Raw genomic sequence first — 71,724 nt, 5'->3', positions numbered from 1 at the left:
AGGTCCATTAAGAAAATACTATCTTCGACCGTTAATATAATAAGAAATTTTAAAAAAATCCCATTAACATGGTGAGTCCAACAACTACTATGAAAATAAAGTAATAACCAAAAACAAAAGAACTTACATTTGTAGATTGCTTTGAACCTAAAGTTGTTCTTTTCTATACTAAAATACCAACCACAAAACAAGCACTAAAAGGCAAAGAAAAATGTCTTCCCTAGTTGCAAAGTTGGAGCTTTTCATTTTCACTTTGAAACCCTACCCGCAAGATTTTTACTTTATGTTCTAAAATAAATATTTTTATTTTATATTTCTATGCATAATTTACTCAAATAAATCCATAAGAAATTATGTCGAAAAATATATAAAATTTGTTATATCATGAGGACATAAGACTACTTATTAAGCATTAATGGTGTAAATCAAATTTAGGGTTTTTTACATGAATAATATATTTACATGTAGTTAGTGTAAAAATAATAGTGACGATAGAATTAATTACGATAATGATATTATAGTGTAAGACAAAAAAAACTAAACATAACACATTAAAATCAACCCACAATGTAAATAATAAGGGAAAGCTTGGGACAAAGAATATATTAAGGGTTCTTTCTCCTTCATCTTCTTCGTCATTATCTCTAGTTCTTGTTTTCTCAATTATAACATCACTGCATTAAATTAATAATCGGAAAGCATTTTGGATTTCAAGTTTCAATACATTAAAGTCACATTCCTCTTGCAAGAGCCTTTAAAGTATCCAAGCTCATTTCACCTTCCTCGAATAACATCTTGACAGGTGTAATTGAGCCTCCATTAATTGAATGTATAATTATATTTTTAGGAGCTCTCTAATATAAATAATTTAATTTAATTTTTTTAACCTTTTTTAAATCAACTCTTAAAATTTCAATTTAAATCAATTTTAATTACAAAATTTCCCCTTTGCCTTCAAATTTTTATTTTATATCAACTTCTATACATAATTTTTACTTCCCTTGATTTTCTTAACCCTATCTATAATTCAAAAAATTGTGTAAACAAAGATACTGATTATGAAAAAAAACTATTTAGCATGGATAATCTTTAAAATTCAAAATTTATAATCATCAAATCATACAAATCTATTTAACACTAAAATTTTAATAAATAATGTCATATCTTTTAAAATACCAAAATTAATATTTCCATTTACAAAAAAAATCATAATTATATAAAAGAATATCTGAAAAGGCCAATGGGGCCGCCAGTTTAGCCAATCCAAATACCATTGATTGAGAAAATAAAAATGGCAGCGGCTCTCCCCTAAACCCCCCAAAATCCTAAATATTTTCTCCCTCTCTCTCTCTCTCTCCTTCTTCCTCCTTTCACTGTCAGACTACAAAAACTTGGTCCCTCCATTTTCCCTCCTCTGTTTAAAGAAGAAAGCCTCCTTTTGCTAACAATCATAAACTGTTTTTTTTTTCTCACTGAAAACAGGGCCAAAAAACACAAAAGTGTCTTGGGGGGGGGGTGTAAAGTTTCAATGAAGAAGTCTAAGATAACAGGAGACGTAGCAGTAATGGAAGTTTCTCATCGTTCAACAATGGGGTCTCGAACCAGAGCTGCTAAAACTCTAGCTTTACAAAGGCTTTCAAAAACAACTCAAGTCACCCAAGTTGTTGGTTCGAACCAAGATGTTTCTTCCTTGTCTTATCTTCAACTGAGGAACCGTAGGTTGGAAAAGCTGGCTTCCCCTGTTTCTAGTAAAACGAATCAGAGACAAGAAGAGAAAGAAAGTGGGTTCAGAGAAGAAGAGGAAGGAAAGAATGGTGGAAAGAAAAGTAAAGGGTGTTTTGGGAATAGGGAAATTGTTCTTGAAGTAGGGATTTGTTGTGGAACAGAACAAGCTATGGATTTTGAACTCAGAGACAGGTCTGGTTTTTCTTCTTCTTCTTTGGCCATTAAAAAAAGTTTATTTTTTATTGAAAAACTCCTCATTTTTTTAGCTTACATAAGCTTTCAAAGGTTTTTTTTCCCACTCTGTTGCATAGGATTAGGGCTTTCTCTGTTGTATGGGGTTGCTTCCATTATCATGAAAAAAATTTAGCATATTATTAGCAAAAAAGATTTAAATGTTAAATGTTTGTTCTTTGGTTTTTGCTTTTGATTTATGAATTTTTTTTAATAATTGTTGAGACATTGATAAGTTTTTGATTCTCAATTGAAAAAAAAAAATTAGGTGCGTAGGTTTAGGGTCTAAATGGGAAATTGGTAAGTACATTGTACAAAGAGAAAAAATGAAATGACAAAAAAAAATTGGCAATACTAGGCGGCAAGCTGCCATTTTTTGGTAGCTTTATGTTACTCGAACTCTGATCCAAGTGACGTCTTTATATCAAATATTATATCTCATTATTCATATCTAAATATGTGTCGAAAACGAGTAACTTATGTGTTAGATATTGATATATCATATTCACGGGGCCTAGTTTCAGACATGAATGTGGGATTCTCTGTGTAGCAGTAATAAGTGACAAATTGGTCACTGCATTACATGAACATTTTGTTCCATTTTAATTGGAATTTTAGTCTTGGTTTTTGTAATTAGGTGAATTTTAGTTAATTAATGTCTAAAACTTGTACTTCTTTTTCATGCAGGAGCACGAGAGAAAGCACACCGTGTAGCTTAACAAAGGACTTGAACGATGTGCTACAGTCTGTCCCGTCAACGCAAGAAATGGAAGAGTTCTTCGTCTACGCGGAACAACAACAACATCGACGGTTCATGGAGAAGTAAGTGGGTTTCGAAGTTTTCATTTTTCCAATCGTTTTAATCGGCCGAGTCTTACGATATCTTCTTGCAGGTATAACTTTGATATTGTGAATGATTTGCCACTTCAAGGGCGTTATGAATGGGTGAAAATAATCCCATAATCCTCCATTAATGTAAAAAAAGATTGATTTGAGCCTTGACTAAGATTTGTGTAATTTTATAAAATTACACTTAACCCCATTTACATACCTCAAAACATGATAGCCTGGTAGGAATTTGCTGTTTTTTTTTTTTTTAGTTTCATCATTGTAATGTTAGGACAACATCAATGAATCAATGTTTTCTGGGTTTATTTTCTTTCTTCACTTTTGTCTATATTCTTGTAAGGAAAGGGCTTTTGCCTTGATGATGATTCCTGGAAAATAAATGCGAGTTCATTTGTCATATTTATAACTTGTCTTTTTTCCCTGGAAAATAATCTCCATGAAATCACTTACCTGCAAAACAACAGTCAAAGTTTTTCAATATTGTTTCCAAACATCATGTAGTCTTAAATTCTGTTTTAAAACCAATGTGTTGATTTGAGTTTGGTCCCAAATTTTTTTTTTTTTGTGTGAGAAGCAATAAAGCTGCTGATTTTGTCAACTGAGTTGAGGCATTAATTTGAAAGGTACATCAATGGCAGAAAGAAAGGGAAGACCTTTGTGTTGTATGAGTGTAATCCTACAATTCACATGGGACACTGTACGGTTTTTTTTTTTTTACAGAGATTTCAGTGAAACAGGTTTTTTTTTTTTTTTTTAACATGTTCAACCTTAGATTTGATGATGATGTCCCTTTTTTTTTATTTTGGGTGATTGTGTAATGAAAATGAAATGCCTACATTCATTACCCTGTGGAAAACTGGAAGTTGTAAAGTATTGTTAGGCTAGCCTGGTGGGTTGGAACCAAATTTCATGGTTTTGTTTGTCTCTTCTGAAATTTTCTTTTTTACTTTGTCAATTGCAAAATAATTAAATAAAGACAATAAATGTGAGAATAAGATCACTCTTTGGTGTTTAGGGTTGTTATGAACAAAACATTTGAAGAACACTTCAATTTTTGTGCAGTTATCAGCAAAGTTTCTTTTAACAAGTTTGTTTAATAAATCATCTAAATTAATTTTTTATTTGATTGTTATAATTAACAATATAATTATGTGTTGTGTGTGTATTTTATTTATGTATAATATAATTATTAAATTTATACTCAATGATTTATTGTTTGTTTACTATTATTATTCATGAATATTATTTGTGAACATGTTTGCAAATGTGTTTTTCTAATGTTTATGTACAACTTCATTTAATTTATACGAATGAAGATGAACATGCATAAATTTTAAATAAAAGAACACAAATACAATTTTGAGATTTTTAACAAATATGAATTGAATACAAACTAAACATGAACAAACTTAAAAATAGACAAACGAACATAGGCATAGGTTTGCTCGTTCAAGTTCAATTCATTCATAACCTTACTAAATTTTTTAAAATGTTTGAATTAAATATTTAAAGTATCAAAATTATATCAATCATGTTTGGGTTTAAATGTCCAATCCAATATGATACTTTTAAAAACATATGTACCTACCATATGAATAGCTTGGGTTACACAAACTAAAAAAGATAACCTTCGTACATTTTATTGATACTGGTTATTTTTTTAACACGTTAGATTTAAATTGTTTACGCGGTAAATACACACATATTTAAATTTTAATCCATGTATTTTAAATACGTTCCACGCCAAGTTTGAACTGACATTTAACTCCTGAACTGACGGTTAAGCCAATAGAATAATCTGATCAATATAGTACTCATATTTTACAGACTAAATTAGATCATTTTCAAGTTTATGGGCCATTTTAAAATCTAGATGATAACTTTGAGACTTTTGGTGAATTAACCCTAAACATGAGTTCTAATTTGCAGAGGTTTGTCCTTCAATAACATTTGGACAAATTTGATGTATACTTTCTCTACTTTGGGATTAGCATGGATATGATATAATTATCGTAAAATTATAGAGGACTTTTTTCATAAAAAAATTATAAGGGATTTTTTTTTCCTTTTTTTAAAAAAAAAATTATTACGAATGAAATCGTGGTTTTAATAAGAAAATGGAAAGATATGATATTTTCAATCAAATATTTTTCTTCTGGTACATATTAAATCAGGAGCATGAAAATAATTTTAGGGGCTAAAAATTGTTTTAGGGCATAAATAAATAAATAAATATTTTGAAAGGGTTAAAGTACACTTTTATCATCTCACTAATTTATAATTTTATAATAATTAAATGAATTAATATAAATTTTTTCATTTTTAAGGAGTCAAGGCTATTGCCTGCCCTCTCGCTCTATCTCTGTACTAAATGCTAAACTAGATATGGTTAGAAATTCTAATTATACTTCAAATTTTAATACATTAAATTAAGTCGTTTTATCCGTCTAGTCAAAATCTTGATAATTAAATATTAGCTTAGAAGCATATTTAAAAACTATTTGCACTTACTATATTGTAGCTTGATATGATGTGTTAAAAAAATATAGTCCTCGTAGGGTCAACAAGATCAAGAATGTCCTTGTAGGAACAACAAAATTAGGAATTTTGATATGATACGTTAAAAATGATATAGCATTAACAAAATCAAGAAATTAGGGAAAGAGCTTAGATAAAATTATAAAATTTTGATGGGTTAAAATTAAAATTTTTTATTTTAGAAGGATTTATATTAAATAATTAATCTTTAGAAGGCCAAAATTTTCTTTCCATTTATTAAAACAACTAGAATACTTTAAATTGAATTATTGATATTTAATAGTAACTAAAAATGAAGTCCTTGCTCTGCTCGAACTTAATCTTTCTTCACATTAGATCCAAAATCAAGGCCAAGAGGAGGCGGTAAGAGGTTTTGGTCACTCCAAAATTGTTAAAATTTGCTTTTTAGTCCTTTAAAATACTTTTGAGATACAACTGTAAATTTGCACTAGTATGATACCTTTAAAAAATGTAAAATAATAAATTAAGACAATGATAGAATTATATTTCACCCCTTAAAAGTTTATAATTTAATTTTGCCTCCAAAATAAATTTCAACATTTGTTCCCTCTTTGAATATTTAATGCTAGAGGTAAAAGTACTATAAAGCCCTTATATTAGGAGTTAGACTACATTTTGCCTCATATATTTAAAAAATGGGCAAACTAGTCTATTTACATTAGATTAAGTAGCAAATTGGTCCTTTTTGTTGAAAAATTCATTCATTTGTATTGTTAAAAACTGGTGTGGTTGATTAAATAACCAGTGATATATGACGTGCCACATATACATCATATTGACATATATGGACAAATTTTTTACAACAAAAATGAATGAATTTTTTTAATAGAATGATCAGTTTGCTCATTGGTCTAATTTATAAGAGCTAATTTACTCATTTTTTGAGTAGAGAGGTAAAATACAAATATAAAAGCCTCCACGATACTTTTACTTGCTCGAAAATTTAATTCATAATATATATATATATATTGTTAGAGATTCATAATATGTTATTCTAAACAAAATAAATTCATAATATATTGATACTTTAAAATTTTAATGGATACGATAATAAACCTATAAATAAACTGTTTATTTTTTTTGTAATGGTTAAAATGTACACAAGTTTTTGTACTTTTCAAAGATAAAATTTAGCCCTATATTTTTATTTCATGGAATATAGTCTTTCCACTTTTCAGGTTTAAAATTCAAGTTCAACTTTTAGTACTGTCAATTTTTTTGTTAAATTCAAGTTAATTACAAATTCATTTTTGATTAAATGACTATCAAATGAGTTTTTTATTTTAAAAATATCACAGCAATGAATTTAACAAAAAAATAACAGTATTAACAATTGGACCTGAATTTCAAAATATAAAAATAAAAAGACTAAATTCCATAAAATATAAGTATAGGAACTAAAATCCTAATCTTCAAAAAATACAGGGAGTTGTGACATATTTTAACCTTTTGTAATCATCAACGCTGATTGTAATCAGAAATGCATTAAATCCAGAAAGACAAAATTGGAATCCGAATCATTACTTACGGAATTAGTATACAAAAAGCTAGAACAACTTCTACTATTTGATTTTGACGTAAGCCTGAAGCAAGTATCAACCCCACTGTAATGCCAGATTTTGCATTTACTGCATCTATGGATCATTTTGAAAACCGAAAAAAGAAAAAAAAATCTGTGAACATCTTATTCAGAGCTCTTTTTTCATGACCGACAGCCAATGGCCTACATACATATACATATACGTATGTATATACATAAACATATACACATGCATATAGAACAGGGTTGCTATGCTGTTCATCAATAGACAAAAAATGGACCAAAAAGACCAGTGTTTGTTTACAGTTGATATGTAAGTTACTGTTTTATATTTTTGGAACAAAACAAACTCAACTACTGTGGGTAGGTATTAGGTTATATATATAGCAAACAGAAAGCTGTGCATTAGCATACATGGCAGGCAACAGTAATGTTCTTGTTTCTATGGATTAAAACATCTTAATTTCTGGGTGTTTTATAACAATAGGTTGTCAAAACAAATGGTTACTTTCAAAATAATTTGCTTATCTTTGTAAAAATGTTGGATCATGATTAATGCTAGTCCGAGCATGTGGGATAGGCCCAAAATTCTTAACATGGAAAAAAAGAACACTGCTAAGTTGACTGAAAAGGTTCCTTATACGTTGCTGCTGTCATGGCATGTGCAAGATTCACCGTGACACTTATGGCAAACAACTTTTCTTATTATAATATATGTTTTTCGGACTCTTCATATTCACATGGAACATAATCCTCGATAATCTTCTATTTGTTAGTACAGAAAGGGGTTGAACTTTATACAGATGTAAGCTGGTATTAGTGATTATAAATAAAGGGGCAGAGATGATGGTAGGTCACTAAACTGGTAAAAGAAGATGGGGAAAGGCTGTTGGTGATTTGGTAGCAGCGCCAATGCAGCAACGGTGGTGCTGATGTTGGGCCCGGTACTTGGTGTTTAATTTGCCAGGGGAATCAGCAGATTTTTCTTTAAGTGGGTGACACAAAGAATAATGGTTAAGAAAGTGGGTGGTCAACATGCTTAAAAGTTTAACCAGTGGAAAGTATGGCAAAGATGTGATAGAATTGTTAGTGATCATTGAGCTAAATAGACATTACCGGCATTGCAGTTTCCTTTCTTTAAATTTCAAGCAACAAAAGTATGAGTTTTGTTGATGTGGTTCGGCTCTGTAGAGAGTTCTACGAATTGATAGGTTAAGTTCAGTATTATCTTTAACTTTTGTTAGGGTTTTATCTCTTATAGGAGTATCTTATACTGCATGAATAGGTGTAACCATTCATAAAATGAAGAGTTTGTGCAAGGTCTTAACTTGGTCTCATGAACTATGACTTATACGCCATAATTAGGGAGCATGTTTTGAGCTCAGTTGCTCCTACCGTATCAACTTGCTCCAACTTTTGATAGAATAGAGAGATAAACTTTGATCGAGTACAATGTTGGACTTGTTGATATACTCCTAAGTTAATGAACCCTAAGATTCTCGGTAGAGCCTAGGCACATCAACAAGTTCCATTCTATGTTTTCTTTTCTTTATGGCTAGATAAAATTTAAATGTGGAGAAATTATTACAGTTGAAGGTAAAGATAAATTATAGTTTGAAAGAATATTGAAAGTGGTACTTATAGATCACCCATCAAATGATGCCACTCAAGAGACATTTAAATCTTGGTGCTTATCAAAGAGGGGTAGAATATAAAAGGAACCTAAGTGGGCCAAGTCCCTCGAAAGTTTAAAAGATTATCATTAAACCTTTACAAATTTTAAAAATTTTACTTAAATTTATCTCTCAAATTTTTTGAAAATCCTAATTAAACTCTATCGAAGTTTTGAAAATTTTAATTGAACCCACTAAAATTTTCATAAATTTTAATTATTTTTTAAAATATTCTTATTAAACCTAAAAATTTTAATAAACTCTTCAAAATTTAATTTCAAGTTGGGTCATAATTGATGAATATACTCAATCAACTGAATTAAACCAGTTTAGCAAGTTCTTCACAATTACATGTAAACAAATTGCCAATCTCCTAGTTTTTCATGCTCTTGGTCGTGCAATAAGATGATAATTATCATGATTTATCATTTACATATATCCATACAAAAATTAAGCTAAAGTAACAGCAAAGGAATCACAGTAAATCAAGTTCAAAGCATGGACAAAATTGTTTCAATTGTTAGCCTTGCAATTGAAATCATACATCCCCCTTTAGGTAAATCATTATGGTAAGCAAACAGGATAGCTATCATTACAAAAGACTGTGTTGCATGTGATGTATAGCAAAATGTGCAGGCAAATGTTTAAACCAAAAGGGTCTTTTATATGCAAAGAAATCTGATGCGAAGCATCTTAAGTTTCATTGTTTTGTCTTGGGATCAAGCCTTGTCCTCTCGTTACTCCCAAAAAATAGTTAGTACGAATGGTATTATGGTTGTCGATTGACCCCAATGTTCATAGAGGTCATGGTTCGAGAGCACGTCCCTTAAATTTTTTTTTCAAAAATGATAGATAATAAAAATATAAGAAAATTAGATTATTCATTATAGGGGTGATTAAAGCTAACAATATCTGATTTGTGTGATGCTTAACATTAACAATAGGACGAAGTTAGAAAATTACTTTAAAAGAGGTCAAAATAAATAATAAATATTAAAGATGTTAAAGTATAATTTTACTATTATATTAACATATAATTTTATAAAAATTTAAAGGACTGAATGATAAATCTAACCATTTTTAAGCTTTCATGGGATTTCAAAAGAGATCATGACATGCCTTAAATCAGCTTCCTAAGATAGTTTATGATTCAGTTTATTTGTAATAATGTTGAAATGCTAAAATGGAATATGTTCCTCCAATATATTTTTGGACCAACACCACCAAGTTAGTTTATATAATATAAATAAGTAAAATTAAAAAAGGATTAATGAGAATATACATTCTAATATCCACACCAAATTGGTTCAAAGGCAGGTTTTTTTTTTTTTAAATTTGCATGTACACCCCACATAAAAGGCATCTATAATGAAGTTCAAACATCCCAAAATGAAACAAGAAATTATACCAAATCCCTGAAACATTTGTTGGAACATAGGGTGTCATGTAATAATATTGTCTTGGAAAAAAAACACATGAATATATATAAGCATAAACGCGTGCCAAATAGTGATGATGATTCAGGTAAAGTTTATTTATAATTTCAATTTGATAAATTAAATCAAATTTATATTGTTGAGAAGATTTTATTTAAATATTATTTTAGTCTAAATATGATTACTTTTATATCGTAAAATGAACGAGGATAGTTATGATTATACCAAAAAAATAATTGGATTTGAATTATAAATTTTAAATTTTTTTTAATTTACCAATGTTTGTAAATTCATAATTTAAATTTGTTTAATCTAAATCATATTTTGTGATGAATGATTCATCCATTGCCTTGCTTGCATGTAGTTGGGGTAATGCATGCCAATGGTGATGTATCCAATGGCAGAATTGACCATTTTCATGGCAGACATGAAACTTTTTTATTTGGTACATGACATGAAAACTTGATGAAGATGAAAGGAATAGAAAGGTTAGTAGTGGGAGATAAATCATATCAAATGATAACAAGTAAAGATCTATTCAATTAAAAAAAGCCGACCAAAAATAAAACAAAAAAACAGGTATAATTATGTGGGGAAGGGATTCCACTTATGATACCCCCACTTAAAAGAACTCCCCCTAAACGTGGTGGTGGTGGCCGCTGGCGGTGGCTAATCATAAAACATCATCAAAAAGTGGCAGCACCGCCTCCCACCTTCCCCTCCCTCCAAGTTTTGGGTTTTACTTTTACAAATTGATCCAATTAGAACTTAGAGACTTAATTTAGATTTTACACATAATACAAGGACTAATAGTAAAATTTGAATTAATCTTATCAAATTAATTCCTTCACTATTAAATAAATCAATTTAATCATTGTATTATTTAAAAATAAAATTAAAATTTAACAAATTTTAACCTTTATTGTTTAAAGAATATCATTAATACTTTTTAAAGATTTTATAGCTTTGTAAATCAAATATTTTATTTAAATTTAAATTGTAGATAAAAATAATTTTAAATAATAAATATTAATTCTATTAAAACTTAAATTTGTTGACTTCTTTTTAATATGACTAAATTGAGAAATTTGCCAATCACATTGGCCTTTGTTCATGTCTAATAGCAACAGTGTTAAAATAATTAATTTTGAATGTGTTGATTGTTAAATCTTGAGAACAAATGTGCATGTTGTAATATGAATAATTTACTTTAGATTTGGTGTCCCATTCAATCAAATCAAACAAAGATTTTAGGGTTCCATTATGGTTAAAAATATAATATATTGAACTTCTTAAAATATTTTAAATTTTCTTTTTCAGAAAGTACCAAAAATTAAAATAACTTGATATCCAATACATATGTTATGCCATTTCCATTATATTTTTTAAATAATATTTCCATTAAAAATAAAATTTGAAGTTAAACTAAGTCGAGTTTTTAATCGAGAGTAAAGCTCATTCACTACTGTTTTCTTCATTTATAAAACTCAAATTCAAAATTTTATTTAAGAACTTTGAATTTTTATGGTGATTTCGGGTTAATTAGTTAAACCAATCATTAACACTATTCTAATCATTGTCTTTTTTTCATTAATGATCCCTCGACAAAGAAAAAAACAAGAGTATGGGTTATCATGAAATTATCCCAAGTTGATGGCTTCCATGGCAATGCAAATCAATGTCTTCTACATAACTTATAACTGAAGTTTGCTACAAAGACAAACAATGCATAAAGGAGGGAAAAATAATCTGTTTTGGTCTATTTATGATTCTAGTCTCTCTGTGTTAAAATTTGAGATTTAATCGTTCTAATTTAGTATAATTTAATACTCTATTTCTATTGATCCAAATTGATAATATTGATAGTTGCCTCCGTTAAAATTATGACATAATATTTTTTTAATTATTGTTTGATCATATAGTTGTCAATAAAATGCTTAAGATGTTCTAAAAAGAATTCCAAACCATTATTCTAACAGCATCGACTAATAGTGCTATCAATTTGGGCTACAGAGACTAAATTATGCCAAATTGGATAAATTAAATCCCTAGTGTCAACATAATAAAGGGACTAAAACCATAATTCGACCGAATGTTTTGTATACATATGTTTAAGAGAATAAAAGAAACAACTAACAAAATGGTGAATGCAATGGAAGGCACATCGTGCTCTCAAATAGAAAGCTCAAGTTCAAATCCTCGAGATGATATTGTCAAGAGCAATGTTGTTTGAACCGGATTAGACTATTGGTTGGACTTTAAACCGACTGAGGGATCGATCTAAAAATTGACTTTAAATTGGTTAGACGAGAAATCAATATGAACCAATTGAACCAATTAAAAATCAGTTGAACTGGTGGTTAAATCGGTTTTTTAAATTGGTTTGACCGTTGACTTGATCGTCGGTCTGGTAATAAAAAGATTAGTTGAGAGCTTCACCAACCATAAAACGAATATAAAAACACATTTGTCACTAAGAAAAAAGCAAAAAGCATGCAAAAAGATGTCCAAAGATGACAACTCTTTTTTTTCCCCCACTTTTTACCGTTCTTTGTTCTTATGTTCTAATGAGAGGTTTTGACTTTCTAAGCCCCCCCCCCCCACAAAAAAAAAAAAATGTAAAAGTAAACAAACCAAAGCTAAACATCAAAGAAAAACAGTAAGATTTAAAAGATTTTTAGTGCATTTGAAGTTTTGAAGAACAATTAAAGAAAGAGAGAAACGGAGTGTAAAAAGATGACCCACCATTAGAGGCCATTAGTTCAGCCAATAGCAACCTATGGTTCATCAAAAATGGCCAAGCAAGTTAACCAACAACTTACGTTTCTAATAAAGATTCTGTCTTTGTCTCTCTCTCCTTTCATATTTGTCTCTCTTGAAAGTTAAGCTCACTTTTCTCTGCCAATGGACAAACACCAGCAACAGCAACAGCAACAGCTGTTCTTAGCAAAGAGCACAAGACAGCGTTGTAATGAATGGTAAAAATTTGATCTTTAGCTTTGTTTAATGCATACTGTTATTGGGTATTCAATGGATTGTTCACCTTTAATGTGGTTTTTTTTTGTAGGATTTTTCGAGATGTTCCAAGTGATATCACAATAGAAGTAAATGGTGTAGCTTTTGCTCTACACAAGGTAATTTATTGCTTTAATTTCATCAAATATAGATGGTTAATATGTATGTATGTATGTATGAATGTATGTATGTATACATGTGTAGTTTCCTCTTGTTTCTCGAAGTGGGAGAATTCAGAAACTAGTTGCAGAGCATAGGGATTCCGATATGTTAAGAGTGGAGCTTGTTAACGTACCTGGAGGTGCCGAGTCGTTCGAGTTGGCTGCAAAGTTCTGTTATGGCATTAACTTTGAGATTACATCTTTCAATGTGGCTCAGCTTTATTGCGTTTCCGATTACCTCGAGATGACTGAGGAGTTTTCGAAGGATAATCTCGGGTCTCGTACTGAAGAGTATCTCGAGATTGTTGTTTGCAAGAACTTGGAGATGTGTGTTGAGGTTTTGCAGCAATGTGAGAGTCTGCTTCCTCTTGCGGATGAGTTGAAGATCATTAGCCGTTGCATTGATGCGATTGCCTCGAAAGCTTGTGCGGAGCAGATTGCATCGAGCTTCTCACGATTAGAGTATAGCAGTTCGGGTAGGCTTCATATGAACAGGCAAACAAAATGTGAGGGAGATTGGTGGATAGAAGATCTTTCTGTTATTCAGATTGATTTGTATCAAAGACTCATTACGGCCATGAAATGTCGCGGTGTCCGTCCTGAAAGTATTGGTGCCTCCCTTGTGAATTTCGCTCAGAAGGAGCTGACGAAGAAATGCAGTTTGTGGAATCCATCGGGCCTTACGAAAGTTGATTTGGGTTCAACCGATCATGAACAGCTTGTGGTCGAGGCAATCATTGGCCTTTTACCTGTTGAGAAACTTGCTGTGCCTATCAGTTTCCTTTTCGGACTCCTCCGAAGTGCAGTGATGCTTGATTGCTCGATTTCTTGTAGGCTTGATCTAGAACGGAGGATCGGATCTATGTTGGATATCGCAACTCTTGATGATATCTTGATCCCGTCTTTTCGACATTCAGGAGATGGGACCTTATTTGATGTCGATACAGTTCAAAGGATATTAGTAAACTTTTCCCAGCAAGATGACAGTGAAGGTGATATGGATGATGAATCGGTTTTCGAATCTGATAGTCCTCGATCACCATCCCAAACTGCATTGTTCAAAGTTGCAATACTAGTTGATAATTACTTAGCCGAAATTGCTCCTGATGCAAATCTCAAGCTTCCAAAGTTCTTGGGAATCGCAGAGACTTTACCAGAACACGCTCGTACTATCCACGACGGGCTATATCGAGCCATTGATATTTATCTAAAAGTATGTATGCCAATATTTTCCGATTTTGATAACCTTTTCAGGCAACTACCTGACCTTGTAATGATTGCATCGTGTTCAGGCTCATCCGGGTTTACTAGATGAAGACCGGAAGAGACTCTGCAAGCTGATTGATTTCCAAAAGCTCTCACAAGAAGCCGGTGCACATGCCGCACAGAATGAACGACTTCCGATCCAATCGATAGTCCAAGTTCTTTATTTCGAGCAATTAAGGCTAAGAAATGCTTTGTGCTGCTCTTATCCTGACGATGATCACAAGCCGGCAGTGCATCACCAGTCCTGGCGGATCAGCAGCGGTGCACTCAGTGCAGCAATGTCCCCAAGAGACAACTATGCATCTCTGAGGCGAGAAAACCGGGAGTTAAAACTTGAGCTTACTCGAATGCGGATGAGATTAAATGATCTAGAGAAAGAACATGTTTGCATGAAGAGGGATATGGTGAAGTCTCGGTCTCGTAGATTCATGAGGTCTTTCTCAAAGAAAATCGGTAAACTAAGCTTGTTTGGACGTAGTTCTTCGAGAGGATCAAGTTCCCCTTCAAGGCAATCATATAGAACTGATTCTAAGGTGATTGAGAGAACATGTGCAAGCACTGATTAGATGCTTAAAATGTGTTTTGGGGGTCCCCTTTCTTTGTTGAGCAAGGCCATGGTTTTGGTGACCTTTTATGTTGATGTTTTTCCATATTTTTCTTTAGACTGCAATGGTGTCCTTGTTAATCCCCAGCTTTCAGCGGATCTTCCTCTTCTTCAATGGCTGCCTTCTTTCGTTCTTCTTTAGCAAAATACCTGTAAGAAAATGTTAAGGAAGCATATACTATACCCCCTTGTTTGTTCTTGTAACCTTTCAACCATGGTTGTAGAGCCCATTTTGTATGTTAAATTATGTCGGTCGTTCGATGTAAGAGATAAAATGTACCATGTTTTTCATGATTTCAAAACCCTGAAAGGCTTGCCATGGACATTCAAAGAAACTGTTGGTACATTGATTTTGTACCCAAAGCTAAATGTAAGTACAAAAACTTGCAGAGAAACCATTCTCCGGGACCTATTGGTCCCATTAAATTCAGGATTAGTACTATTTTGACATGAATTTTGCTCAAAAATCAATGAACTTGGTTCCAAAAAGACAAGTTTTGCGGTTACCAAATGCGCAAGAGCGCAAGAAAAGGAAAATTTCCAAGCTACAAGGAAAAATGGAAACAATCTTCGATCTTACATTGAAAAGGGGGCATGGGGAACTAGTCGATAGAGAAAGCAAGCATGACAGTTCTGAAAAATTTCACCAACATAACCTTATTGTGAAGAATCTTGCCAGCTTCTCTTATGGTCTCGATGCTTAAGCTGGTGATTTGGTATAGAAGCGGATGCCCAATGCCAATCCCAAGATTAGGAGTGGAACAAGGAACTGGAAAAGCTTTACAACGAATTCCGAGGTCTTATCTTGCTCATAGTGAGGCTGGTTCGGAGGAGTGTACTTTGTCTTGGTGGGAATGGTTGATGCATCAATATCACCCACGTACAACTCATCCAACATTGCTCTAGCACTGCTGCCATGACCAACATCCTCGAAATCATCGGTAGCATCCTTCCCTATGAAGCATACACCAAGCCAAAGTTATTTCCCTTTCTTCCATCTTCCGCAATAGTTCCGACGTTATATTACACAGAACAAGTAGAAAAAAGTTACGGTATTCGTCATACCAGTTGCAGACAACAAGACTTCATCACCACCAGGATGGTCCTCCAAGAATGTCACATTGTATACCTATTCAAACAATATTTCATGTTACTACAAGTTTAGGGACTGATTAATTATTGCAGCCACCTAAAACACCACAGCCGAATTCCATAAAAAAGACATTCTTACATGCCAACGAGTACTCAGTAAATTGAACATTATTACACACAAAATGACTGATCTCTCTTTTGTTAAAATTATTACCAACTAACAATACATTACATCCCACAGAATCCATTATAGGGAACAAAATCTGAACTGTCAATTCACCAATCTGAGTTAAGTTATAGAGTAATCAAATAAAGAACAAGAGGATACATCAGATCCATTAACACTCGAATCTTGCAACTTGAGAATTAATCTAAAATACCCCAACTTTTAGCATAATATAAGCAAAAAGAAACCATTTTTTTAACCAAGAAAAAAAAAAAACCAACCCCAGATTGGTTCAAGGTTAAAATTAGATTATCAAAAAAAATCTAACAAAACCAAAAAAAAAAAAAAGATGGTACCTTGCCCCCAATGAGAAGCCAACAGTCTTTAGCATTGTTGTGTTGAGAAAACTCTGCTCAAGTATAGACCTTTCCTTCTCCACCCATTTACAATTTTCATTTGGCTTGTTTGAGGAAAAAAGAGCAGAGATTTGCTGATCTGACTGCTGTCGTGTGGTTGCCAGTGCCACTGTCTGTGTGTATTGGGTTTTGAACCCCAAAGATTAAAAAATAGAGTTAGAAAAATAAGGTAAATTGACGTAGAGAGCGGAGAGTGAAGTGAATTAGTGGGCAATATTTTGATTGGCTGGGTATTTTAGAGGTGTTGGGGTCGGGTAAGAATATGTTTTATTAATTTAAAGATAAGAACTTGAAACTAATTTTATAAATAAATGGATTTTTAATGAGTTCTTCTTAATCAATTGAATTTAAATTGTTTGTTTCTAATTTTAAATTGGAGTTATGTAAAATAATTTATTAATAAAATCAATTCAAATTTTGTGTGATTGTAATTTTTTATACACAGTACATTTCTAATTTATAACTTTTATTCTAATTTCGTCACAAACTCTTCTTTTTTAGACTCACCATACTAAGATAAATGAAGAGTATCTTATATCTCACTCTTTCAATCGTAGTTTGCATTGCAATTTCACCATTATCAGTGCCATTGTTAATCTAATTCAATCTGTTAACTTGCTCACCAATTGAAAATATTTATATCTCGAAGACCTGTTAATCACCAATGAACCAAAAATCCCCTAAAATCCTACAAGGAATCCAATAGTCATCCCAATAAAAAATCACAGAGGCTCAAACAATCCTTCATCACCTTCACTGCTTCTTTCAATACTGCCATTGTTAGGCACCTTTGGTGGCTCATCTTCAGGACATTTGCACAACGGTTCTCCGCACAGTCTCGGATTCCCTGAATATGAAGTAGCATTGAAACTTTGCAACTGAATGCTTGAGTTTTTCCAGACAAATTGTTGTTCGACAAATCCAAAACGCTCAGAAAAGATCTTTCCGAGATTTCACCAAATAGATTATTTGTAGACAAATCGAGTGAATCCAAGAATTTCAATTGGCCAATCTCCCTAAATATGCTTCCCCTCAACATATTTCTTGAAAGATTCAGATTAATCAACCCTTCCAAACTTCCTAATTCTAGAGGGATTTCTCCACTTAATTTGTTGCATGACAAGTCAATACTCTTTAACATTCCAATGGTGTTGCCATATTCTCTTTCAAAACCTTTCCATAAAACTGACAGATGATCATTGAAACAAAATATAAAGTTGTCATCGTCGGCGATACCAAAACTCCCCTCCCATAAATAAGTCATTGCTTCAGAACTTGCAACACTTGCCATGGCAGCCAACTTGTTGAGGCACGAAGGAATGGCTCTTGATATATTGTTGAGAGAAAGATCCAATACTTGAAGAAACAGTAGGTGACATAGAGTTGAAGGTATGTTGTCATGAAACTCATTTGATCTTAGTCGAAGAACAATCAACCCATCGAGTCTTTCTCCTATCCATGGTGGAATGATTCCAGTCAATTTGTTGTCTCCCAAATCTAGAAGTCCTAATTGAGTACAATTTTCCAAGAAGTGTGGTATTCCACCATACAAACTTGTGTTCCTTAAGTGCAATGACTTCAAATTTTGTAGTGAACCCAAAGAATTAGGGATTACTCCCAACAAATTATTGTTGTCCAAACTGATTGCACCTAATAATATGTACTTGCTACAACAATCTGGAATCCTACCTGATAACAAATTATTAGATAGGTCAAGATAATCCAAATCAATATTCATTATCGTCATGTAGAAGAACGACAAAGATCCACTGAACATGTTGTTGGAAAGATCCAAACTGAACGAATTAAAAAAAAATAGAGGTATGGGACCATGAAATAGATTCGAACTCAAATCTATTAAAGGTAATTCACCAAATTCTAGTGGCAAGTTGGGAATACTCCCACTAATTTTTTGGAGGAAAGGTTCAAATAACTTAGTTCTGAAGAAGGTAGATTCCAAAACTAATCAGGGATAGCATCTTAAATATTGGAGTGAGAAATATCAAAGTAGGAGATATCATTTTGCCATCGAAGCCAACTTGGAAACTGTGGACCAAGACTACATGATCCCATGCCAATATAATCAAGTTGAAATGGAAGGATCAAATTAGAGCTAAGATTGAAGGATAAAGAATTAAATGATAAATACAGTGCTCGCGATTTGGTAAGATGAAATAAGTGAACTTCGGAAATGACACCATGCAAAGAGTTGGAGGAAACATCCAAGAGTATAAGTTGAGATATTTTCCCGATGCTGACTGAAAAAGGCCCCTCAAGTTGGTTTCCTGAAAGAGATAATTTTCTCAATGATGATAATATTGAAAGATCAGGCAATGCTCCAGTCAGTAGATTCCTGGCCAAAATCTAAGCTTCTAGGAAAATTTAACGAATGAAATCAATCAAATATATATTTATGATTTGAATGGGATTAGACTTCCAAAGACTTTTAAGTCTTTATACCTTTGTGGAATCTTGACAAAGAAAATAGCTAAAATAAAATGGTTTATTCACCTTGGAAATAAACAAATGCAAATGAAAATAAAGAAATTGTGAAGAGTTAAAGTTATTTAAATCTTACTAAGCTTAGGATAATATGTATAAGTGATGTTGTGGATTTATTCACCTTGTGAATGGATGAATATAGCTTCATTAGTATTGCGGTATCAATTTTGAATTATTCTTGATATGTATAAATTTCATATTTGAAAAAAAGTATTATGATTAAAGTTTATACGAGCTTACTAAGCATTCATTGCTTATGTATTTGTTTTCCTTTACTTTTCAAATTATCAGAAGTTCGATTGGGTTGGAAGCTTGTAGGAGTTATATCACACTATCCATTGGTTTTATCGGTACTTTCGAATGTTTTGATTTTAGTTATAATGGCATGTATATAGGTATTTATTTTAATGATGGCCTATATGTAATTTGTTGAGTTTTATCACTTATTTTGGCTTATTTTGATATCTAAATATGGCTTATTGATATGTGTATTGTTGATTGTAGATTGACATAGAATTGATTGAGAAATATGACTTGTAAAATGACCTATTTTCGTTCACACGCGCAAAGAAACGGGGGTGTGTCTCAATCGTGTGTGACACACAGCCAAGTGACTCGGCCATGTGTCTTCTATATCTTAAATTTGCACAAAACAAAATGCCCACACGGCCTGAGACACAGGCGTGTCTCCAAACCGTGTGAGTCACACAACCTAGCTACACGGTTGTGTAACCCCTGAGTGTTGAAAATTTTAAATATTTTTGATTTTTTTTAAGTTTTCGACTTAGTTCCTATTTATTTCTAATGAGTAATTTGGGCCTCGAGGGTTCGTTTAATGGACAATATGTATGATTTTGGTTGGTTTCTAATGCGAATGCTAGATAAAATAAAAGGTTTGATAATTAATTTATAAACTCCGGCAATGCTCCGTAACCCTGTTCCGACGATGGATTCGGGTTAGATGTGTTACATTTAGAGCTCGCTTACCTCGATCTCTCATACAACCGTCTCATTGGGATCATTCCTCACTAGCTTGGGAATCTTTCTAGGCTGCTTTATCTTGATCCTGATCTTATTTAACTTCATTCATTGAAATCTGACAACCTTGAATGGATTTCTCATCTTTCTTTTTTGAAAACACTGAAAGTCGATTCCACCAATTTTACAAAAACTACAAACTGGCTCCAAGTTATTCAATTTCATCTTTCCCTCTCAGTATTACACTTTGACCATTGTGATTTTCTAAAGGTTGATAATTCATCTATTTCCAATTTTAATTATTCAAATTCTTTATTTGGTCTTCACCTGACATCATCTACTTTGCAACCTTCAACATTTCCTTTGTTGCTGAATCTGAGTCAAAAGTTTGTTGAACTCAATTTCTTTAATAATTACTTCTCGGGTTCAATCCCGCTCTCTTTTGACAACATGGCAGCTCTCCAACGTATTAATTTAAAAGGAAATAATCTTGAAGGTGGAATACCAAAGTTATTGGGGAATATTTGCAATTTAAAAGAGTTAGACTTAAGGGATAACAAGCTCAATGGATCTCTCGGAGTTGTTGTCAAAAACTTAAGTAGGTGTGCGAAAGATTCTCTAGAAGCTTTGGTTTTGGCCAGGAATCGAGTGACTGGAGCATTGCCTAATCTTTCAATATTATCATCATTGTGAAAATTATCTCTTTCACGAAACCAACTTGAGGGGCCTTTTCCGGTCAACATCGGGAAAATGTCTCAACTTGAGCTGTTGGATGTTTTCTCTAACTCTTTACATGGTGTCATTTTCGAAGTTCACCTGTTTAATCTTACCAAATTGAAAGAACTGTCCAGATCCTTTAATTATTTGTCTTTTAATCTTAGCTTTGATTGGATCCTTCTATTTAATATTGATTATATTGACATGCGTTCATGTAAGCTTGGTCCATAATTTTTGAGTTGGCTTCGATAGCAAACTAATTTCTCCATTATAGATATTTCTGACAACAACATTTCAGGTATCATGCCTAACTGGTTTTGGAATCTGCCTTCAAGACTTGAGTTTTTGAACCTCTCCTTCAACAAAATCAATGGGAGTATTTCAAATCTGCAACTAGAATTTGATGATTCTCCTGTTATAGTTTTGAGATCAAATCTTTTTCACGGTTCTATACCTTTTTTTTTGTTTAATTCAAAGATTTTGGATCTATTTATCAACATATTCAGTGGATATTTGTTATTCTTATGCATGAGGATAAATAATGATTTGATTTATCCTGACTTTTCTTACAATTTGTTAGTGGGTGGGATTCCTGATTGTTGGAACAAATACAAGAGATTAACTACAATCAATTTGGAGAAAAATAATTTGTCGGGGGTAATCTCAAGTTCTTTGGGCTCACTGCAGACAAGTTTGTATGGTGAAATACCACACTCCCTAAAAATTGTACTGCATTGAAACTTCTTGATTTGAGAGACAACAAATTGATTGGAATCATTCCACCATGGATAGGAGAAAGACTTGATAGGTTGATTGTTCTTCGTCTACGATCAAATGAGTTTCATAGCAATATACCTTTAACTCTAAGTCGAAAACAGTTTCTTCAAGTATTAGATCTTTCTCTCAAAAACATATCAAGAGACATTCCTTCATGCCTAAATAATTTGACAGTAATGGCTCACTTTGGAAGTTCTATGGAAATTATCCCTATAATGGGGATAGGTTATTTCGTGGATTTTAGTGGTGGTATAGGGATGAATTATTTCGTGGATTTTAGTTGTGGTATAAGAATAAACTTTGATGAGAATTTGTTAGTTGAATGGAAATGTTTTGAACAAGAATATGGCAACACACATGGATTGTTAAAGAGTATTGACTTGTCATACAACAAATTAAGTGGGGAAATACCTCGAGAACTAACAAGTTTGCAAGGGTTCATAAATCTAAATCTTTCAAGAAACATGTGGAGGGGAAGCATAATTAAGGAGATTGGCCAATTGAAATCCTTGGATTCACTCGATTTGTCCATAAATAATCTGTTTGGTAAAATCTCGGAAAGCATGTCTGAATTATCTTTTCTCAACATTTTGGATTTTTCGAACAACAATTTGTCTGGATAAATTCCGTCAAGCATTCAGTTGAAGAGTTTCAATGCTATTTCATATTCACGGAATTTGAGACTGTGCAGAGAACCATTGAGCAAATGTCCTGAAGATGATCCACCAAAGTTGCCTAAGAATGGCTATATTGAAAGAAACAGTTAAGGTGATGAAGGATTGTTTGAACCTCTATGGTTTTTTATTGGGATAACTACTGAATTTTTTGTAGGATTTTGGGGGATTCTTAGTACGTTGGTGATTAATAGGTCTTGGAGACATAAATTTTTTCAGTTGGTGAACAAGTTAAGAGAGTGGATTAGATTAAGAATGTCACTGATAGTGGTGAAGTTGCAATGCAATCCCACTCTCTTTTGACAATATGCTAGCTTTCTCAGAAGAGAGTGGGATTGAACCCGAGAAGTAATTATTAAAGAAATCAAGTTCAACAAACTTTTGACTAAGATTCAGAACAGAGAAAATGTTGAAGGTTGCAAAGTAGATGATGTCAGGTGAAGAAGAGATAAAGAATTTGAATAATTAAAATGGGAAATAGATGAAGGATCAACCTCTGAAAAATCACAATGGTCAAAGTGTAATATTGAGTGGGAAGGATGAAATTAAATAACTTGGAGCCAGTTTGTAGCTTTTGTAAAATTGATGGAACTGATTTTCAGTGATTTTAAAAAAGAAATATGAGAAAGTCATTCATCTCACTCTTTCAATCCAAATTTGCGTTACAACTTCACCACTATCAGTGCCATTCTTAATCTGATCCACTCTCTTAACTCGTTCACCAACCGAAAATATTTATATCTCCAAGACATGTTAATCACCAATGTACTAAGAATCCTCTAAAATTCTATAAGAAATTCAGTAGTTATCCCAATAAAAAATCATAGAGGCTCAAACAATCCTTTATCACCTTCACTGTTTCTTTCAATACAGCCATTCTTAGGCAGCTTTGGTGGCTAATCTTCAGGACATTTGCTCAATGGTTCTCTGCACAGTCTCAAATTCCGTGAATATGAAATAGCATTGAAACTCTTCAACTGAATGCTTGACGGAATTTATCCGAACAAATTGTTGTTCGACAAATACAAAACGCTGAGAAAAGATAATTCAGACATGCTTTCTGAGATTTCACCAGACAGATTATTTATTGACAAATTGATTGAATCCAATGATTTCAATCGGCTAATCTCCTTAATTATGCTTCCCCTCCACATGTTTCTTAAAAGATTCAAATTTATGAACCCTTGCAAACTTGTTAGTTCTCGAGGTATTTCCTCACTTAATTTGTTGTATGACAAGTTAATACTCTTTAACAATCTATGCATGTTGCCATATTCTCGTTCAAAACCTTTCCATACAACTAACAAATTCTCATTAATGTTCATTCTTATACCACAACTAACATCTACGGAATAATTCATCCCTATACCACCACTAAAATCTACGAAATAACCTATCCCCATTATGGAAATAGTTTTCATAGAACTTCCAAATTAAGCCATGGCTGTCAAATTATTTAGGCATGAAGGAATGTCTCTTGATATGTTGTTGAGAGAAATATCTAATACTTGAAGAAACTGTTGGCGACTTAGAGTTAAAGGTATGTTGCTATGAAACTCATTTGATCGTAGATGAAGAACAATCAACCTATCAAGTCTTTCTCCTATCCATGGTGGAATGATTCAAATTTGTTGTCTCTCAAATTAAGAAGTTGCAATGCAATACAATTTTTTAGGGAGTGTGGTATTTCACTATACAAACTTGTATTCCTTAAGCGCAATGATGTCAGAGTCTGCAGTGAGCCCAAAGAACTTGGGATTACCCCCGACAAATTATTTTTCTCCAAATTAATTGCAGTTAATCTCTTATACTTGTTCTAACAATCAGGAATCCTACCTACTAACAAATTGTAAGAGAAGTCAAGATAAATCAAATCATTATTTATTCTCATGCGTAAGAATGATAAATGTCCACTGAACATGTTGATGGATAGATCCAAAATCTTTGAATTAAACAAAAAAAAAAGTATAGAACCATGAAAAAGATTTGTGAAAAATAAAATAGAATAAAATAAATAAAAATAAAGAACACATAAATTTTACGTGAAAACCCTTTCGGGAAAAAAACCACGAGGCGAGGAGAAGAAAATTCACTATGTCGAAAAATTTTACTCAAATACAAGAGGAATAGACTATGTCTATTTATAGGCTTGCAAAGCCATATTCTAGTAGGATTGAAACACCTTATCCTAATCAATATAAAATAGATGGAGTTTAATAAGGTTTAAAACCTTATTCTAAAATAAAATAAAAGAAGTCTAGTTCTATATGGATTTTACTTTTATTTTATTTTCCATCGTATTTTATTTAAATAAGAATTTGGGTCACTTAATTCTAACAATCTCCACCTTGACACAAATTCTCAATGAACAAGTTCTTCATCGCGAACTTTCAATAAACAAGTTCTTCACCTCTTCCAAAAACCCCTTAAGGGTTTAACTTCAACAATGAACACCAACCAAGTCTAAGCAATGCTCAAACTTGGTTATAAGAAGTGACTTAGTCATCATATCTGCAGGATTTTCATGAGTGCTAATTTTGCTCACAACAATATCACCACGAGCAATAATATCACGAACAAAATGATACCGAATATCAATGTGTTTTGTTCTCTCATGAAACATTTGATCTTTTGTAAGAAAGATGGCACTCGATCGTCACAAAATCTTGCTGATTTGAAGGTCTTCATTGAGTTCACTAAATAGTCCCTTCAACCAAATAGCTTCTTTACAAGCCTCGATAATCGCCATGTACTCAACTTGATTGGTAGACAAAGCGATCGTAGTTTGCAAAGTGGCTTTCCAACTAATTGCACAACCTCCGATTGTAAAGACGTAACTCATGAGAGATCTTCTTCTATCAAGGTCTCCAGCAAAATCAGCATCAACATACCCTATAACTCCATCTTTAGTTCTTCCAAACTGTAAGCAAACATTAGTAGTGCCTCGTAAGTATCTTAAAATCCATTGAATCGCTTTCCGGTGTTCTTTACCGGGATTCGCCATGTATCGCTAATCTGACCGATTGCATATGATAAATCGGGCGTGAACAAACCATAGCATACATGAGAGATCCTCTTGCACTAGAGTATGGAACATGTGACATGTACTCAATCTCATTATCGATTGAGGAGATAAGGCCGATGAAAGTCTGAAATGGTCGCTAAAGGAGTACTAACAGAGCTTAGCACTCTACATATTGAACTCAAAGAACTTTCTCAATGTACCCCTTCTGACTTAGGTACAATTTACTTGCTTTTCTATCTCTGAGAATCTCCATACCAAGTATCTTCTTTGCTGGTCCTAGATCTTTCATCTCAAATTCTTCACTTAGTTGGGCTTTAACCTTTCTTATCTCTCTTTTATCTTTTGCTGCTATCAACATGTCATCAACATAAAGAAGTAGATACACAAAAGAACCATCACTGTTTTTCTTAAAGTAGACACAACTGTCAAAACTACTTCTTTTGAAATCATGAGAAGTCATAAAGGAATCAAACCTCTTGTACCACTGTCTTGGTGACTGTTTCAAACCGTAAAGGGACTTTTTCAACAAGCAAACATAGTCCTCTTTTTCTGAGACTATAAAACCCTCTGGTTGTTGCATGTAAATATCTTCCTCAAGTTCTCCATGCAAAAATGCAGTTTTTACATCTAACTGCTCAAGCTCCAAATCATGCATGGCCACAATACCAAGCAAAGCTCGAATCGAACTATGCTTAACAACTGGAGAGAACACATCTGTGAAGTCCACTCCTGGAATTTGACTGTAACCCTTTGCAACAAGCCTTGCTTTATATCTGGGTTCTTCAACTCCTAGAGTCCCTTCTTTCTTTTTAAACACCCATTTACAACGAATGCCTTTTTACCTTTAGAAAGTTTTACAAGATCCCATGTTCGCTTTTTTGTGGAGTGATTCCATCTCCTCTTGCATAGCAAACATCCACTTTTACGAGTCTTCACACTAATCGCCTCGAATAATTAAATGGCTCTTGATTCGCATCTATATCTTCACCACATTTAAAGCATAAGCAACTAGATCAACCTCGGCATACTTCTTTGGAGGTTTAATTTCTCTTCTTGTCCTGTTTTTGGCGATAGGGTATTGCGGTGAAGAAGCAACTCTATTATCAATTTTGTCTTGGCTTGAGGAGTTGATTACGTATTAATCGATGCTCCACCGCTTTTGGTTTTCTTTATTGGAAGAGTCTTTAAGAGATAAGTTAGGTAGCATAGCGGTTTCATCAAAAACAACATCTCTGCTAATCACAACTTTTCTATTTTCAGGACACCATAACTTATAGCCTTTTACACCACTTTATAACCAAGAAAAACGCATTTAATGGATCTCGGTTCCAATTTTCCATTATCAACATGAGCATACGCAGGACACCCAAAAATCTTTAAATCAGAATAATTAGCAGGATTACTTTTTCTCAATGGCAACGGATGGAGATCGGTTGATCAAAAACATCATGAGAGGTCGCTTACGCCCAAAATGACTTGTAAGTTGGCATTTGACAACATACATCGAACCTTCTCCATGATCGTTCGTTCATTCGATTCGCAACGCCGTTTTTTTGTGGAGTATGATGAATCGTCAAGTGTCTCATGATCCCTTCGACTTGCACAATCTATTAAACTCATCGAGCGAACTCTAAGCCATTATGCATGCGGAGGTATTTTATCTGTTTTCCGTCTGTTTTTCAATCATAATTTTCCAAAACTTAAATGTGAAAAACACATCGCTTTTCGCTTGTGAAAAACGCCCAAACTTTTCTCGGAAAAATCATCAATAAAGGTTAGCATATAATTAGCTCCACCTCTCGAAGGCACTCGGGCGGCCCCCACGGATCGAATGGATATACTCCAACGTTTCCTTCGTGTTATGGATTCCTCTAGTGAATCGAACTCTCTTTGCTTCCCAAAACACAGTGCTCACGAAATTTAGTTTGCAAATTCCTTGCCCATTAAGAAGTCCTCTTTGCTTAATTCGCCATGCCATTCTCACTCATATGCCCTAGGCGCATATGCCAAAGTTTAGTAATATCATCATCGACAAGGAAGAGGAAGCGGCAATTGCATCACCATAATGATAGAACCACAGAAAACATATAACTTGGCAATCTTTCTTTGCCCTTTCATCACAACAAGGGACCCTTTGGAAATCTTTAAAACCCCACTTTCAGGTGTGTATCTGCCCTTTTGAATCAAGAGTACTCAACGAAATTAAATTTCTTTTCAATTCGGAACATGCCGCACGTCACTAAGTGTTCGACAACTCCATCAAACATCTTAACTTTAATTGTTCCAACACCGCGATTTTACATGAAGCATTATTTCCCATCAAAACAATACCTTGAGATCTTTGTTTCATAAGTTGTAAACCAATCCCGATTGGGACTCATGTGGAAGGTGCAACTGAATCAAGTATCCACTCTCGCTTACTTTAGAATCATTGATGAAGCAACTAGAAGTTCACCATCATTGTAGTCTTCTACAACATCGACTTCACCGAATTTTCGGTTTGTTTTCCCTTTTGATTCGACCTCCCTTTTAATCTTATTTTGTAGCTTATAGCACTTTCAGATTTAATGTGCCTTTCTTCTTGCGAAGTTGCAAGTTTTACCTCTGTTTGAAGATTTCGATCTACCCTTAGATTTACCACGAGGATTCCGTTCTGTGTTCTACCACGATTATCATCAACATTCCGGTCTTGTCTCCCACGAACAATGAGACCTCTCCCGAGAGTTGGGTTTAACCACAAGATGCTTCATCTTATCATACGAGGTTAAAGAATCATAAACCTCATCAACTGTGAGAGACTCATGGCTATATAAAATCGTGTCTCTAAAGGTTGAATAAGGCGGGCAACGAACAAAGTAGAATCAACCTAGATCTTCCTTATCATCTTGAACCTCCATGGCCTCCAAGTTTGAGAGAATTTCTTTAAACAACAAGTGTGTTAGTATCTGACGCACCTTCCTCCAAACGATGAGCATAAAGACGCCGCTTCATATGCAACTTGCTTGTTAGAGTTTTCGACATACATATTTGTTCTAGCCTCTTCCATAATGCAATGCGGTTTTCTCTTTCATCACATCCTGCAAAATTTCGTTGGACAAATGCGATGTAATTGTGTTAATGCCTTTCGTTCCTTACGCTTCTTCTCTTCATCTGTTAATGTCGAAGGCATCTTATCTATCCTAGCAGGGCATCCTCTAGATCCATCTGCAAGAAGCGCTTGCATCTTAATTTGCCACAACGCAAATCGGTGTTGCGATCCAACAATGAATTTCATACTTCAAAGACGCCATTACCGTGATCGAGATGAATAACCGGAAGCTCGATACCAATTTGTGAAAAATAAAATAGAATAAAATAAATAAAAATAAAAACACATAAATTTTACGTGAAACCCTTTCGAAAAAAAACCACGGCAGAGGAGAAGAAAATTCACTATGTCGAAAAATTTTTACTCAAATACAAGAGGAATAGACTATGTCTATTTATAGGCTTGCAAAGCCATATTCTAGTAGGATTGAAACACCTTATCCTAATCAATATAAAATAGATGGAGTTTAATAAGGTTTAAAAACCTTATTCTAAAATAAAATAAAAGAAGTCTAGTTCTATATGGATTTTACTTTTATTTTATTTTCCATCGTATTTTATTTAAATAAGAATTTGGGTCACTTAATTCTAACAAGATTTAATCTCAAAATTATAACAGGGGAATCATCAAATTCTAGTTGCGGATTTGGAATACTCCTATTGATTTTGTTGAAGGAAAGGTTCAAAAACTCAAGTCTTGAAGGCAGATTCCAAAACCAGTTGGGCATGGTACCTGAAATGTTGTTGTCAGAAATTCCATAATGAAAAAATTAGTTTGCCATCGAAGCCAACTCAGAAATTGTGGACCAAGCTTACATGAACGCATGTCAATATAATCAAAGATTAAATAGAAGGATCTAATCAAAACTAAGATTAAAAGACAAAGAATTAAAGGATCTGGATAGTTCTTTCAATTTGGTAAGATTAAACAGGTGAACTTCAAAAATGACACCATGTAAGTAGTTAGAGGAAACATCCAACAGCTCAAGTTGAGACATTTTTCTAATGTTGACCAGAAGAGGCCCCTCAAGTTGGTTTCTTGAAAGAGATAATTATCTCAATGATGATAATATTGAAAGATCAGGCAATGCTCCAGTCATTCGATTCCTGGCCAAAACCAAAGCTTCTAGAGAATCATTGGCACACCTACTTAAGTTTTTGACAACAACCCTGAAAATCCGCTGAGCTTGTTATCCCTTAAGTCTAACTCTTTTAAATTGCAAATATTCCCCAATAACTTTGGTATTCCACCTTCAAGATTATTTCCTCTTAAATTAATACGTTGGAGAGCTGCCATGTTGTCAAAAGAGAGCGGGATTGAACTCGATAAGTAATTATTAGAGAAATTGAGTTCAACAAACTTTTGACTTAGATTCAGCAACAAAGGAAATGTTGAAGGTTGTAAAGTAGATGATGTCAGGTGAAAAATAGATAAAGAATTTGAATAATTAAAATTGGAAAGAGATGAAGGATCAACCTTTAGAAAATCACAATGGTCAAAGTGTAATAATGAGAGGGAAAGATGAAATTGAATAACTTGGAGCCAGTTTGTAGCTTTTGTAAAATTGGTGGAATCGACTTTTAGTGATTTCAAAGAACAAAGATGAGAAATCCATTCAAGGTTGTCGAATTTCAATTAATGAAGTTAAATAAGATCAGGATCAAGATAAATCAACCTAGAAGGATTCCCAAGCTGGTGAGGAATGATCCCAGTGAAAGGGTTGTATGAGAGATCGATAAGTGAGCTCTAAATGTAACACCCTTAACCAGAATCCATCGCCGGAACAGGGTTACGGAGCATTATCGGAGTTTATAAATTAATTATCAGACATCTTATTTTATCTAGCATTCGTATTAGAAACCAACCAAAATCATATATATTGTCCCTTAAACAAACCCTCGAGGCCCAAATTACTCGTTAGAAATAAATAGGGACTAAGTTGAAAACTTAAAAAAAAATTCAAAAAAATTTAAAATTTTCAACACTGCAGGGGTTACACAGCCGTGCGGCTAGGTTGTGTGACTCACACGGTTTGGAGACACGCCTGTGTCTCAGGCCGTGTGGGAATTTTGTTTTGTGCAAATTTAAGAAACAGGGGACACATGGTCGAGTCATTTGGCCGTGTGTCACACACGATTGAGACACTCGCCCGTGTCTCTGCCCGTGTGGACGAAAATAGGTCATTTTACAAGTCATATTTCTCACTTAATTCTATGTCAATCTACAATCAACAATACACATATCAACAAACCATATTTAGATATCCAAAACAAGCCAAAATAAGTGATTAAACTCAACAAATTACACATAGGCCATCATTAAAATAAATACCTATATACATGCCATTATAACTAAAATCAAAACATTCGAAAGTACCGATAAAACCAATGGATAGTGTGATATAACTCCTACAAGCTTCCAACCCAATCGAACTTCCGATAATTTGAAGAGTAAAGGAAAAAAAATACATAAGCAATGAATGCTTAGTAAGCTCGTATAAACTTTAATCATAATATTTTTTTTCAAATATGAAATTTATACATATCAAGAATAATTCAAAATTGATACCGCAATACTAATGAAGCTATATTCATCCATTCACAAGGTGAATAAATCCACAACATCACTTATACATATTATCCTAAGCTTAGTAAGATTTAAATAACTTTATCTTTTCAAAATTTCTTTATTTTCATTTGCGTTTCTTTATTTCCAAGGTGAATAAACCATTTTATTTTAACTATTTTCTTTGTCAAGATTTCACACAAGGTATAAAGACTTAAAAGTCTTTGGAAGTCTAATCCCATTCAAATCACAAATATATATATATGATTGATTTTATTCGTTAAATTTTTCTAGAAGCTTTGATTTTGGCCAGGAATCGACTGACTGGAGCATTGCCTGATCTTTCAATATTATCATTGAGAAAATTATCTCTTTCATGAAACCAACTTGAGAGGCCTTTTTCAGTCAGCATCAGGAAAATGTCTCAACTTATTCTCTTGGATGTTTCCTCCAACTCTTTGCATGGTGTCATTTCCGAAGTTCACCTATTTAATCTTACCAAATTACGAGCATTGTCCTTATCATTTAATTTTTTCTCCTTCAATCTTAGCTCTAATTTGATCCCTCCATTTTAACTTGATTATATTGGCATAGGATCATGTAGTCTTGGTCCACAATTTCCAAGTTGGCTTCGATGGCAAAATGATATCTCCTGTTTTAATATTTCTCACTCCAATATTTAAGATGCTATCCCTGATTGGTTTTGGAATCTACCTTATTCAGAACTAAATTATTTGAACCTTTCCTCTAAAAAAATTAGTGGGAGTATTCCAACCTTGCCACTAGAATTTGGTGAATTACCTTTAATAGATTTGAGTTCGAATATATTTCATGGTCCCATACCTCTATTTTTTTTAATTCGTTCAGTTTGGATTTTTCCAACAACATGTTCAGTGGATCTTTGTCGTTCTTCTGCATAACGATAATGAATATTGATTTGGATTATCTTGACTTCTCTCATAATTTGTTATCAAGTAGGATTCCAGATTGTTGTAGCAAGTACATATTATTAGGTACAATCAGTTTGGACAACAATAATTTTTGTGAGTAATCCCTAATTCTTTGGGCTCACTATAAAATTTGAAGTCACTCATTGGAAAATTGTACACAACTAGGACTTCTAGATTTGGAAGACAACAAATTGACTGGAATCATTCCACCATGGATAGGAGAAAGACTCGATGGGTTGATTGTTCTTTGTCTAAGATCAAATGAGTTTCATGACAACATACCTTCAACTCTATGTCACCTACTGTTTCTTTAAGTATTGGATCTTTCTTTCAATAATATATCAAGAGCCATTCCTTCGTGCCTCAACAAATTGACTGCCATGGCAAGTGCTACAAGTTTTGAAGCAATGACTTATTTATGGGAGGGGAGTTTTGGTATCGCCGACGATGACAACTTTATATTTAGTTTCAATGATCATCTGTTAGTTGTATGGAAAGGTTTTAGAAGAGAATATGACAACACCCTTGGAATGTTAAAGAGTATTGACTTGTCATGCAACAAATTAAGTGGAGAAATCCCTCGAGAATTAGCAAGTTTTGAAGGGTTGATTAATCTGAATCTTTCAGGAAACATGTTGAGGGGAAGCATATTTAGGGAGATTGGCCAATTGAAATCCTTGGATTCACTCGATTTGTCCACAAATAATCTATCTGGTGAAATATAGAAAAGATCTTTTCTGAGCATTTTGGATTTTTCGAACAACAATTTGTCTGGAAAAATTTCATCAAGCATTCAGTTGCAAAGTTTCAATGCTACTTCATATTCAGGGAATCCGACACTGTGCGGAGAATTATTATGCAAATGTCCTGAAGATGAGCCACCAAAAGTGCCTAATAATGGCAATATTGAAAGAAGCAATAAAGGTGATGAAGGATTGTTTGATCCTATGTGGTTTTTTAATGTTGTTGTCAGAAATATCCATAATGGAGAAATTAGTTTGCCATCGAAGCCAATTCAGAAATTATGGACCAAGCTTACATGAACGAATGTCAATATAATCAAGATGAAATAGAGGGATCCAATCAGAGCTAAGATTAAAAGACAAAGAATTAAAGGATTTGGACAGTTCTTTCAATTTGGTAAGATTAAACAGGTGAACTTCGGAAATGACACCATGTAAAGAGTTGGAGGAAACATCCAACAGCTCAAGTTGAGACATTTTCTCGATGTTGACCAGAAGAGGCCCCTTAAGTTGGTTTCTTGAAAGAGATAATTTTCTCAATGATGATAATATTGAAAGATCAGGCAATACTCTAGTCACTCGATTCCTGGCCAAAACCAAAGCTTCTAGAGAATCCTTGGCACACCTACTTAAGTTTTTGACAACAACCCCGAGAGATCCGCTGAGCTTGTTATCCCTTAAGTCTAACTCTTTTAAATTACAAATATTCCCCAGGAACTTTGGTATTCCACCTTCAAGATTATTTCCTCTTAAATTAATACGTTGGAGAGCTGCCATGTTGTCAAAAGAGAGTGGGATTGAACCCAAGAAGTAATTATTAGAGAAATTGAGTTCAACAAACTTTTGACTTAAATTCAGCAACAAAGGAAATGTTGAAGGTTGTAAAGTAGATGATGTCAGGTGAAAAATAGATAAAGAATTTGAATAATTAAAATTGGAAAGAGATGAAGGATCAACCTCTAGAAAATCACAATGGTCAAAGTGTAATACTGAGAGAAAAAGATGAAATTGAATAACTTGGAGCCAGTTTGTAGCTTTTGTAAAATTGGTGGAACCGATTTTCAGTGATTTCAAAAAAGAAAGATGAGAAATCTATTCAAGGTTGTCGGATTTCAATGAATGAAGGTAAATAAGATCAAGATCAAGATAAAACAGCTTAGAAAGATTCCCAAGCTGATGAGGAATGATCTCAGTGAGAGGGTTGTATGAGAGATCGAGGCAAGTGAGCTCTGAATGTAACACCCCTAACCCGAATCCATCGCCGAAACAGAGTTACGGAGAATTACCAGAGTTTATAAATTAAGTATCACACATTTCATTTTTATCTAGCATTTGTATTAGAAACCAACAAAAATCATACATATTGTCCCTTAAACGAATCCTCGAGGCCTAAATTACTTATTAGAAACAAATAGGGACTAAGTTGAAAACTCAAAAAAAATTCAAAAATATTTAAGATTTCAACACTACAGGGGTTACACGACCGTGTGGTTAGGTTTATATCATATAATATTCAGGTTAGAAACCAATTAAACTCATACATATTATTCTTTATTCGAGCCCTCGAGGCCCAAAATACGCGTTAAAAATAAGTCGGGACTAATTTGAAAACTTCAAGATTTTTTCAAAAAATATTAAAAATTTTCAAAACTGCAGGGTTCACACGGTCAAGAGACACGTTCGTGTCTTAGGCCGTGTAGGCATTCAAAGTAGGGACACGGTCGTGTCTCAGCCTGTGTCTGTACCCGTGTAACTCTCTGACTTGGGTCACACGGCCAAGCCACACGCACGTGTAAAAAATCATGTGCCCTTTTGAAATGACCTCGCATGCCTGTGTGCTAGCCGTGTGTCTCATACGGCCCAAACACATGCCCGTGTGTCTGGTCGTGTGGACTCAAAATGTACCTTAAACAACAAGTTTACCATTCCCTGCAAGCTTGGACACTAAGCAATTCAAAAATTATTCGTTTAACCAATTCAAAACACAACCAAACACATTCAAATCATGTCAAAATAATCATCCTAGGTGCCTAACCAATGTATCCTCATTGGTACCACATTTATATCATCAAAACATATCATTAAAACATCATTCAAGTCCCAATTATAAATATATTCAAGTCCGAATTATAAACATACCTAATTCAATCCATTTTGCCTAATTTATGAACACTTAAACATCAATTTAACATGCCATAATAAAGCTTCAAAAACAAACACATGTTTATATGTATATGTCAAACCAATATTAAACTTTCCAATTTTATTTGTATTTTAATATTGTTTCTCAATGAATTATTTAAACACTCTTATATAAATCTTTTTAATCGAAAATGTTAATTGGGATCTAAAATCATTTGCTTTAAGAATAGTAATTAAGTTGATTACCTAATTTTCAATCTCAGTTAACATCAAAATATTTCTTTTTGGTGCATTAACAGGATAGCACAAACAATTATTATTAATCCAAGTTGGCAGACCCGAATAAACAACCGAAAAATGGATAGCGTTTTATATCTCACTCTTTCAATCCAAGTTTGTGTTGCAACTTCACCACCATTAGTGCCATTCTTAATCTGATCCACTCTCTTAACTTGTTCACCAACTAAAAATATTTGTCTCCAAGACCTATTAATCACCAATGAACCAAGAATCCCCCAAAATCCTACAAGAAATCCAGTAGTCATCCCAATAAAAAACCATAGAGGCTCAAACAATCCATCACATTCACTGCATGTTTCAGTACCGCTATTGTTAGGCAGCTTTGGTGGCTCATATTAAGGACATTTGTTCAATTATTCTCCACACAGTCTCAAATTTCCTAAATATGAAATAGCATTAAATCTCTGCAACTGAGTGCTTGAAGGAATTTTTCTGGATAAATTGTTGTTTGACAAATCCAAAATGCTGAGAAAAGATATTTCAGACATGCTTTCTGAGATTTCACCAGACAGATTATTTGTGGACAAATTAAGTGAATCCAAGGCCAATCTCCCTAATTTTGCTTCCTCTTAACATGTTTCTCGAAAGATTCAAATTTATCAACCCTTGCAAACTTGCTAGTTCTCAAGGTATTTCCCCACTTAATTTGTTGCATGACAAGTCAATACTCTTTAATAATCCAAGTGTGTTGCCATATTCTCATTCAAAACCTTTTTATTTAACTAACAAATGCTCAGCAAAGTTCATCATTTTACCACCATTAAAATGCACGAAATAATTCATCCCTATACCAACATTAAAATCCATGAAAGTTATATCCATTTTAGAGATAGCTTCGATAGAACTTCCTAATGGCAAGTGAAAGCGCAACAACAAATCAAAGGGGTCAGTGAAATGCTTCATTTGTGATCGTTTACATATGATGAGGGATTGTCCAAAAAGGTTTGTGTTTTCTGCCATCGAAGGGGATGATCAGATAAAGCATCAATGAGACTTGGTTCGATTGTGCGTTCTGTCGAAGCCAAGAGGATCAGAGAGAATCAGAAGAAGTCAGTGAAGTGTTTTTTTTGTTGTGGTCCGCATAGGATGCGGGATTGTCTAGAGTAATCTAAGTTGTCCACGAGCAATAAAAAAGTTAAAGCAGAGCTAGAGAATGAGGCTTTAAAGCTTGAATCAATGATACTCAGTTCTGCTAAAACGAAGAGGGATTGCAAGCAGAAATGGTTGATGTTTGTGGATATCAAAATTGTAGGTTGAAGGTCAATGGCTTGTTGTGTTCTTTGCTTTGGTGGAACTGTTGAGAGTTGCCCTATCTTAGTAGACAACAATCCATGATGACAATGAATACTGTCCTAGGACCGTCCGAATGCATTGCTAGCTTTGATGTAAACATCCATCTTTGTAATGCCAACAGTTGTATAAAAGATTATTCCACAGAACGTGTCATCGGGACAAAAACCAAGTTCATCGGGTTATCAGCCATGCCTTTTCCAACAAACTCATTATGCAACACCATGGAAATGTTCAACCTATAGAGTTCAGCTTTGGGTCCAATGCCACTAACCATTAACAATTGAGGAGTCCCATTTGCACCACATGATAAAATCACTTCACTCCTTCAATTATTAGTCAAAAATGCCTGATGTTGGTTCCCATTTTCATCTTTGAACATCACTCTCATTGCCTTTGGCCACTCCCTACTGATTTATCGAATAAGACTTTTTGGACAGTGGCATACACTAAAACAGTAAGCATTTTCGGGTCAGTAGAAGCAAGAAGCTCAGCCTCCGTATGACGATGCCCAAATCGGTCGAAAATGGTGCCTCCAACTTTAGTTCTATAGATATGGTCGTAGGTGAATCCATTATAAGGTGAGACCCCAATATTTAAAAGACTGTCCTTGAAGGCATCTTACCATGGTGCTAGTTTAGGCTGGTGAACAATCTGTTTCTCCATCCATGGATAAGACTCGTTCACTAGCCTAGCATCCCATCCCACTCTCATAAAAAAAAAGAAATTGAATTTAATCCAATTGGTGGTGCTTGTGCCCTAGTAAATCATAATCTTAGTAGGCTGTACCAAATTAAATGTATAGGGCAAATAATGAAGTACAAATAAATGTCATTGCTTTCTATTTCGGATTCTATACTAGACCTTACCTAATCATATCTCTGAATCAAGCAAATTAAGGCAGAAGGACCACTCAATGTCACATCCAAACATTTAATAGGTGACACAATAAAAGGGACAAAAATTTAAAGAAAAATAAGAATATTTAAGGAAAAAAAGATGACTTCATTGAAAGGAAGATGGAATCATTAATGGGTTCTTTTTATTTTTCCAGTTTTACAATTCATAACAATAACCTAATCAATTTTTCTTGATAACCGAAACATCTACATCCTTGATTTTAATTAAAAAAAAAATTAAATGGGATCACCAACTAATTTAAGAATTTTGGCGATATGGGGGACCCTAAATACTTAATAAATACTTTCTTGTGGACAATACTTAATGATTTTCAGGTTTCACATGTATATAAAAAAGTCAACTATTGTTGGACCAAACTCTCTTTTATTTGAACTTTTTTTCTTCAACATCAGGATAATTTACAGTCACTTTCAGAGATCATTAGGACCTTAATGCAACCATATTAAGTTCAAATGTAAAAAAACTCAAACAAGAAACTCATATGAAAAAAAAAAAAAAAAGGTTGAAATGAAAAGATATCTAACTACGCCCATTTAATTAAAAGGAAGTAAATTGTAGAAAAATAAAACAAAAGGAAAATAGGGGATCACAGTTGACATTAATTTCTTCCCAAATTTTCCAGAAACAAAATGCATCTTATATTGAAGAAGGAACATATGTAAATAAAATTATTTTCAGATTGTTTTTTCACCGATAGATTAAGAAAAACTATATATACCCAAAAAACAAAACAAGAAGGAGATGATATATATATATGCAGAAACAGTGGAGAAAGATGGGAAAAGAGAAAGAGATGAGAGAAGAAGGGAAAACCTTGAAGAGATGAGAGAGCGTTGAGCCAAATAACCAAAGAGATAAAGAGCTTCACTGCCCCAACAAAAGAAGCCATTGAAAGGCCTCAGCACAACAACAGAAACTCACAGCCCAAAATAAAAATAATATTAATAACTCCCAAAGATAAACAAGTTCCAGTATGTGGCTTTCACCGGTTGGCCTTGTTTTGTGTGTTTATTGTTTAACACTCACTTAGATAGTTATATATATATCTACACACACAGAGTTGAAGCCTTCAGAGGTCAAAAGCTGATCAATGATGGATGAATAAAAAAAAAACACCAAGATACAGTATGGCAAAGCAAGTACAACACAGATTATATATATAAGGGGTATTGCAACCAACAAGGAATGCAGCTATCAACAATATTTAAAGATCACTGATTAAAGGGGTAGCTGGTGTAAGTCACTACTGGTGAAATGGATGTCACAGTTGGAGTAGGATAGAAACGTCTAACTAATTAATTTTTAGGCCACCTCAGGTAACCCCTCTCTCTGTGTAAATTAAAGAAAAAACAAAAAAGTTGTCTACAAATTATTGAAAGCAAGATACCGAAACTAGGTGGGAATGCCATCTGAAATCTCAGAAATGGAGATATGAAGGTGGGACCTAACTATGCAATACCCATTCCAAGTATTCTTAAGGAGCACAAACAAGGAAGCTATTCAATTCTGCTTGAATATAATTATCTTTTTCAATTATTTTCTGGAAAATTAAATATATGTTCAAGCTCAGCACTGATATTATGTAATTGAGGTAATGAACACAATATATTACTACTTAACACTACCAATGGCAAATACCTTGCCCTTTCCATCAAAATCTCCTCCTAACTTTTGACCTTTTTAGCAAAATATGATTTAACAAAATAATTACATCTCATGAAAGGGTAAACTACACTCATGGTCTATCTAACATAGGGTTTATCCTATTTTGGTCACTCTAAATTCTTTTCTTTAATTTAATCACTCTAATTAAGATAATTGTTCGAATTAGTCAGTGTCGTATTGCTGATGTGGATTATTAGCCCATTGAGTGACTGGCACATATCTTTCTTTTTTTTTTTAACTTTTGACTAAAGCTAGGGACTTTTTAATAATTAGCCCAAAACTCTTTGCTTTTATTTTGTTTTGTTTTTTTTTTCTCTTCTCACGGTTTTCTGAAACGACAAAGAGCTTTTTCTCATTTCTGGGGGTTTTCATAGTGTAAAGCCTAAATCGGTTTTGAAACAAGTGATTGATATGCCTCATCAACGTAATGTTTATGTTAGTACTGGTGATTGGGCTGAACATTTGGCTCGTAAAGGTCCTTCAGCTTTTAAAGATTATGTTGAGGTGAGTTGAATTATACCCAGATTGAAGCTTTTTGATGGTTGAAGTATTTTTTTTTTTTTAATAATTAATGTTGTAATTTTATACAGTCTAGGAATTTATAAAATGTCATTCCTCATTAAACGATTTCTTTTCTTTTTTTTGTGGCATGTCTGCTTTATTTTCGAATTATCCAAATCACATACGTATATTTTTTTAAAATTGCAAAATATTAGAGTAACTGAAATCAGTTGTGAATATTGTTAAAGTTGTTAATTAGTTAGCATCAGTTGTGCAATTCCCTGTATAAATACACACTAGAAAGCAAGCAATTTCTCTATTCATCAATGAGAAATCAGAAATATTTTCTCCACCACCTAACTAAAAGTATTCTCCACCACCTGAGATGAGATCCAGAATCTCTCTGTACCAGCAAAACCTCCTCTTCATCATCATTCAAAGATAGATCTGCCAACTCATTCTCCATGTTTGTAGCAACCAACTAACTCTGATCCCCTTCACAGATTAAACAGGAACCGCCGAAAAAATGAAAGCTAAGAAAAACGTAATAGAAAAAACCAAAGAAGAAAGAAAAACCTAAGCGTGCTCGCAAAGCAGACAATGACGTACTAGAATAGCAGACATTTTTAACAACACAGTATTATTAAGAAGGCAGAGCCCAACAAGCAACCAGACTAAGAAAAATGGAGAGCATTTTAATCTGATCAAATCTGTTAACTTGCTCACCAATTGAAAACAGTTATGTCTCCATGTCATCCCAATAAAAATAAAAAAAAATTCAAGATTGGGATAATATCTACTTGAACCCTTTAAAATTACCTCCAATTCAACGTCTAAGTTCTATTACCATTAGGGTTAAAAAGTAAATATTGAAATTGCATAATAATAAATTTAGCAATTATTATTTATCACTTTAGCTCTAATATTTTCATCACTTTCAATCAACTTTTGAAATTTAATTAAACTGCTCTTTTACATAAAAAAAAAAAAAAATTGATTCAATTGTTTTGCTTATATACTCAATCAGCAATCTTTAATTTATTGATAAACTTTGTTTTGATTGATATTTTCCATTCTATATTGAGATCATTAGTAAACATTGTAAGTTAATCTATTTTGGTCATTTCGTATTCCATGGCTATTTACATAAGTAGAATCTGTGTTCACCATAAAAGCACCCATCAACATTTAATTGTTTCAATTCTGCAGTCAAATGTGCCTGCCTTAGTTATACGTTATTATCAATATCCTAACTTTCCTTCTTGTTTCCTGGAAACTACCAAAGGAAGAGAGATCCACCAATCAATTATTGCTATGTATTATAACTGAAAGTTGAATATTATTATTTTTTATCCACTTCAATTGTATTTAAAAAAAACTGTAATTAAAAACGAAAAATTTGAAAATTAAAACGAAAGAATCGGAGTAAATTCAATGGTTTCTTTCCAATTTTGTTTGTATTTTAATATTATTTCTCAATGAAATTAAAAACACATTTATATAAATTACGATTCATCGATTTTTAATCGAAATTGATATTTAAAATTATTTGCTTAAACAATAATTATTTACATCAACAGAATAACACAAGCAATCATTATTAATCCAGACTTACACAATGATGGTAAAACTGTAAATAAGAACGCGATATTATTAATCCAAGCATACAATTAGAAGGCAGACCCTAACAAGCAACCAGACTAAGAAAAATGGAGAGCATTTTATATCTCACTCTTTCAATCGTAGTTTGCGTTGCAATTTCACCATCATCAGTGCCATTGTTAATTTGATCCAATCTGTTAACTTGCTCACCAATTGAAAATATTTATGTCTCCAAGACCTGTTAATCACCAATGAACCAAAAATCCCCCAAAATCCTATAAGGAATCCAATAATCATCCCAATAAAAAACCACAAAGGCTCAAACAATCCTTCATCACCTTCATTACCGCCATTGTTAGGCACCTTTGGTGGCTCACCTCCAGGACATTTGCGCAATGGTTCTCCGCACAGTCCCGGATTCCCTGAATATGAAGTAGCATTGAAACTCTGCAACTGAGTGCTTGAGGGAATTTTTCCAAACAAATTGTTGTTCGAAAAATCCAACATGCTAAGAAAAGATAATCCGGACATGCTTTCCGGGATTTCACCGGACAGATTATTTGTTGACAAATCGAGTGAATCCAAGGATTTCAATTGGCCAATCTCCCTAATTATGCTTCCCCTCAACATGTTTCTTGATAGATTCAGATTAATCAACCCTTGCAAACTTGCTAGTTCTCGAGGGATTTTCCCACTTAATTTGTTGCATGACAAGTCAATACTCTTTAACAATCCAAGGGTGTTGCCATATTCTCGTTCAAAACCTTTCCATACAACTAACAAATGTTCATGGAAGTTGATCCCTATAGCACCAATAAAATCGACGGTATACGTTATCCCCGCTAAAGGGATAAGTGCCATAGAACTTCCCAAGTGAGCCATGGCTGTCAAATTATTGAGGCACGAAGGAATGTCTCCTGATATGTTGTTGAGAGAAAGATCCAATACTTGAAGAAGCTGTTGGCGACATAGAGTTGAAGGTATGTTTCCATGAAATTCATTTGATCTTAGACGAAGAACATTCAACCCATCAAGTCTTTCTCCTATCCATGGTGGAATGATTCCAGTCAATTTGTTGTCTCCCAAATCCAGAAGTTTCAATGCAGTACAATTTTCTAGGGACTGTGGTATTTCACCGTACAAACTTGTGTTCCTTAAGCGCAATGATTCCAGAGTCTGTAGTGAGCCCAAAGAATTAGGGATTATCCCCGACAAATCATTGTTCTCCAAGTTGATTGCAGTTAATATCATGTACTTGTTCCAACAATCTGGAATCTCACCCGATAACAAATTGTTAGAGAGATCAAGATAATTCAAACCAATATTCATTGTCGTCGTGCATAAAAATGACAAAGGTCCACTAAACATGTTGTTGGAAAGATCCAAAACCATCGAATTAGAGAAAAATAGAGGTATGAGACCATGAAATAAATTCGAACTCAAATCTATTAAAGGGAATCCACCAAATTTTAGTGGCAAGTTTGGAATACTCCCACTAATTTTGTTGGAGGAAAGGTTCAAATAATTTAGACTCGAAGGTAGAATATTCAAAAACCAATCAGGGCTGGCATCATTAATATTGGAGTGGGAAATATCAAGGTAAGACAAAGTAGTTTGCCATCGTAGCCAACTCGGAAACTGCGGACCCAGACTACATGATCTCATATCAATATAATCAAGTTGAAATGGAGGAATCCAATCAGAGCTAGGATTGAAAGAAAAAGAATTAAATGATATGAGCAGTTTTTGTAATTTGGTAAGATTAAATAAATGGGCTTCGGAAATGTCACCATGCAAAGAGTTGGAGGAAACATCCAAAAGCACAAGTTGAGACATTTTTCCGATGCTGACCGGAAGAGGCCCCTCAAGTTGGTTACCTGAAAGAGATAATTTTCTCAATGATGATAATATTGAAAGATCAGGCAATGCTCCAGTCAGTCGATTCCTGGCCAAATTCAAAGCTTCTAGAGAATCCTTGGCACACCCACTTAAGTTTTTGACAACAACCCCGAGAGATCCGCTGAGCTTGTTATCGTTTAAGTTCAACTCTTTTAAATTGCAGATATTCCCCAAGGACTTTGGTATTCCACCTTCCAAATTATTTCCCTCGAAATTAATGCGTTGAAGAGCTGGCATGTTGTCAAAAGAAATTGGGATGAAACTCGATAAAGAATTGCGACTGAAATCAAGACAGAGCAGCCTGGAAAGGTTCCCAAGCTGGTGAGGAATGAACCCAGTGAAAGAATTGCCTGAGAGATCGAGGTAAGTGAGCTCTGAAAGTGAACCAATGAAGTCTGGGATTTTATGGAAGTGATTAGAAGAGAGGTCCAAGTAACTCAAGTGCTTTAACTCAAGCAAGGAAGACCCGATCTCGCCCGTAGTAAACATCGCGTCGAGGTCCAGCTTGACAACATGGCCGGTTGAGTTGTCGCAACCAACACCTATCCAATTGCAACACTCTTCTTCTTCACTTGTCCATGAAACCAGGCGGTTTTCCACAACGGTAAGACCTTTCTTGAAATCAAGGAGAGCTCGTCTCTCGGCTGCAATGCACCTCACACTCTGATTTTCGACACCCAAACCAAAACTAGCAGCAGTTAATGCAAACAGAAAAACAAGCCATAGGTGAAAGTGAAAATGAAGTCCTCCGCCTCTCATGAAGACAGAAAATTAATGGAAACAATTCACTCTGAAATGGTTGTTCCAAAGAAAGCGTATATAGCTATTAAAGAATCCGGTTATTGGCATATATAGTTTTTTAAATAATAAAAACTGCCCCTACTCATCTCCCACGTTGCTATCGCTACAGCAAGTCAAGCAACGAGAATAGTCTGTAACTGAGGAAAATGGGCACCCTACGCAAAAGTCACTTCCCTTGAGCCTACACGTTTAGAAAATGGGAATTGCCTACATAATTAGAATCTGCGTTCACCACAAAAACACCCTAACTCTCCTTCTTGTTTCCTGGAAACTACCAAAGGAAGAGGGATCCACTAATCATTTATTGCTAAGTTTTATAACTCAAAGTTGAATATTATTATTTTTTATTCACTTCATTTGTATTTTTTTAAAATTGTAATTCAAAACGAAAGAATTGGAGTACAATAAATTAGAGTTGGGATCGCAAATTTTATTTGGAAATGGAGAATATATATTTTTAGCAGTGAGGATAGGTCAAGGTAAGCTACTTTAAATTAGTGTTTTGATGGCTTTTCTTTAATTTTATATTAATTAAAATAAAAAAGTCCTCATATATAATGTTTTTATTTTATAAAAGTGAGAGTTTTGATAGATTGATGAATGATACTAATTAAATCAAAATTTTAAATAATATAAATACATAAAATTAAAATATTACATTTATTAAATATTATATATTTTTTGAAAATGCATATAAACCATTTTATTTTAGCTTTTTTTTTTTTTTGTCAAGATTTCACACAAGGTATAAAGACTTAGAAGTCTTTGGAAGTCTAATCCCATTCAAATCACAAATATATATGTATGATTGATTTCTTTCGTTAAATTTTCCTCATCAGAGAGCTTGTCTCTCTGCTGCAAAGCACCTCGCGCTCTGGTTTTTGACACTCGTACCAAGACCAGCAGCAGTTAGTGCAAACAGAAGCACAAGGCATAGGTGAAAATGAAAATGAAGTCTTCTCACTCTCATGGAGACAGAAAATTAATGGCAACAATTCAGTCTGAAGAGAGCTTGTAGCTAATAAGGTATCTGTTTATAGGCATGGTTTCAATAAAAGAAAATCGCCCCCATGTCGCCTGTTGCTATCGTTAAATCAAGTCCAATAACAACAAAGTCTGTAGCTTAAAAATATGGGAATTATTGACATTAATGCCCTTTGGTTAAACTTAGTAACTGCAATATTAACCATAAAACACCCATCACTATTTAATTATTTTAGTTACATTTGTTAGGGATACACCGTATAAATAACGAATAAGTAAAATAGAGAAGAATGAACACACAAATATTTTACCTATAAAAATTCCTTCTAAAAGAATAAAAATCATGGGCTTACTTTAACTTTTCATTAAACGAGTAGAGAAACGAAAATATAATATAAAAATAATAATTCTAAATGTACTAAATGTACAATACCAAAAAACTCTAAAAAAACACAGCTGCTTACAAGAAAAATACGTTGCATCGTCATGACGTCCTATGCATACTAGTCACGACGTTGTCGCCACCTTAAATTAAGAGTTCGTCCTTCATCCCAACATCGGGAACCTCCTTGTCTCGACATCCGACCTGTTTTGATACTTCTTCAATTACTCATAATTCTTATCTAAAGCAACTAGAACATTTCTGATACGGAGGCACACCCCCTCCCCCCAACCCCCACAAAGTTATTATCCACTTACTTTCCTAGAATTACTAAGAAATAAAATTCCACCAAACATTTATTGCCTAAGTTTTTAAAATAATAATAATAAAGATAAATTTACCTTGAAAAATGATTCAAGTTATCATTTATTGCTCATATAGAAATGTATCAAATTCTTATTGAAAATAAAGGAAATTCATTATATATATGAGTAATAAATGACCTTGTTGAAAGTAGAAAGCAGCTTTTTCTTTATAAATAAGATACGTTTTGAAGTGAGAATTAATCTTCAAGCAAAGGTGGAGCCCTCGAAACATCATTGTTTGAAGTAATTAAAATTATATAATTATACTATTACAATTTATAATACTAAATATAACATAAACATTTACAATTTAATTAAATTTTCTTATTTAAATAAATTTAAGAAATTATATTTTTTTAATTATAAGAGAATACGATTACGAAAATAATATTTCAGTTGATTTCATCCAATTATTTTGTAACTTCAAACACGTCTTAAGTTTTTTTTTAGAACACTATTTGAAAAGTCATTGAGTATCAATATCGTATCAATTAGAATTTTTATTAGTTTAACATTAGTTCGTGTTAAATGTCGATTTCAATATGATAAAGAGTATATTTAAAATACGTGAATCAAAATTTATAAAATATAACTTATTGAATGGATAGTTTAAAATTGGCATGTTTAAATAAAATAGACAATGATATTAAATTTCGGAAGATTTTTTATTACGTCATATACAATAAGACATGTTTTAAATATGTTTCACATCAAATATAGTTTAACATTTAACATGTATAGAAAAACTTATTTGGCACAATATTGATACCTTAAGTACTTAATTAGAACATTTTAAAGTTTTGTAACTAATTTAAAATCTTGATCATAGTTTGGGGGCTCTTGTGCAATTAGCCCTAATTTTATTTCTTCTCAGTTTGGCCTGAATGTCCTTTTAAAGAATAATGATCAAACCAGAAGAAATATACTGAAAGCTAAAGCAGATATAATGGGAGTTCGTTAACATGCATCATTTTCATGGCTTCCACTTTAAGTTGTACTTTCAACGACCTTTGGTCCACTAAGGAAGTGACCATTTTTATTCTACCCCTTTGAGCTGCTTTTCATCTATTGCCACAGTGCTACAATAGCATCAATGGAGGTACTAGTGGTGTTAGATAAGCCCATATATCATAGAAAAACAATCATCATCGAGCCACAACCTTAATAATGAATGCCACTCTTGGTTTCTTGGTACCCTTTAATCATCATTATCTTTCTCTTTAATCCTCCCATTACTTGCACTCCTTTTTACTCAATTACTTTCTCTCTTATAACTTTTACACCCCCCAATGATGCAAACTTGATAATTACTCTTATTAAGGATTTAAGGGAGCCTGCTCTGTTTTTACTCAAATTATGTTCATTTTATGTTGTTAGTAGATTCTATGGCCTTGAACTGCTTCTGGGTCACCTTGTTTTTGTTCTTTGGCTTTTTGGGTGTTGTTTTCTGTGAGCAAGATGGTATGTGTAATTTGCTTTTTTCATGTTTGTGTAAATGCGTAGCTGTTTTATCCAAGTTTCCCACCTTTTATGTTTAGCTATAGCCTTTGTTCATTTTTGTGAAAAAGTTCATAGATCAAATAGCAAACCAATCCCCTCATCCATTTCTACACTTAAAAATGTCCATGCACATCTGAAGGAGACACACCACATCAGCTTTTAACCGTAGAAAACTTTTAACAGTAGAAAACTTTTAACAGTAGAAATGGATAAATTTTTAGCAGAAAGGATTTTTTACTCTTTGATCTGATTTACAGGAATTAATTTGTTCATTTTGTTAATAAAAAGGACAAAATATAATCTGAATTTTAGTACAGGACCTCCATGGTACTTTTGCCTTCATTTTTGTTTTTAAAGCTTTGATGGAAACAGAATGGTCCAACTGAGGCTTTGGATTTGAGGACTTTGTGTCTTGTTTTTTACATTTGGTTTGCTATGTGACAGGTTTCTTGAGCTTATCATGTGGTGGAGCAAGGACTTATGTTGATTCATCTAATATAACATGGGTCTCAGATGATACATACATAAACACAGGCAATATGACTACCATCAACTATGTTGAGGATTCTGGTTCTTATTCATCCAATGTTCCACTTCGGTTTTTCCCCGAATCTCAACGTCGTAATTGCTATAAATTACCAGTGGAAAATACATCATCCATGGTTCTTGTGAGAGCTCAATTTATGTATAAGAACTATGATAGACATTGGAAACCTCCAGCTTTCTTAGTTTCTCTTGGGACAGCTATAACTAGTACTGTGAACTTAACTAACAAAGATCCATGGATTGAAGAGTTCATATGGCCAGTGAGTAAGGCCACACTGTCATTTTGTTTGAATGCTATTCCGAGCAGTGGATCGCCAGTTATTTCTTCTCTTGAAGTTCGACCACTTCCTCAAGGGGCTTACCGTAGTGGCATGGGAGGTTTCTCAAATAAGTCACTTCGTAAGCAGTATCGAATAAATAGTGGCTATACCAATGGATCATTGAGGTAAGTATGTTTACCAACCTTTCACCATCTATGGCTGCTGTCTTCTGTTAGGATGTTTTACTATTAAATTTGGTTAAAACAGGTACCCTGCAGATCCATTTGACCGCATTTGGGATGCTGATCGAAGTTACACACCAGCTCATCTCTCACCAGCCTTCCACATTCCTCTTGGCTTGAATTTATCAAGCCTAAAGGAGAGCCCTCCTTTGGATGTGTTGCAGACTGCTAGAGTTCTGGCTCGGGATGACGTCTTACATTACAACTTACCTCTAGATACATTCGGGGACTACTATATTGTCCTCTATTTTGCAGACATTCTTCCAGTTTCCGCTTCTTTCAATATATTAATCAATGGGGTCGTTCAGCAATCCAATTTCACTATAACAACCTCAGAAACCAGCACTCTATATTTCACACAAAAGGGAATCACAAGTCTGGATATTGCATTTAGGAGAATCAGATTCTACCCTCAAATCAGTGCATTTGAGGTCTATGAAATTGTTGATATTCCACCAGAGGCTTCTTCAACTACAGTTTCAGCACTTCAAGTTATCGAGCAGTCTACTGGTTTCGATCTCGGATGGCAAGATGATCCATGCTTACCAACTCCATGGAATCATATTGAATGTGAAGGAAGTACAGTGACATCATTGTATGTACCAAAGTAAACTGTAGCTTACGAATTTCATATTCTACCTCGGCTAACTACTTGTATGGATTTATCATTTTTCTCTTAGGGACCTTTCAGACATCAACTTGAGATCAATTAGTCCAACATTTGGTGACTTGCTGGATCTTAAAATACTGTAAATGTCTTCATCTGTCTTTTAACTCTTAATATTATGAGCCTATCGCATCCTCTATATAGATATCTCATTCTCTTTCAGGGATTTGCATAACACATCACTTTCAGGAGCAATAGAAAATCTGGACAGCCTGCAATACCTCGAGAAATTGTAATTTCGGTCAAAGCATTCACCTTTCATTAATATCTTCATGTAGTAGAGACATAATATATCTTCCCTAAATTCTCAGGAACCTGAGTTTCAATCAGTTAACATCCATTGGTTCTGATTTAGACAGCTTGGTTAACCTTAAAATTCTGTAAGTTGTAGTAATCTTCTCTAATTATTCATTGAAACTGTTATTGATTGTATAAATACTGCATCATTGTTATTTTTCTACATGCAGGGACTTGCATAATAACAGTTTACAGGGAATAGTACCAGCCAGCTTGGGAGAGTTGGAGAATCTACATTTGCTGTAAGTGACTTCTATAAAAACCGTACCAACTGGTGAAGAACCGAAAATGTGGTTTCTCCCTCATTGCCTCAATGTGTTTCAATGGATGAAAAACTGTGTTCTTTCATTCTTCAGGAACCTGGAGAATAATAAACTGCAAGGCACCCTACCCCCATCTTTGAACAGAGAAAGCTTGGAAGTTAGGTATGGCACTGATGTTCTTGTTTTATTCTATCTCGAGATATTCGTATTCATGTTTCTGGATGGAATCAACATTGGTGCAGAACATTAGGGAATTTATGCCTTTCCTTTTCAACAATGGCATGCAACGAAGCCTCATCGAATGAGACACCAAAAGTTACTGTTATTACAAATAGGAAGCACACTCCACATACGCGTTTAGCCATTATACTCGGAGCAGCTGGAGGAGCCATATTTGCTCTACTCCTCATTTCTCGTTCAGTATTTTTATATATAAATAAAAGGGAAACTGAAGCCGCAGATACTACAAGTATGCGATAGTTGTTTACATCATTGTTACTGTGAAAATTGACAACACGATTCATATATGCACGTCTTTCTCATATTCAGGTGCACCTATTGATATGCGAAACTGGAATACTGCAAGAATATTTTCTTACAAAGAAATAAAAGCAGCTACAAACAACTTTAAGGAAGTCATAGGTCGTGGTGGTTTCGGATCTGTTTACCTTGGAAAGCTATCAGATGGCAAACTGGTAGCAGTAAAAGTGCGATCTGATCGAACTCAATTGGGTGCCGACTCTTTTATTAACGAGGTTTATCATCTAACCTTCTCTCCAGTTTCCTTGCCTAACACATAATTCAATGTGAGCTCAGTGATTTTCTAGCCATTCTATTGAAGAACTTAACTGAAGACTCTATACAATCATCTATACCATTAATTAATGATAATCTTTAGGGGTATTTCAATTTGACCTAAATGCCTCTCCATGCATATGGAATGCCTGCAGGTTCATCTGTTATCGAAAATTCGACATCAAAATCTTGTATGCTTGGAAGGATTTTGTTATGAATCAAAGAAGCAGATACTAGTGTATGAGTATCTACCTGGTGGATCACTGGCTGATTACCTCCATGGTATGTTTGGAAGGATAAATCTGTTCCTCTCACATGCTAAAATACGCCCTGGTTCAACCTTGATGTTTTGTTTTCAGGTCCAAATAGTCAAAAGTTTTCTTTAAGCTGGGTTCGGAGACTGAAAATAGCTGTCGATGCTGCAAAAGGTAAGTCTGGTACACTGTTTAGCAATGGGAAAATTTCATGTTTTCTGGTTCGAACTTTTCGTACCTGCATATGGTAACAATTTTTTCTTCAAACATAATGATTATAAGATCCTAACATAGAAGCAACCCTTTCTGGGGATTAATATTTGATGCATAATCTTCTTGTTTACCACAATGACAAATGTTCACATTTTATATCTGTTTCTTTTTGAAGGGCTGGACTACTTGCATAACGGGAGCGATCCAAGAATAATACACCGCGATGTCAAGTGCAGTAACATCCTTTTGGACGCTCAAATGAATGCCAAGGTCTGTGATTTTGGCCTCTCTAAGCAAGTAACTCAATCCGACGCAACTCATGTCACAACCGTTGTCAAAGGCACTGCAGGCTATCTAGATCCTGAGTAAGCCTTGATTGATCTCATTAAGTTAATGCCTTCACTGCACCAGACCATTGATGTATGCCATTTTACCTGCAGGTACTATTCCACTAAACAGCTGACTGAGAAAAGTGATGTATACAGTTTCGGTGTTGTTCTTTTAGAGCTCATATGTGGAAGAGAACCACTGAATCACTCCGGATCCCCGGATTCCTTCAATTTAGTGCTATGGGTAGGTAACTGAGTTCGATAACATTAAACCTATATTTTAGTTCTTAGCTCTTAAAATCTGGTTCATACTTGGTTTCATTGCAGGCGAAGCCCTACTTACAGGCAAGTGCATTTGAGATAGTAGATGATAGCTTAAAGGGAACCTTCGATGCAGAGAGCATGAGAACAGCAGCCTTAGTCGCTGTAAAATCCGTTGATAGAGATGCATCCTTGAGACCAACCATTGCAGAGGTTTTAGCAGAGCTGAAAGATGCATACAGTATTCAGCTCTCATATCTTGCATCTTTGGGACGCTCAGGTTAAAACTAGCACATGAAATCAAAAATATATATTCTTTTCCTACTAAGGATGTTACAAGAAGATTTGGTTTTTGGCTAGGTGAGGCATAATTGTTTCAAGAAGAGGCCTTTATTTCAGAGAAATGAACATTAAGTTATTGAGCATTGCATGAGGTTTATTTCAGGGTATACTTACAAGAGTGTATATTTTTGTCTGTTTTGTCAATTGCAAGCAAATAATAATTCTTTTTTTTAATTATTTTGCATATAAATATATTTTTATGTATGTCTATATATAATATATGGAAAATATTTTTTAGAAAATCAATAAACCCGAACATGCTAGAACCAATACCAGAACAAAAACGATGACAGTAGTATAACCTTGATTAGGTCCTTTTTACCTCAAGGTTAGACTTCAAGATGGAACTAACAAACTTTTTTCAATTGTTTTACCTTCCATTGACATTTCATATATAGGATACATAAGCAGCAGAGTTAATAAAATATCATTGATCTATAGTTTATATCTTATAGCCTCCTTTGCTCATCATATGCTGGAAGCTGAATCTTGCAACCTTAACATTCTGCAATGTGGGAGTAAATTTGAGGGAATGAATATGTATATACATACATATTCATATGAAGTAGCATAGTTAATGAACATCATTAATCTATTTGACTTTAACATATGTACATACACACACACATACACCAGTATCCTTTTGAGTTAGGCTAATTGCTGCTTGATTCCATAAGTAATAATTCAATGCGAAAATAACTTACTCCCTATTTTTGATACAATCCCATCTAAGATTCTTCTATACATACATACATACAAATATATACTCGAACAGTTTGACAGTTCATATACGATTAATGTTTTAATGTTTTAACAATCTAATCGCAAGATCCACATTCATCTTACACGGTTCCAAAATCAATCCAAAATCTATCACATTAACAGTTAAAAACTTTTTCATCAAACAAATAATTAATGACTTAATTTATTTAAAATTTTATGTACATAATTTACATAACATAAAAACAACAGTCACATAAACATAAATTGTATATAAAAATTTTGAAAACAAGAAAAACTAAAGTAATACATTTATAGGATACATATGAACGGCATAACTTTGCATTATTAATTATAGGAACCATACCAACGGGTAAACACATAGCTAAAACACTAAATAATATCTTAATACCCCTAAGTTCGGCACTTAATTATTCATTTCAATTAAACAGGGAAAGCAAATTAGATAAAAATTGCAAGGGCCAAGCAAAACGAAGCCTTTAGAATGAGATGCAATACGGTTCTTTTGGAGTGACCATAGACAATTGGGTCGTTCCAAATTCAAAAGAAATCAAATCAAAGATTATAATAAGATCCGGAGCGCATTTCAGATTGCACCAAAACTAGGATCTTAAACCTTCATAACAGGAGTACGACCAGCATTTGACCTCCAACTACACAATAATCCATTTAAGATACACAAAGGCTTGTAATTAATATTTATTACACCCAAGAAGGAAAGGGAAATGTAATGGGATTGATGGTTTAGAGGAGACTGCTACCTAGCAATGGGGGGAAAGATGATGGGATTTGAACGCCAGACTTGTTGAATATTACCTTTTAAGAGTTGCTGCATAAACTAACTAAGCTACGCTTTAGGTTCAGATGCTGATCGTTCTAATACCATGGACCAGTACGTATACCAGAAACCTTATATTCACAAAATTTCTGAAGCCGTTTGCCCATAAAAATGATTGCTACTGCTTTGATCTGAAAGGGTAATAATACATGAACTAATCTAACGGGCAAAAAGAAATAAGGCCCTTTCTATGAAGACCATGGAAAAAGAGGAAGAAAGTACAAAGAAAATGGAGATGTGACCTATGTACAAATGCCTCTATATCTGTCTCCATCTTCACTATGCTCTAAAGCAGCCATATACATAATCCCTCAAAATCCGAAAAGAAGGCAGAAACAAAAACTAAGTCTTTTTTTCCAGTGAATTTCTAACCTGCAAATGGCAACGACCTATTTCCACAACGCAATACCCTAATAAAATAGTCAGCTTCATCTGCATGAAACCCACAACTCGATTAGTGTCCACTCACCATTCAAGTTCAAGAAAATTAAGATAAGAAAGAAATAAACAAAAAGAAACTGAAAAAGCGACAGGTTTACACAATCCAAATAGTTACATGCCCAAGCACCCATAACCAGCTGCAGAAAGTAGCCTTCAATCAAGCAAGGGTGCATTGGGAGGGAGATAGAGAAGCTTTAACAAATCAATTAACAACAAGGAGAGAATGAGAGAGAGAAAGCGAGAGAGAAGATTATTTATCATCATTGATACATCACAAAAAAATGAAATTCTGCATCTTTTAGTTTTGCCTAGTATGCCAGCCTAAAATATAGAAAAAATATGTCAGACCTGCCTAAATTTTATAAATTGTCATTACCTGTACAATGCTGTTACAAGAGCATGCAAACCCAGCCCCAGCAGGACCTATTGCTGTCAGCACTGCTCCATCAACTATATCAATTCATTCAAGCTTAGAATTAGAATGCCTGTGATACAAGCTGCCCTGTGCTGCTTGCAGATGCATAGTTTGCTGTTGTGGCTGCTGCTGCAATGGCAGCTGTTGTGGGGGAGAATTATGCTGATCTTGTTGTAATTGCTCTGGTGGCTGGTAGTGTTGTTGAGATGATGGTGGAGTGGAAGATTGTTGTATCTGTGGCTGGTGTGACCATTGTGCCCCAGAATTATTTCCAAGATGGGGTAAGCTGCCGGATAATTGTCTCTGCCCTAGCCCTTGGCTGACAGAAGGTCCTGGATCACTACCAGCTGAAGTTGTAAGAGGAGCGCTGCCTATGGATCCCACTTGAGTGGCAACATTTGGCATACCAGGATCATACACTGCTTCTGGTGATTTCCACTGAGAACCACCAACAGAAGGAGAAACAACCGGTACCATGTTATTAACTAAATCATGGCCAGCCTGATGCATTGCCGATGTTGTGGTTGTACCCATCTGTGAGGCATTATTCCTAGGCTGTTGGTCAGCTTGAGCTGGCTCAGCTTGAGATTTGCTGGAAGGATCAGAATTTGTTTGTCGATTCTGTTGAAGCATCTTTTGAATGCTCGGATGGTTTTGATTAGCATGCTTTTGGTGCAGCTGTGATTGTAGCTGCCAGTGCTGGTGGTGTGAACCCATAGCTCCTGGCAGCACGGATTGATGCACAGCTGATAGTGTACGACCAGAAGGCACTGTGGAAACCTGGCCTTGAGAACTATTATCGGAATGGGAAGCCATCTGCTGGAGCTGCTTTGTAGAAAGCGCTGCTGCCCCAGACATTACCTTTTGCTGTGGCTGGGAATGGTTCAAAGGTTGAGAAGAAACTACAGGCTTAGATGGTTGGACAGGGCTCACACCTGGCCCAGAATACAAGCCTTGACTTTGTATCATATGCTCTCCTTTCTTGGCACCTTGGTTGCCAGGGGCCATGCTAACGCCATTCAGACGAGCATGGTCAGCAGAAACGTTCTGATTGATCAGTCCTCTTCCCCCTCCCTTCAAAAGTTTAGATTGCTGTTGAGACTGCATTTGTTGATGTTGCTGAGGATGGTGCCTGCTAGACTGTTGAAACTGCTGCTGCACTGACTGCTGCTGCCGTTGCTTGCCTACCTGATTGTTCAACCCACTAGCACCAGGTTGGGGATTTCTACCAAGCCCATGAGGGGACAACTGGTGTTTCTGTTGCCGCTGAATTGAGGTAGGAGGCATTGGTGAAGTTGGTGTCAAAGGGAGTGATACTGGCTGATTTGAAGCTTGAGATTGAATCTGGGAACTATTCTGAAGAGAAGAGATAGGAAGTTGGGCCTGAGGTTGAACCTGTGGCATCAAAGTGCTGGATGCAGCAAACGGTTGCCGTGGCTGCTGTTGTTGCTGATGCATATGAAGCTGCTGCGGCTGCATTTGCCTTTCTTTAGCTAAGCGCATGGCAGACACTTGCTGTTGTGACCCAGTAGCATGATTAGAACCCTGAAGATTCGCATGACGAGATTTACTCAGTGCACAAGACTGCTGTGGAGGTGTTTGCTGCTGCTGAGGATGATTAGGGTAAGCAGAACTCAACCCATTGAAAGCAGGAATTCCTTGGCCGTTCCTTTGAGCCTGCATTTGGAGCTCAGGTGCCACTTGCATTTGCTGCTCTGGATTGGGGCCAGACTATCAAAAAAAAAATAGAAAAAGGAAAATCATCTTAGTTCAGAAACAAGTACATAAATGCCAAATCAACTGCATTTTTATACTCAGAGGAATACTTTAAAGCTTAAGATATGAGAATGATAGTTAAACAAAATCATACAAGAGTAAGATTTATTCATATCAACAATCGATAGCACAATGGGTATTGCTTATCAGTCAGCCAAAGTACCACCCAACTTGGTGGCATTGAGGTCTATAAACATGTAATATCCAGCCAATTAAATTCTTGAATTTCAGCAAGTTGTTGCATCCAACCTCAAAGCATTGAAGCCTGCAATCAAGCCTATACTAAATTCCTGAATTTCATCAGGTCATTAAATCTAAAGTGTTTATTTAGATACCCACAATTCATTCTCTTTCTGATTGTTAACAAGAGAACTATGATAAAAGAAGATTTTAGGATTACAGTCATCAAAGAAATCTATTTTGATGGGATCTTTCGGTGCAAGCAATCCTCAAAGTTCCTGAGTTCTGGACCCAGCAATCAATGAAAACTAATTTGTTGGGGGAAATACCAATGCTGATTGTTTGCATATGACAATTAACCATTTACATGGAAGAAAAGAAGCCCAAGCCAGACTAGCATGCTGAAATATAGACTTAACCATATCGCTCTCTGGAAAGTAAATAACTTACTCGCATCAGCTGTGTGGTGTCATGAGGTCTTAACATTGAATTGGCTTGACCAGAACCTGGCCCAGGGGGCATATTGACAGGGCTTGGCATTCCCCCCATATTGGAGGACAGCATGCTGCCAGAATTCAGCATTGCTGATGATGCCATTCCTTGGAAGCCCGGCCTTGACATTGGCATGCTTCTATTTACCCCACACATCATGCCCATACCATTAGCAGCAGGTAGCATACGACCACATTCTGATCCAGAAACAGACCCGGCGAGAGATAAGTTGGACTGCTGAACATTCCTGCCAGATAACATTTGATTATATTGTTGGATTCTATGCTGCTCATCAGCTGGTAAAGATGTTCTAGGAACACCATATCTACAATCCCTGAGAGCAAATGACCCAAACTTGTGCCATTAGTATCTGAAAGTATGTACATACAGAGGATGCAAGCCGCACATAAGCTTTATACCTCACAGCTGCATTGAGTGGGGCAGATGGTGATGATAAATTATTTCCAAGAACCATACTAGAAGATCCCTGCAGTGAGGAATTTCCTCCAGAGGCAGGAAGCCTTGATCCCACATCTCCTTGATTCAACATTGCTAAACCACTAACATGAGAAGCCTGAGATCCAAAGGGTAGAACATCTTGGCTTGATGCAGTGGCATCACAAAGATCTAGAGGCCTTTATCAAGATGATGAACAAAAAATAAAAATGCAGCGATTGCAATAAAAGCAACAACATGACAAGACCAATGAAAAAGTAATGAACACGAATGAAATAACAAGCTAACCAAAACAGCAAAGCTTACGTTAAAACCCCTCCATTTAAGTTATTTGGGCAGACTTGTGAAAGAGCAATAACATGAGAATTATGGACTGGAACTATCTGCTTCAAATCCTGGTAATCATGTTTTACAATAGACAAGAAAGAAAGGACCAAGTCAGGAAAGTTTGAAGAATTAAGGTGAAGTAAACAAATTAGAATTTAGCATGCTTTCAAGCATTAAGACTGTAGGTTTTGTTCAATTCCGGACTTTATGCCACACCACTGACTGCTAACACACTTACGAAACAATAGGTGAAAGTTCTCTTACAGTGAAATACATTTAGGTTCAATTAGATTTAATAGTTCTTTAAGAGCACAGACAAATGTCCAATTAAGTGCACCATACAGTGTGGAACAGCATCTCAACTTAAAAGACAGCTTATTCAATGTTTTCAAAGTAAATCGAATATTTTAAGATCCCCTTTAACTATGTATATTAATGTTTTATACTACTACTCAAGTGCTATATGAATACTTCAGATGAAGTATAGGGAAAAAAAGGAGCAAAGAATACTATGGATTTAGAGCAAGTATCTATTCTATAATCGGAAGTAGGGGAAAGGTCAACTTCAATAAACAGGACACTTCTTTTGTTGATCTCCCAGCTTACCCAAGAAGAATTAATGAAACCCTTTCAAGAAATTGCAGCTAGAGGACAATGGGACTACATGTCTGCTGTTTTGACCTTATCATTTATTTTCATTTTAAGAATAGTTCACCGCAAGTTCAGTAGTTTCATTTCAGTCTCAGAGCACCAACATCCACAACTACAAGATATGAAACTTCATCCATATATTCTTTATTGAAAGAGACACTGATATTGATCAAGTGGCATCATGAAATACAAATAGAATCCTAAAATAGTGCATGCCAGCTGGTCCATTTCCTTGAAGCATAGGTCAGAATGTTTCAAAATACTGAGTACAGTAAATCTAGTAGTTTTTTAACATGTATTGTGTACCTTCAGAAATAAAATTAACAGTGCACAAAAGTCCTTAAAATGCCTATAGTAATAATTTGCATCAATATTCAAAATAACATAACTGCAAATTTGAAATTACTGAAGGTACCAAGAAGAGACTGATCTCTTCTTAATACTACATACATGCCAGAATTTCTAGAGAAAAATTATATGTACTATAAAATTCACATATGTACCTGACTCCGCCAATAGTTCTGCTTCTTGCTAATTAGTATAATTTTCTCAAAATGAGATTTCAGAGTATCCTCTTCCATCGGCCCTTGCAAACGTTGAAACAACTGTCTGGCACTTCCCTGCATGAAACACAGCAGTAGCAGCCGATCATACAAGATAAAATTAGCTTCATGGAATATGTCATTCATTAAACATAAACAAAAATCTGAATTTACTAGCTTTTGGTAGAGAGAGGACCTTCGGAATGCCAGGCAATGTCGATGGATATGGCTGTGAGGACCCTGAATCATCAGCACTGTCAGCTCCATCTCCACTCCTATCCATTAAAATTTTGTGGCGTTCCTTACATTCGTTAGGCTTGCGGAATATGCACTGAACACATTGAGAAGTTCACAAGATTATTACCAAATGGAGAAAGGTGACAAGTGGAAGGGAGGAGCAAGGTGAGGGCCAAAGGACCAAAAAAAAAAGCACTAGTAAGGCTGCTGTAGTGTAGATAGAAATGGCAAATGAAATATGAAGCACTTTTAGAGTGATAAGACATATCATTAGAAGGAAGAACTAAATAACAGGATATGTTTATATAGACATTTTGCTCAAGCCCTGACCTTAAACTGAAGAGTACTGTTGATGGCATCACTTACAAGCTGCCAATTTGGACCCATGTCATGTACAAGGACAACAAGTGCCTGAACATAAATCCAGAAACATCTCAAGGCGTGGTTGTAACGGTAACAGCAATTGAAGAATAATTTCAAGAAAAGATACCAAAAGTTAACCTGATCTTCAAATAGTGACCATGGACTACCAGAAGCAGGCTGACCAGTAGACATCTGGAAGAAGTTTCAATCACACCCAGACTAAGACAAGTACGAAGCACATGATCAAGCAGAATGTAACAAACAGGTAAACGAAAAATACCTTAGGCGTTTTGGCTTTTCTACCCTTGTCACTACCATGAATTAATCTAATGATTTTGCTTGGGTTGGGCATATTACTCATTTGGGACCCTACTGGTGAAGGGATGGATCCATTTGGAGTGATGTCATAAGCACTATCAGGCTGATGCTTCATTATCTTCAACTTCTTGGCATTATGTTGTCCATATAAACCTAAGAAAAAGACAACTGAAAATTTGAAGGACGAAGAACATAACACCAGATAGATATACCCAACCAAGTAACCAACCATTTAATCAAATGCAAGAAGAAAAGAGCTTTACCACTGGTTCCATTAGAATCAAAATGATGACTCTCTGGTCTCTTTTTCAAATAATCCCTCTGTGAAAGAACAGCACCATCAAACATGAGATTACCAATTAGAAAAAGAGCACAAAGACCAAAATTTTGGCAAATACAAGGGAAAACAGAAAATGCAGATAAAGTTCACTGCTACATAAAAAGACTAATGAGTTATGACACCCTCATAAGTCATATCTATCATGGAAAGCAGAATCCAACTTGGTCAGATGGACAATTGAAAATAATGAAATGACCTTAAAGCTTTGAAAATGAAAAAAAGTTTCCTTAATCATGAAAACAGAAGAAATACGACTGAATTTCACCATCAAATTTAAAACAGGCAATACCTTTGTAATTGAATATCAAGTTGGGTACAATTACGCTTTTAAAGTAATACACACAAAAACCTAAAAAAGGTAATTACTCATCCAGGCAGAAAAAAGAATAATGATAAAATAAATATATACTAATTCTTTAAAATAGAAAGAAAACTATGAAGTAAACAATATATATATTCATAACAAGATAAACAGCTTGGAACAGTGGAGATTTAAAAAATAAAAAATACCTGTTCACTGTGAACAGGAGACTCCAGCTGCCAACCCTGATTGTATGCCGAACCCTACCAGAAACACAATTAAGGCACCTTTAGAAACCATAAAGACAAATAATGAGACTATCCATATCATTCCAGGGGTGAGAAACCCCAGTGTCAGTTAAACAGAAGAATTCCTACATACAAGATTTTTGGCTTTTTTCTTCTTTTTAGGTTTTGCTGGTGTTCCGGCACAATCATATGGTTGCTGCCTTTCAAAGTCCCCAATTGAATCAACCTCCATGCTGTTTTGGGTCCGTAATCCTCCATGCAATGTATTCTGTTCATCCTGAAAAGAATTAGTATCTCCACTAGAAGCATCAGTTTGTGTTGGAGCCTGTGAATCCCTGGCAGCTGCTGCACTGCTAAATGGACTTAAAACCCTCTGCCTGGAGCCAGTGCGCACACGTTTTGCAGGAACGGAACCATCATTTAGACTACTGGAAGGCCTTTTTCCCATGAAAATGGAAGGTTGGCCGCAATTTTTGTATGGCAAATCAGCATCCACTTTATATTGTCTTGCAGGATATGATTTCATTGGGTTCTTTCGCTTCTTCTGGTTTAATTTTGATGATTGTCTCCCCTCAAAGGCTCCAGGCAAATAATATGTACTTGTTTCTCCTTCATCCTCATCATACACAGAGTCATCATATCCAAACTCTGAATTCACAGAAGTTGTAAGGAACAGAAGAATATTCAATGACTAAGAATCTAAAAGAATAAAGAGCAATAATTACCTGCTCTCGCATCATAAGCAGATGTTTCAACCTCCTCTTGCACAGTACTTCCAGTTTTCTGGTAGAAAAAAAATCTCCAATAATAAGCAAGATTCAAAACAGAGAAGCCCTAAGAACAAGACTCAGGTAAATTGGGCACAGAAATGGAACTATCATGGTTGTCCACGGCAACCATGGCTGAAATAATTTAAGATTAATTATATCAGTCCAGCACTATGCTCTTCAAATTCTATTCTACCTTAATAAATATAGCGGAAGAAAAAGAAAAAGGCGCATATAAACTCATTAAACGAAATATTTTACCTCAGTCTGTACCATATAAGATTCAATAGATCTTCGGTAGGTTTCCATAGCTCCAGAATGAACTGCATAGAACAGGTTTTCCTGAAAATAAAGTGCATAAAAATTCAAGCAAAGAATCTGATGTAAAGAAAATATTACCAGAAAATAAACTCCAGAACTGGGCATGCAGAGTTAAACAAATACAAGCTATTAAAAGAGAGATCAAAAAGCTCTATGCAAAAGCCAAGAATAATGTTTAAGAAAACCTGAAAGGAAATATTTAAGCCATACTTCTGTTAGGTGTTCATCCCAAGAAATGTCCATAATGCCCAAGTCAGATATCCTGTCAGGAGTTGCTGGTGCTTCAGCTAGGAGTGATGGAACAGGGGAACTATTATATTTCAAATATCTAAGAGCATATGCCCGGATAGCAAATCCATTGTTCTTTCCAGTGTGCCGCTGGCACTCCTTTGCATCCTGCTCCACATCATGTTTCACAAAAAGATAAGACAGAAAGAAAAATATTTCAGGGTATGGTACGATCTAGAAATGAATATAACAGGAGTATCAAGCAGTTTTCGCAAGAGAAAGGAACTGAAAGCATGGAGAAAGGGCTCAAACAGCTCTAGAACTAGAACTCAATGCCAAATATTTAAATGCATATTCTAGAATCTAGTTCTGAAGTCAAAGGCCATAAATCATCATGCATTTTCAATTGAATGTTAACTCATCATCCAGAGCCTATGAACTCAATCATCAAACAATCCAATCAAGCCCAGCAAACCAGCATGCACTTAAAAAAGCCAGCATACCAATGAAATTAGAATTAAGATGCAACCAAAGTTTGATTAAAGAAAGCCAAGAATCCACATAACTAGCCAAGTTCTCAGTGGCCTCTACATTTCTAAGATAAGTCAGCTCCCCCAAGATCAAGTAAAAATCACCATGTACTGGAGAACAGAACTTATAAGCTGATAACCAACATAAATAATCATTAAAATAAACTTTAATTCAATTTGAATAATATAGAAGCAACTTGCACCAGGCTTTAATAGAAAAATTAAACATAAAAATTATCATCACTGTTACCACACAGAAAGACATGCATAAATTGATCAAGAATAAAGACCAATAAACGTCCAAGAAATAACTAGTACCATATCTAGTTCGCTAATTGTGATCTCAGTAACTTTATTGGTCCTTGACCCCATCAAGTCATGGCCACAGGTTTTTGGACCAAGATTTGCATCCTTACTAGTTAGTAGGATCTCTGCCGAATGCCAAAAGTCCATGACAGCATTAGCAAGGGTTAAAGCTATTTTTTTGAGTTTCCAATATCGAATTTGTTCTTCAAATTTAAATCGTGAAGTAAAAGCAACACGTTTGCATATTTGAGCAGCAGCAGTCATCTTCCAAAGACGCTCCTACAAGCATATAAAGAACAAAAAAGGATGAGTATAAGCAAATTGTCAATTATGCTTTGGACCCAACTTTATAGACAGATATAAAAGTAAAGCTAATAAAAAAAGGGCTCTCAATAGGAAGGAAAAAACTAAAAAGAAGAATGCATAAGATGAATTCAATATACATTCAACAATGAAATAATACCTGAGCAAAATCATTTGCCAACCATGCCATCTCCTCAAGAACAAAGTCCCAGTGAGATTTCCAGCTGTTCTCCAAAGGTAAGGTACCAACAGACAGCTCTGCAATCCTTTTCCGCTTAGCCTGTTTACCATAATACTAGACCTTTTAAGCTTTTTAAAGACAAACAAAATACATCACAATTTAAGAAATTAATGGGCATTTATCAGTCAAAAAGATAAACAAACCACCTCTATAATCCGTGCCTCTTCCAAAATGGAATCTTCACGTGCCTTGTCCACCATTTCCACATGATTCTCCAAACTAGTTTGTGTATCAGCATTATCAGTACAGGTTATTCCTGAGAAAGTCATCTCAGGAATCTCACACATAAAGTTATCCATTGTGCCTTGGGGCCTACTAGCACAAGTTTTGTCTATGTTGGAGTTAGAATTATCACCCTGCACAGTACTAACTTTCCTATCAGCTTCTGATACAGCATCACTGCTTTGTATCACCTCATTGTTGGAAGGACAGCTTACCTCAATTTGCAATTCAGATCTTACTTCCTCCACTTTGACAGTAGAATCATTAAGTGAGTGGTTCTGATTCAAGGAAGTATTAGCATCACAAATGACAGCAGCATTATCAAGAACCTTGATCTCATTCTTTTCTTTTGCCGATTCACCAACAGCTAAGGCTGGTGACTCTTCTTTTTCTGATGTGTATTCCAAGGGATTAACATTAGAATCAACATTTTTGGGGTTAATACACGCTTCATTATCGTTATTTACATCTAAGCTTAAGCTGTTTTTAGTAGAAGATGACTCCATATCCAAGCCCTTTGTCCCTATTGCCACACAGCTATTTTGCTCTTCATTTGATATGTTTTTCCTATCTATTTTAGCATCAGCAACCCCATTTAGCTGATGAGAACTAGTTTCATTTTCAGGTTTTGTTGCACCAGTACCAGGTAAGCGTTCAAGACTTGCTGAAACTACCTGCTCCTTCCCTACAACAAGATTAGGTTCCTCAAAAGCCAAACTAACTGGAGATTTATGAGCTTCAATTATAGTAGGTTCCTTAGGCAGGTCATCTATCATTGTTTTGGAAGCTATGACATCAGCCTTTCTTTCAAATTGATCACCCTTTGAATGACTAGTCGTTTCTTCCACAGGCTTCCCACCATCCAACTCCATATTTAACTTATCATCAGAAGTTATCACCTTTGAAGCCAAATCACCATTAGAAGTAGCAGATTTTGTGGTAGTAACAGAGGATATGTTTTTTTCCTTTTGGTTATTTGGTTCAGATGTTGAAGCCTTCACATCCTTTGATGCTCCACGAGCAAGTAAAGAAGAGCCATGACCACCTCGACCATGGACAATATCTGTTGAACTTGATCGGCCACCATCTCGTTTGATTTTGGACCTGTACCTTCGAGCATATGGGCGAAAAATAGTCGAATCTTCAGACTCCTTAACATTTTGAGTCCCTTCCATATGTGAAGATTGCTCTGATGGAACAACAGTGTTCCTCTTACGAGAATGCATAGACTTCCTTTCACCTTCAGGCAACTCATTTTCACCATCAAAAAGTAAGAGATTGTCAGCACTATTGGGTTCACAAGCTGCAGGAACCCCTGGTCTACCACTACTCTCTACTGAATCGCCATGAGCTGAAGCAGACTGTGCAAAACTACCTTTTGCTTCACTGTATTAATATCAGCCAGTTACTCCAATATAATTCAGAACTACAGTACACAAAAAAATATATATTTATATGTATATATACCTGGTAACAAAATGTTGTGCATGCTGATCAGTGAGAGAAGTAGATTGGACACTAACTGAAGCTGCATTGCTATATTTGAAATCCAAGGGATTTCCACCCTGACAGCAAGGTGCTTTATGATGAATATTAATTTATAAAAAATCAGAAGCAGCAAGAGGAGATATAAAAGCATACTTTCTCAAGAAAATCTAGTTCCCTTCTCCTTTCCTCGCGAACATCATACTCCTGCCTGTTATAATAAGGATAAAAATGAAAGTAAATAAGTTGTGTATTCTAAGGAATGACAACCGAGTGCACTTTCTGGAAAAAGGTATGAGTAAACAAAAGTGGAATGTAAGTATCACCTCAGTTCTGCTTGAGCCTGCTCAATGGCTGATCTGCGTGGAGAGGTTTTGACACCAATCCCGACTCCACCATCAACAACCCTTCCCATGAAATCAACCTCAGCATTTACTAAGAGCGCAGATCCTGAGTTACATCCATGCATTCCTACCTAAATATCTACAGCCCCTCCCATCGACGCAAAAAAGATGATATCTGTGAATACCTACAAAGATGTCAAAAAAGGGGGAAAATTACAACTAGAGTAGAAACAAAGGCAAAAAATGAATAGAAAAGAAGCATCCAATAACGAAGAACATTCTCCCGCCAGTAAGTCATGATGCAGACAGCCTAATGACCACAGTAAAGATGATGTGCTACTGATTCAGTTGATAAAGATTCAAGTTTGTATGAATTCACAACTGTACAAACTGATATCATCAAAATCACTCAAGATAATTAAAATATAGGTAGTTTTCCAGAAGCTCAGATATGGATAGAACCAACACTAAAAACCAAGGTTGAAACCCCCAAGAAATGGACATAAGAAGGATAATTTTAGAAAGATTTTTCCAAGAAAAGAAAAAAATGTACTCATAAAATACTTTAAATAGATTAAAGGGCAGCAGTATTAATCCTACTGAGTAACATTTTAGCAAATAAAGGTGATTCCTACTTTTTCTGTTGTTTAAAGCAATGAGTTTTCATATGGGGAAACAAGGTGTTCAATAAATATGTCAACTAATTGCGCATTGTTTGTACCTCTTTCACCTCTTAATTTCCCTATCTGACACGGTAGTTTCACAGCAACTGAACACAAGCTAAGTAAATTAAAATTCAATTAAAGTTCACTCAACCCCTTATATCTATTGCAAAAGGCACAAAACAATATTAAACTTGTTGTGACAGAGGTTGATACTAGGTTCTAAACAGTTAAAAGCTTGATGAATTATAGCTCATCATTAGTCCAAAAGCCAAAAGCAATGCTGGACCATGGCAATCAACAAAAATATCATTGCGAATTGATAACCATACTTCATATATACAAATGCATGTAGAACCAAATGATAGCATCTAAAGAGCTTGGCACCAGCAATTCTCTTCAAATTCCTAGAAAATAAACACTAGAAGTCCAAAATCAGAAGCTAAACAACGTAGCATAGAACCTAATGAGCTTCCCCAGCATTCTACCTCAAATTAATGTAAATAAACACATGCAAAGACCACGTACCACGTAAATCCATAAGCATTCAATCGAAATGCGTAAATAGAAACCCTAAATGCATTGAACCACGGAAGTTAAGCCCTAGTTTGAAACATTACTCAAAATTCTAGGGTTTCTAAAACAAAAATTAAGCGCGAAAATAACCTGAATTCGGATATACAGTCGAATAATTGGGAGCTAGGGCAAAGCACCGAGCACCAGAAACGTTCCCGCTCTTTTCAACACTTCTCTCTCTCTATCTCTTAAGGTTTTGAAGCTTCGAACGTTACCCCAAACTTATTGCCCTCAATCAAAACGACATGAATTCACCATATAACATGACACTTCCCTACAAATGCAAGCCATGAGCGAGTTGTCGAGTCCCTCTCTGATAAAAGCACTTTTAATTATTTTTCCTTTTTCGCTCCCAAAATAAAAAAAAATGGTGAAATTTTCTTGTTCGAATTTTGGTTTTTTTTTTTTTTTTTAGGTTTTGTTCGGCTCGGCTGCTTTTCGGGGCTACTATGCGACCCCTCTCAGTGAGTAGGCTTTGGGTTTCACCCAAGGAAGACGACGAGACAAACGGGCTTTGGGCTTCTTAGTTCATTAATAGCCTGCCCAAAAGAGCCTGCCCAAAAGAAAGGATAAAAATTCTATACATTTTCGGTCTAGTTTGTCTCTTGAGTTAAATGATACCAATTCGATTAATATATTAAAATAATAAATAATGAATTAATTCTTTTTTATGTTGGTTAAATTTGATAATTTTAAATACGGCACGAAAAGTAATTAAAGTTGATGGATGAGCTATTACAAATGATAAATGAAATTAGATGCTGAAATTCACTTAGATGCTAAAGGTCTAGGAAATACTATATTAGTAGATAAAGAAGCATCTAACCAAGACAAGGCAAAAGCAATGATTTTCATCCGTCATCATCTACATGAAGGATTAAGAGTGGAATATCTCATTGTGAAAGACCCTCTTGAGTTATGGAAAAATTTGAAAGAACAATTTGACCATCAGAAAACTGTGATACTCCCTAAAGGTCGTTATGATTGGATGCACTTACGGTTGCATCGTAAGTGAATACAATTCAGAACTTTTCAAAATTAGTTCTCAACTAAAATTATGTGGAGAAAACATAACTGATGAGGACTTGTTAGAGAAAACATTTTCAACCTTTCACGCTACTAATGTGCTCCTGCAGCAGCAATACCGTGAAAAAGGTTTTAAAATGTATTCTGAATTGATTTCATGCCTTTTGGTGGCTGAACAAAATAATGAGCGATTGATGAAAAATCATGGACTTCGTCCTACTGGTTCTGCACCATTCCCTGAAGTGAATGTAGCAGTACACAATAATTATAAAAATAGAAAATATAAAAGTCACCGCCGTGGTCATGAACATAGTGGGGGACGTGGTCGAAGACGTATTAGTAATCGTTATCATGGTGGTCATAACAATGATACTTCTAACCACCAGAAAAAAGAATAACAATGAAAGACATGAAAGAAGTGGTTAAAATAATCCTTCAAAGATTGTTGAGAATATATGCTATCGATGTGGTATAAAGGGGCATTGGTCACGTACCTGTCATACGCCTGAGCATTTAGTGAAACTTTATCAAGCATCCATTAAATGGAAGGGAAAGCATATGGAGACAAATTTTATATCCCAAAATGATGAAATGGAGGCAAAAGATGAAGATATTCACTATAATAATAAAATTGATCATGCCTACGAGGATGATAAATTTAATAACCTTAATAATATAACTCACCTAGATGTGCAGATTTCTTTGAGAATCATTAGAAAAATTGATGTTACTTTGACATTTTTATGTTGTTTTAAGTATATTTTATTTACTTGCATAAAGAATAATTTATATATTTAATAAATAATTGTAATGTTTCTCATATTATATTTTGTTTGTTTTTATGAAGAATATGAATATTCAACAAAATTTTGATGGACCCAAAATCTATGAAGACATGTGTCTTGCAGATAGTGTTACAACACATACGATACTCAAAGATAAAAAATATTTTTCTCATTTGACAATGAGTAATGCCCATGTTAATACAATATCGAGTATTTCAAAACTTATTGAAGGCTCTGGAAGAGCTATTATATTATTACCTAAAGGTACAAAATTTATCATTGATGATGCTTTATATTCCACCAAGTCTCAAAGAAATTTATTAAGTTTTAAAGATATTCGTCTTAATGGATATCCTATTGAGACTACGAATGAGAAAAATGTTGAATATCTATATATTACAAATGTTGAATATGGAAAGAAATATATTTTGGAAAGGCTACCTGATTTTTCATCAAGTTTATATTATACACATATTAGTGCAATTGAGTCACATGTTACTGCAAACCAGAAGTTTGTAGAACCACATACTTTTATTATTTGGCATGACCGATTAGGCCATCCCGGATCTACTATGATGCGAAGAATCATCGAGAATTCAATTGGACACCCATTAAAAGATTTTTGAATTTAAGGTTTTATCTTGTGTCACTTGTTCTCAAGGAAAATTAATTATTAGACCATCACCAGCTAAAGTTGGGATTGAATCTCCAACATTTCTGGAACGTATTCAAGGTGATATATGTGGGCCCATTCATCCACCATGTGGACCATTCAGATATTTTATGGTATTAATAGATGCATCTAGTAGGTGGTCACATATGTGCTTATTATCGACTCACAACCTGGCATTTGCGAGACTACTTGCTCAAATAATTCGATTAAGAGCACAATTTCCAGATTATGCAATCAAAACTATTCAACTTGATAATGCTAGTGATTTTACATCCCAAGCTTTTAATAATTATTGTGTGTCAATTGGGATAAAAGTTGAGCATCCTGTAGCTTATGTTCATACACAAAATGGTTTAGCTGAATCATTTATCAAAAGTCTCCAACTAATAGCTCGGCAATTGCTTATGAGAACAAATCTCCCTGTTACAACTTGGGAATATGCTATTTTGCATGCAGCAACACTTGTGCGCTTAAGGCCAACAAGTTATAATAAGTACTCCCCATTACAATTGACTTTTGGTCAGGAGCCAAATATTTCCCATCTTAGAATTTTTGGATGTACAGTATATGTTCCAATTGCTATACCACAATGCACAAAGATGGGTCCTCAAAGGAGGTTGGGAATTTATGTTGGTTATGAATCTCCTTCTATAATTAAATATGTTGAACCATTAACAGGAGATTTATTTACTGCACGATTTATTGATTGTCATTTTGATGAAACAACATTCCCAACATTAGGGGGAGAGAAAATACAAGTGGTAAAAGAAATTACATGGAATGGATCATCATTATCTCAATTAGATCCTCGTACAAGTCAATGTGAACAAGAAGTTCAAAGAATTATACATTTGCAAAACATTGCCAATCAACTGCCAGATTCATTTACTAACCTAAAGAGAATTACAAAATCTCACATACCAGCTGAAAATGCTCCAATACAAATTGGTATCCCAATAAGGCAAATTGTTAGTGCAAAAGAAAGTAATCTACACTTGAAGCGTGGAAGGCCAATCGGTTTCAAAGATAAAAATCATCGTAAAAAGAAAGGATCAATTATTCAAGATGGTAATATTGTGGAGGCAAGTGCCCCAGAAGAGGCCAAAGATATAACTAATCAAAAAACCCCAAAGAGGTTCAGGTACCTGAAAATGGTCATAACGAAGAAATTTTAATAAGTTATGTTACTTCAGGAAAAAGATGGAACCAAAAAAATATAGTTGCCGACAACAATTTTGCTTATAATATTGTTATTGAAATAGCAAAAGAAAATGAGGATCCTGAGCCTAAATCTATTGAGGAATGTAGAAATAGAAAATATTGGCCAAAATAGAAAGACGCAATTCAAGCAGAATTAAATTTACTTTCTAAACGTGAGGTTTTTGGACCTATAGTCCAAACACCTAAATATGTAAAGCATGTAGGATATAAATGGATATTTTTGCAAAAACGAAATAAGAAAAATGAAGTCGTAACATATAAATCATGACTTGTAGCACAAGGATTTTCGCAAAAACCCAGCATTGATTATGAAGAGATATATTCTCCTGTGGTGGATGCAATCACATTTAGATACCTTATTAGTCTGGCAGTATGTGAAAAACTTGACATGCGTCTAATGGACGTTGTTACAGCCTATTTGTTTGGTACACTTGATAGTGAAATTTATATGAAAATCCCTGAAGGAATTAAAATCCCTGAAGGATATAGTGTTTCCCGGGAAAATTGCTCAATCAGATTAAAGAAAAGTATATATGGATTAAAACAATCTGGACGTATGTGGTACAATCGTCTTAGTGAATATTTGTTAAAAGAAGGTTATATAAAAATGATCTAATCTGCCCATGTGTTTTTATAAAAAGTTCTGAATCAAACTTTGTGATAATTGTTATTTATGTTGATGATCTAAATATTATTGGAACTCCTAAAGAGCTTCAAAATGCAGTAAATTGTTTAAAGAAAGAATTTGAGATGAAAGATCTCGAAAAAACAAAATTTTATCTTAGCCTGCAGATCAAGCATTTAAAAGATGAAATTCATGTCCACCAGTCAACTTATACGAAAAAGATCTTAAATAAATTTTATATGGATAAAGCACACCCATTGAGTACCCCGATGGTTGTACAATCGTTAGATGTGAATAAAGATCAATTTCGTCCTTGTGAGAATGATAAAGAGTTTCTTGGTCCTGAAGTACCATATCTAAGTGCCATAGGAGCATTGATGTATCTTGCAAATAACACAATACCCGATATAGCTTTTGCTATAAACTTGTTAGCAGGATTTAGTTCCTCTCCAACACGTAGACATTGGAATGGAATTAAACATTTATTTAGATATCTTAGAGGGACTATTGATATGGGGTTATTTTATTCAAATGATTCAAAATCCCTATTAGTTGGTTATGCTGATGCTGGATATTTATCGGATCCGCATAAAGGTCGATCTCAAACGAGATATTTATTTACATGTGGAGGTACTGCCATATCATGGCGTTCAATAGAACAAACATTAACTGCTGCCTCTTCAAATCATGCTGAAATAATTGCAATGCATGAGGCAAGCCAAGAGTGTGTTTGGTTAAAGTTATTAACCCAACATATCCAGAAGATATGTAATTTGCCTTTACAGGAAAATATGCCAACTATCTTATACGAAGATAATGTAGCATGTATAGCTCAATTAAAGGGTGGTTATATCAAAGGTGACAGAACGAAACATATTTCACCAAAATTATTCTTCACTCATGATCTTGAGAAGAAAGGTACATAGAAGTTCAACAATTTCATTTTAGTGATAATTTAGCAGATCTTTTTCCCAAGGTATTGCCAACTTCAACATGTGAAAGACTACGAAACAAGATTGGAATGCGACGACTCAAAGATATAATGTGATGTCGTCATTAGGGGAAGTCTAAAACACATTGTACTCTTTTCCTTTAACCAAAGTTTTGTCCCACTGGGTTTTCCTGGTAAAGGTTTTTAACGAGGCAACTTGTAATAGGAGACTGTGTACC

The 71,724-nt window shown here is 34.6% G+C and overlaps 6 protein-coding genes and 1 pseudogene across 10 annotated transcripts; 3 read left to right on the top strand and 4 right to left on the bottom strand.

Annotated features, from left to right (window-relative positions):
- Nucleotides 1-1,237: 1,237 nt before the first annotated feature.
- LOC108469011 (cyclin-dependent kinase inhibitor 3-like) lies at nt 1,238-3,211 on the top strand. Its single transcript, XM_017769893.2, has 3 exons — nt 1,238-1,917; nt 2,644-2,778; nt 2,850-3,211. Exons 1-3 carry the CDS (start codon nt 1,529-1,531, stop codon nt 2,917-2,919), a joined length of 594 nt encoding a protein of 197 aa, XP_017625382.1. The 5' UTR covers nt 1,238-1,528; the 3' UTR covers nt 2,920-3,211.
- A 9,382-nt stretch (nt 3,212-12,593) lies between these two features.
- On the top strand, nt 12,594-15,038 carry LOC108469186 (BTB/POZ domain-containing protein At5g48800-like). The gene is made up of 4 exons (XM_017770080.2): nt 12,594-12,991; nt 13,081-13,147; nt 13,233-14,402; nt 14,482-15,038. Exons 1-4 carry the CDS (start codon nt 12,918-12,920, stop codon nt 15,019-15,021), a joined length of 1,851 nt encoding a protein of 616 aa, XP_017625569.1. The 5' UTR covers nt 12,594-12,917; the 3' UTR covers nt 15,022-15,038.
- A 305-nt stretch (nt 15,039-15,343) lies between these two features.
- LOC108468061 (cytochrome b5-like) lies at nt 15,344-16,976 on the bottom strand (annotated as a pseudogene).
- A 463-nt stretch (nt 16,977-17,439) lies between these two features.
- LOC108468748 (receptor-like protein EIX1) lies at nt 17,440-18,471 on the bottom strand. The gene has a single exon (XM_017769605.1). It carries the CDS (start codon nt 18,469-18,471, stop codon nt 17,440-17,442), a length of 1,032 nt encoding a protein of 343 aa, XP_017625094.1.
- Nucleotides 18,472-41,066: 22,595 nt separating this feature from the next.
- On the bottom strand, nt 41,067-44,155 carry LOC108469071 (receptor-like protein EIX2). The gene has a single exon (XM_017769965.2). The coding sequence runs from the start codon at nt 43,829-43,831 to the stop codon at nt 41,300-41,302; it is 2,532 nt and encodes an 843-aa protein (XP_017625454.1). The 5' UTR covers nt 43,832-44,155; the 3' UTR covers nt 41,067-41,299.
- Nucleotides 44,156-46,532: 2,377 nt separating this feature from the next.
- LOC108469628 (probable LRR receptor-like serine/threonine-protein kinase At5g48740) lies at nt 46,533-51,747 on the top strand. Its single transcript, XM_053031589.1, has 15 exons — nt 46,533-47,065; nt 47,549-48,095; nt 48,178-48,747; nt 48,833-48,901; nt 48,983-49,051; nt 49,131-49,199; nt 49,287-49,358; nt 49,473-49,541; nt 49,622-49,848; nt 49,929-50,134; nt 50,330-50,456; nt 50,534-50,602; nt 50,817-51,006; nt 51,082-51,214; nt 51,298-51,747. The coding sequence occupies exons 1-15, from the start codon at nt 46,972-46,974 to the stop codon at nt 51,514-51,516; spliced, it is 2,730 nt and encodes a 909-aa protein (XP_052887549.1). The 5' UTR covers nt 46,533-46,971; the 3' UTR covers nt 51,517-51,747.
- LOC108469627 (chromatin modification-related protein EAF1 B-like) lies at nt 50,732-66,749 on the bottom strand. 5 transcript variants are annotated; one of them, XM_053031587.1, is made up of 23 exons: nt 66,315-66,749; nt 64,969-65,171; nt 64,799-64,853; nt 64,625-64,722; nt 63,082-64,543; nt 62,855-62,974; nt 62,404-62,670; nt 61,538-61,723; nt 61,268-61,348; nt 60,965-61,022; nt 60,373-60,887; nt 60,201-60,254; nt 59,614-59,671; nt 59,313-59,503; nt 59,000-59,224; nt 58,629-58,763; nt 58,394-58,510; nt 57,219-57,307; nt 56,876-57,091; nt 56,415-56,790; nt 53,970-55,739; nt 53,525-53,584; nt 50,732-51,456 (listed from the first exon to the last, which is right to left on the bottom strand). In XM_053031587.1, exons 2-21 carry the CDS (start codon nt 65,109-65,111, stop codon nt 54,054-54,056), a joined length of 6,132 nt encoding a protein of 2,043 aa, XP_052887547.1. In that variant the 5' UTR covers nt 65,112-65,171; nt 66,315-66,749; the 3' UTR covers nt 50,732-51,456; nt 53,525-53,584; nt 53,970-54,053. The 5 variants fall into 5 exon arrangements, with proteins under 5 accessions (XP_052887547.1, XP_052887546.1, XP_017626056.1 ...); XM_053031586.1 differs by lacking the exon at nt 50,732-51,456 and adding an exon at nt 51,774-52,078; XM_017770567.2 differs by lacking the exon at nt 50,732-51,456 and having other exon boundaries at nt 53,251-53,584; nt 59,000-59,080; nt 59,171-59,224; nt 66,315-66,748.
- Between the last annotated feature and the right edge of the window lie 4,975 nt (nt 66,750-71,724).

Source organism: Gossypium arboreum, chromosome 8 (genome assembly GCF_025698485.1).
Source record: "Gossypium arboreum isolate Shixiya-1 chromosome 8, ASM2569848v2, whole genome shotgun sequence".
In the NCBI taxonomy this organism is placed as follows: domain Eukaryota; kingdom Viridiplantae; phylum Streptophyta; class Magnoliopsida; order Malvales; family Malvaceae; genus Gossypium; species Gossypium arboreum.
This window is presented reverse-complemented; position numbering and strand designations above follow the sequence as displayed.

What these genes read in the sequence shown, in the direction of transcription:
- LOC108469186 (XM_017770080.2), top strand. Translation starts at nt 12,918, where the DNA reads ATGGACAAACACCAGCAACAGCAACAGCAACAGCTGTTCTTAGCAAAG. An exon ending in AGACAGCGTTGTAATGAATG is followed by an intron (nt 12,992 to 13,080) that starts GTAAAAATTTGA and finishes TTTTTTTTGTAG; the next exon opens with GATTTTTCGAGATGTTCCAA. An exon ending in CCATTGATATTTATCTAAAA is followed by an intron (nt 14,403 to 14,481) that starts GTATGTATGCCA and finishes CATCGTGTTCAG; the next exon opens with GCTCATCCGGGTTTACTAGA.
- LOC108469011 (XM_017769893.2), top strand. Translation starts at nt 1,529, where the DNA reads ATGAAGAAGTCTAAGATAACAGGAGACGTAGCAGTAATGGAAGTTTCT. An exon ending in GATTTTGAACTCAGAGACAG is followed by an intron (nt 1,918 to 2,643) that starts GTCTGGTTTTTC and finishes TTTTTCATGCAG; the next exon opens with GAGCACGAGAGAAAGCACAC. An exon ending in CATCGACGGTTCATGGAGAA is followed by an intron (nt 2,779 to 2,849) that starts GTAAGTGGGTTT and finishes ATCTTCTTGCAG; the next exon opens with GTATAACTTTGATATTGTGA.
- LOC108469627 (XM_053031587.1), bottom strand. Translation starts at nt 65,111, where the DNA reads ATGCATGGATGTAACTCAGGATCTGCGCTCTTAGTAAATGCTGAGGTT. An exon ending in TGATTCTAATGGAACCAGTG is followed by an intron (nt 59,504 to 59,613) that starts GTAAAGCTCTTT and finishes TCTTTTTCTTAG; the next exon opens with GTTTATATGGACAACATAAT. An exon ending in AGAACTATTGGCGGAGTCAG is followed by an intron (nt 57,308 to 58,393) that starts GTACATATGTGA and finishes CATGATTACCAG; the next exon opens with GATTTGAAGCAGATAGTTCC.
- LOC108469628 (XM_053031589.1), top strand. Translation starts at nt 46,972, where the DNA reads ATGTTGTTAGTAGATTCTATGGCCTTGAACTGCTTCTGGGTCACCTTG. An exon ending in TGTTTTCTGTGAGCAAGATG is followed by an intron (nt 47,066 to 47,548) that starts GTATGTGTAATT and finishes GCTATGTGACAG; the next exon opens with GTTTCTTGAGCTTATCATGT. An exon ending in TTGCTGGATCTTAAAATACT is followed by an intron (nt 48,902 to 48,982) that starts GTAAATGTCTTC and finishes ATTCTCTTTCAG; the next exon opens with GGATTTGCATAACACATCAC.
- LOC108468748 (XM_017769605.1), bottom strand. Translation starts at nt 18,471, where the DNA reads ATGAATATTGATTTGGATTATCTTGACCTATCTAATAATTTGTTATCA.
- LOC108469071 (XM_017769965.2), bottom strand. Translation starts at nt 43,831, where the DNA reads ATGAGAGGCGGAGGACTTCATTTTCACTTTCACCTATGGCTTGTTTTT.